Source organism: Gastrolobium bilobum, unplaced genomic scaffold, assembly GCF_033153095.1.
Source record: "Gastrolobium bilobum isolate Gb01-03AN ecotype WA unplaced genomic scaffold, APGP_CSIRO_Gbil_v1 utg1951, whole genome shotgun sequence".
Classification (NCBI taxonomy): domain Eukaryota; kingdom Viridiplantae; phylum Streptophyta; class Magnoliopsida; order Fabales; family Fabaceae; genus Gastrolobium; species Gastrolobium bilobum.
Window position 1 is genome coordinate 441,677 of NW_026898281.1, and position 61,560 is coordinate 503,236.

Here is a 61,560-nt window from a genome sequence, read left to right on the forward strand (position 1 = left end):
TAAGAAAATTAATCTCCTTCTTCATATTTATACGCTTTTTTTTTTCTTCAAAACTCTTATAAATTATATTACGTAATTCGAGTAATACATAATTAACTATTTATACTCCAAATATATATAGTATAATTTATAGAAATTTATAAACAAAAAGTATATAAATATAATTTTATTCTAATTTCATATTATTGAGAATAACATGAGGTGATGTATAGAAAAGTCTATAATTTTATTAAGTTAATTTAATAAAAAAAATTATACTTACGATCTATTTTTGTTTATAACATCTTATAATCATATCTTAATTATTGATTTTGTTTATACTCTTACAAATTGTTTGCGTAAAGACCTAAATTAATAATGTTCTTAGATTAAGGTCCTTACAAATTGTTTTCGCGTCTTCCATTCATGTTTGCAAAATGTCACCCGCTAGGTGCTAGCCTTTGATGATCTTAGTTCTTGACCTCGTGACTGGGCCTGGCGGGTTTAAGGTTGTGGGCTTGTGGGTGGAGGTCGTTCAAGATCCGATTCTCGAAGCCTATGACGCCATAAGGACGTTGCAACTTGCAACATTCGGCCTTAGGGTTGTCCAGCTACGATTGTGGACTTGGCCTCGACCATTTCATGTTGTTATTTACAAAAGCTCGATCATAAAGCTTGATTTTCGTTTTATGTATTAGTTCTCTTTTTCTTTTTTCTTTTCTCCTCCAACCTATTTATTATTGTAATAAGATATTATGTCTACTTTTTTCATGCATATTATGTTGGAAAAACTCGATTTGCTCAGATCGGCTCAGAGGCTTTTTGTGCGGAAGTCAATCAACAAGATCCTGATCTCGGATCTAGGGAATACCTCGGCCTGAACTTTACCAGGTCGAGCAGCGCAGTGGAAAAATCAAAACGATAAAACAGGAGAGAGAGAGAGATGGAACACAACCAGTTTTAACGGGGGAAAATCTTATTCAACGAAGAAGTAAAAACCCACGGGACCTAGTGCAGATCAGAAATTCACTATGAAAATAATGGTTACAAATAATCAGAATCACCAATGTGGTGGTTAACTCAACCTCTCCAACAATGGTGATAATCAAACCTCTTTAGAGATGTTTCACTCAAACTCTCTCTAGAGATCTCTCAAATGCAAAGCATAAAGCTTTGCTCAAACAATTTTCTCTCAAATATCTGTCAAATAAAATTCTCTCATATGACCTAGCCTCCACTCACAACTAATGAGTATATATAGAGGAGGTGAAAATTAGGGTTAGGGATTTTAGGAAACCCCTCAATGGACTTGGGCTTAGCATTGAAGGAAGAAGCCCAACATATTCTACCTACCCATTCTCTCTAATATTGCTATATTAGAATTTCAAAAAATCTACACACTTTTTTCATCCTCTTAAAATTCTTATTTAACGGGGTTAGAAAGAAATAAATATAAAAAAAGATAGCTATAATATTGTATCCCTTCATTATTTATACGACTACTCGGGATTGAGTATTGTTAGACTTATTAAGACACTTTTTTCAAAATCATTTTTGTTATTCTCGAACTCGAATTCAAAATTTATGATTACAGAGAACAAATTTTTTATCACTTCAATCAATAATTATTGGTTATTCAATTCAATTGAATAAAAAGTAAGATAAAAATAAAAATGAATCTTAGTCATGGTGTTTTATTTCACACATTTGGATAAAATTTTGAAATATAAGATGTGTGTAACACAATTAAGAAAATAACCCTTGTCAAAATAAAATTTATTTTATTTTACTTTAATATGCAGGGTTTTTACCGGAGCTTGGATCAAACTTTGTAACATAATGTCTAACCTATGTGGTTGCTATGCTTTCATGAGTCTTCACAACTTCAATTTGAGGAAATATTCCCTAAATTTATTGACAACATCAAAATCCTTTAGCACATAGAAAGTCCTTCACAGTTGATTAGGCATGTTAATTTCATTAAATAAATAAAAAAGAGTTATTTCAGAATAAACTTGTTTGTAAAAATAAGGAGAATATCTATCATTGATTTAATCTGAAGCACATCACAATCTTAACCCACTATTTGATTTCAGAGATAATTGTTCATTTTACACTGAAGTTTATCTAAAGAATATTTTTTCTAGCAATTTCACCTCGACTTACAAATTTTTAACTGGATGGATTTAAAATCCGTCCCACTATAATGGGTATGTTTAGGTTTAACATCATCCCTTCTTTTGGTATTAATGAAGTCAATTACACTAATATATTAATCTTTATTAGTTTAACTCTTATCTTAAACATTTTTTTAGATTATGTGAGATAATGAATTATTTTTAATATTTATATATATATGTAATTCACAATATTTATTAGTACAAAGTAGATGTGGTTTTACTATTTTGCCGTGTAGAGTAGGTTTGGATTTTAATTCTTAAACGTGCATGTTGTAACACCACCTAGTAGAATTATGAAACGTTTGTTTCCAAAAATAAAAAAAATTATGAAATGTTTTTTTGTACCATATCTTAAATTATATAGTAAATTAGTAAGAGCCAGGGTATACTTACACTACAAGAAAAATGCTCTTTAGCTACGGAAAAAATTGTGGCAAAATATGATAAAAACTGTGGCTAACTTAATTGTCCACTGTTTCAAAAACCGTGGCTAAAACGGGCGTTGCATTATTTTAACCACGGTATTTTTTGCATTTAACCACAGTCGGTATGAGTGTGGTAACATTGATTTAGCCACGGTTAATGTTATATTAGCCACGTTATATTCGTGGCTAAACGATTTGGATCCCAACGATGAAAAGTTATATTTTGCCACAAACAGAACCGTGGCTAATTATAAGAATTTTTTTTTTAAAAAATGAAAAATATTACAAATTTTCCCAATCATATAAAAAACAAATAATAAAAATTACATTTGCTACAAGAATCAAAAACCAAATTAAGGGAGATAATCAAATGTAGTGGAGTACACAATTTAACACAATATATATTTTTTTCTATTCATATACGTATATCATGATTTTTACACAATTTCTAAAAATTCATATTTTTTTCCATTTCGTATAAGCTGAAAGAGTTTCCTTTATCAACAAAAGGAGCTAATCAAGTTTTCCACTTACATAATTTAAGAGAAATAATTGTCAAATAAAGCTAAAACTATAAGTTTGTGATTGTCACTAGACATCTATACAAAATATTAACTTCATTGTTGAACTAAACAAAACATGACAATACATTTTTTAAATATTCTTCCAAGAATTGTTGTTGTATGCATCCTATCCTTTTAAAAGGGCTTATCATCAAATCATACCTGCATAAAAAAATAAAATAAATAAGATATACTAAAATGTCACATAACTTTTCAATGAGCGAGTTTGGAATATGTATATGAGATAACCATCGACATCTCAAATAAACTCAATTCAGTTGAGATACTCATCTTATCGTGTGAAGGCATGTGATGCACTTTCAAACCACTAAGAGTCTTATATGCTGGCGATCAAATTCAAAGACTTGTGTTGGTTAATTCCTGATCGATAGTGCATAGCAGACAGTGGCCGAAACCTACCTCAGAAATTAATGTCACAGTTGGAAATGCCATTCTCCTACTGATCAGGAAATCCACAGATCATTTCCCATATAGCATTATATTAACCAAATCTCATGAAATAAGTATTTAGCTCAATCTTGGTCCACACAACTGACGCAAGTAAATTCAACCAAACATAAGTGTACACAGGAACAGGGTAGGGATCTAGACAAGTCATAAATAGCACCCTACCACACAAAATAGAAAACTAAAACACATACACCCCTCTTGATAATAAACATAACCATATTGCAATGACATTGTACATAAACCTGCTCAAATGCCATACTCATTCAGTATGAAAAAATGAGCCAATCTAGATATGGTTAAACACCACAAACTTGCAGGCAACATTATTTTGTGAGACACATTTGTAATAAAGCCCGTATATATGCTCATCCCTGATAAAGGTATATGTCATAATTATCTATATCATTGGATTTACTTTCTAAGTGGTGCATTACTATTTGACTTGAACAATGGGAAGCTACTTGCAAGATAGAAGAAAGAAAGAAACCCATATCTGTCATGAGAGCTATAAACACCAATAGCAAACCATAAGAGCAGTTTATGTTTTACCTAATATCTAAGCACAATACAAGACAAAAGATTAACACTATAATAATACATTAAAAATGCATTTACTCATCAAAGTGGTGGTAGTTAAATTATTCAATAGAATACAAATGGTGAATTAAATAAGTGTTGCAAAAGAACAATTACAAAATCCTTTTATGACGTAGTCAATTGATTAGCAAGTACGTTGGTAAAACACTCACTATACCAATCCAAGATAAAACAGAGCAAGAGCAGCACTTGGTACAGATCAATTAACACAACTTAAATATAATGAAGTCCTTAGTTGTTTCACAAGCACCAAGGCAATGAGGCAAATAAGTTTGAGATAGTATCTATAAATGAACAATTTAGAATAGAATCTTAGATATTAATTTATTGTTTAACTAAAGATATCAAATACCTTGTAGTTGTAGTTCCTTTGTATCGGTGTCCTCCCCTTCCCCAACGGCTAATGCTGCTCAATTGGTTCTCCGTAAACTACTGAAAAATTCAGAAATAGACAAATCTATTCTCAGATCAAAAGATAAGTAAAATTGGGAAAATACAAATAAAAATCAGAGACTGAACGAGGAGTTGAAAATAAATACCAACGAAATTCATTGAATAAGGACAAAAAAATTGTTTCGAAAACACAATAAATACAGAAATTTACCAAGTGATTGAGGAAGAGAGAGTGTTGTGGAAAATTTAAACCTAGCTCATATTTGATTATGAAATGCATTACTGTGAGCAATAGGGAAAAAGAGAACAAACTTTTAACGAACCTCAACACAGATTAGAAGAATCTCAATGACAAAAATGTGAGCAATAGGGAAAGAGATAACAAAATTTTAACGAACCTCGACTCAGATTAGAAGAATGGAGTGTGATAGTGACGAAATGGATTTAGAAAGATTTTCAAATAGATGGAGCAATCAGTGACGAAATTGGGGAAATCGGTGGTAGTGAGTGGGAAACTTCTAGGGTTTTAGACATTTCTAGAGATTTCAACTACATCGTGAGCAGTGGCGGACCCAGAAAATTAAATAATGGGGGGCAAAAATTTATATTACTATTATGAAAAAGTAATGCCAATTTTGGTTGGATGATCACGCTAAGAATACAAAAATACTTATTAAGAAGAATCTAATAAAATTACAGAATTTTTTGCCAATTTTTTTATTGGAGTGTCAATTTTTTGCTTCTGGTGACAGTAATCCAATGCACCCTCTATTTCAATGAGGAATTAGCCTTAAGATCCTATATTTTGTTTGTACGATCAAATTTTTATTGTTTACCTTCATGCCTTCTGGTGTTGTAATTGCACTTTTTTTGATTTCTTTATAATCTTATTTTCTCCCTTAGCTGTTATTTAATAGAAGAGACGGTAAATTAATTAATGTGCTATTTATTTTTAGCATTTGGTCCCAACTAATAATTGATACCTATTATTGACCTTTTTTCTTTGCCAACAAAGTCAAAACTTAAATACTCTTCTCCTGAGTTCTGACATGACAATCTGTACAAATTTTTAATGATTATAAAAAGAAAATTAGATAATCAATTAATATAAAATCAAATTCTAGAAAATTTGACAGGTAGAGTGAATATGCATTACTAACTGAACTCTTCTTTGTATATAACGGAAAGAGCAACTTTCCACATTGATTGAAGAGGGTAGCAGACCAATAACAAAACCTGCCATATATGCTGACAGATTGAATCTGGTAAATAATAGTTATCTCTAATTGGGTGCAATGAACGGGTGGAACACTTTTCTTATGAATAAGATTGCTTGTCTTTCACTTTTTAAAAACACTTTTAAAATTTTGCTTTTTTTGACCATGTTGCATATCATATAGTATAACATATTTTTATATTTTAGAGGGGGCGGGAGCCCACCCTAACCCCCCATGTAGGTCCGCCCTTGATCGTGAGGTTTTTTCTACTTGGAATCTAAATTTATCATCTTGTTTTATCTTTATAATTATAAAATTATAAAAATATTGTCAAATGTTTATAATTAATTTTAAAAATTAAAAGGATATAAACTTAAAAAAAAACTAAATTTTAAATAAAACAGGTAATAACATAAATAATAATTACAAGAATCAAATATTTCTAATTGATAAAATTAAAAGTTAGCCAAAGGTGTCAGAGGCCAATAAACGGGATGCAATGTACTATAACTTACACTACAAATTGCAACATACTTTATCCATTACTAAATTGCCGTGGTAAAATGCAGCTTTTCTTGTAGTGTTATCACCAAAGAAGTTTACCATCTTTATAATCAATCTAATCACCGATGATTTTCGTCAATCTAACGGTTATAATTTATTAGATTCATTGGAAATTAATAATTAATTAATAAATACGACCCAATAATTTTCAATAAATTATAACCGTTAGATTGACGAAAATCAACAGTGATTAAGTTGGTTGTAAAGGTGGTAAATTTTTTTTGTGATAAATATATCCTTCTCCAACTAGTAATTTCTCTATTTTTTATAATTTGAATCAAATGCTTGTGCCTATATTGAATGAATCTATTATCCATGTAAATTAATAATATATACAGAAATATAATGTTGTTATAAAATAAAAGAAAGAAACAGATAAACGAAAGTGAAAAGAGAAAACATATGAAGATAAAGGAGGAGCTCTTGAAAAATATAGAAGTATCACCAACTTATGAATTTATTCATCATCACATTTTTTATAGAAGTCATGTCCTTATATAAGATTTTATATGAATAAAGGAAGTAAGTAGACTTCCATATACTTTTAATATAATGGTTACGTTTCATACAAAAAGTCTTTTGTAAACAAAAGGTTACATACTTCTTGTATTTCAATACTCATCCACATATAAAATTCGTATTTTATAATAAATATTTGTTTATAAATGAATAAATGACAAATGCTCAATAAGGATCATTGTAGCTTAAAGTTATGGGCGAATGGAAAAAATAGTCCTAGGAGAGCCGCCCTCGCTTAGAGTTCGACAGTATTAAAATCGGATTAATTCGGAGAATGAACCAATTGAGAAGACTCAAAAAAAAAATAAAAAAATCACCTCTATCATATAGAAAAAAAACATTATACAAAACAAAACTCTTCCAACATATGGATATAATTCATGCGTATTAAGTATATATATACTTTCACGTATATATATATATATATATAACAAGTATTTGACTTTACAACTTCTGCAGAAATGTAAACCTCATATATATATATATATATATATATATATATATATATATATATATATATATATATAGGTTCATTTAATCTTATGTTGAAGGAGAGATCTTCTCTCATGTTGTGACATATATGTGGTGGGACCCGCCATTTAAAGAAAAAAGAAAAATAAATATCACGATTTTCGATGAGTGTGTATGAGATAAAACTACTCTTATGCAACATAAGAGTAGTTTTTCCATATATATATATATATATGGGAAGGATACTGTGACAACCAAATTGTGTTACTACCAAGTGACTACCAAGCAATCTCATCGTTAGATCGATTATGTTGATCCAACGGTTATATTTATTTCCATATTTGTATGGTCATTATTTTTCAAATTTAATACTTTATATTTATTTTCACCTTTGTATGGTAATGATTTCCTATATTTAATGCTTTCACTTTAAATATGGGGAATCATGACCATACAAAGATGAAAATAAATATAACCGTTTGATCAACATAATCGATCTAACGGTGAGATTAATTGGTAGTAACACAACTTGATTGTCACAATATCCTTCCCCATATATATATATATATATAAATCGGTGACAAAGAAAAAGTTTGGCACCTCATATGAGAGTAGTTGATTTTGCCTTAATCTAACGACTCTAATTTGTAAGCATGTGACATCGTCGATCTACCTTGATCTAACGACATTCAAATGAGGTGTCAAATTTTTTGTTTGACATCGATGTCAAAGGATCATACCATGTATATATATAAATATAAATATATATATATATATATATATATAAATATATATATATATATATAATGGTTTATATATATATATATATGGTTTTAACATTTGTCATTTTAAAGGAAACAAGTTGTGTTCTTTTAGTTTTTAACACTATGTATTACAGGTAGTACATAGTTATCATATGAAGAGAATTTTTTTTTTCATATTATAACTATGTACTACCCGTAGTAAATAGTGTTAAAAATAAAAATGATACGACTTATATCTTTTAAAAGGACAAACCTATATATATATATATATATATATATATATATATATATATAGGTGTTATTTTTCTTCGGTGGCAAGAAAGGAGATTTGTATGCAGTTAAGACAAATTTAACTGGAGCTGACCCTTAAACCAACAAAAAAAAAAAAAAAAAGCCATAACTGTCGAAGTGAGAGCAAGAGAAGATTTCGTTGTGCAGCAAAATGATATATATATATATATATATATATATAAAGAGACAGGATCCTTTGACACCGGTGTCAAAAAAAAAAGTTTGAGAGCCGTTAAATTAAAAAAAATCAACGATTATGATTTGTAAGCATGTGACACCATTGATTTTTTTTAATCTAACGACTCTCAGATGAGGTGTCAAACTTTTCCTTTGACACCGGTGTCAAAGGATCCTGCCTCATATATAAATGTTTCTGCAGTTAATACAGATAAGTTATCTGCAATTATTCCCAAAACGACGTCATTTTGGTATTAAAATCTTTAAAAATTATAAATATAAAGACTATTATAACTCTGAAATAAAAAAATTTATAAAAACACCATGATTTTCGCCCAAAACGACGTCGTATTGGGCTTACTGCAGATAACTTATCTGCAGTAAGTGCAGAAAAAGCGAAGCCATATATATATATATATATATATATATATGAAAAATTATTCTCATGTTACATGAAATAACTTTTTTTTCCTATACACCCTTCGATAACTGTGTCACTTTTTTTCTTTTCTTTTCCTTTAACATGAGAGTAATAAAATCATATATATATATATATATATATAGGGTTTATCATCTATCATTTAACATGACCACAAAATTTTTTCTACACACACAACATTTTGTGGGGCCCGCAGCAAAAAAAAAAAAAAAAATCTGGCACGCAAAACGAATCTCTATAACATAACACAATCACTTTTCCTACAACATAACTCTTATAAAACCCATATATATATTATGAAATCATGTATACTCCACATATTAACTGGATGGGGCTTATCGGGCAGCCACTTGATTTGGATCGTGGGAGTAGGCGTTCTTTAGATTGCTAACACAGCTAACGAAAGAAAGAAAATAACCAATTAGAAGCACCTTGAGATTCGAAAGCAGAAAAGCTGAAACAAAATAAATAAAAATCCGGTCATGAAACGAACTGTTGCCTGCTATTTTAGAACATGAATGTGAAAAGCACCTATCTAAGATGAAAGGCGAAGAATACTCACCTGAAAAACGCGATGCAATTGCAATGTGTTGGGCAGCTGTGGGGTAGCCCAGATTAGGGAAATAACCGACAAATTCACAATGAGTCTGCATCGCATCTCAACTCATATCAATTTTTTTTACTTAAATAGTTAAATTTCCACAAGCTCAAGGAAGAATATCATTTACGCGTTAAATGGGACGAAGCAATAAACCAACAATAAGAGGATTCGATATCAAATCTGTCCCTTATATCTACTATGCTTAATTAGTCCATTCCTTATCAATCGTATTTGAAATCCCAACGCAATGTAATATTTACACTATTAGATTATATTTGATCCGTTACGGTACTGACAGCAGGCAAATTCACTAAATTGGAACATATCCCAGTACTATGAATTATATAATAAAACCAAAATATGTGCTAATAAATTAGTTATTTGATTTGATAAGCCTTAATCATGCCTGAATATTGGGATGTGGTATTTATCAATTAATTATCCGCTAGGACAAATTGAATATAAACATTGTATAAAGTTCTTATGGATGATAGTATCGTATTTGAGGAGTGAAAGTTAAGACGAAGTCAGTAAATAATTAAAAAAATAAAATAAAATAGAAGTAGCCCCCAACTTATATTATCCCGTATTTGACTATATATATTTTCTGAAACTTGTTAATACGTGACTTAAAAGCAATGTTATTAAAACCAGTCCGATCATTGACCCAGTTGAGGTACTGGGTCACTGGTTCAACCAGTAGGTCACAGGTTCAACCGCATGACTCGGTAATTATATGTGATTTTATAATTTATATTAAAAAATTATAAACATACTCAAATATCTATAAAAAAATGATAAAAATTTCAAATATTTTAATATAAAAAATAATAAATGACATATTATTATCCAATAAAAAATCAAACAAAAATATAATGATCGTGATACAGGACTTTAGATTAAGAAAAAGACATCTCTAATTATAAATCAAATCAAAATTTTCTGCATAGTATATAATTGAGTCAATATTAGTGTTGTTGGTATATAACTTATGTAAGTCAATAAGTAAAAAAATATTCAAACATGTCCATTATGATTTTTTTTTTTGAAAAAAAAAATTTAGATTTTTTTTTAGACCAGGCAGGTCACCGGTTAACCGACCGGATCACCGATTTTCATGAAAATCGGCCGGGTCGGATCGGTTCTGATGCATAACCGGTCCGTTGCTTCAACCGGACCGGTTATATGATCAGTTTACCGGTTCTCGGATCAACTCGGTCGGATCGGTCCGAGTTTCATAATAGTGCTTAAAAGTACTGATAAAAGAAAAAAAAATATGTGTTTGATCTCAGTACCATTTTTAAAAGTAATTTAAAATTTTAATCCTAAATTTATTTTAAATAAAATTATTTTTTGTAATACGTGTGATTTATTAAAAAGAAATAAATAGTATTGATCACGATTGACGTTATTATAAAAAAAAAAATACCGTCATTACTCTTGAGATCATGTATACGTCAATAGCAGAGACAAAGTGAGAGATAAAAAAGACCCATTCTTCAGCAGTTTCAGCTTCTTCCAATTGCAGCCGAGATAGAAATTTGAAGTTTTGAACGTAGACAAGATTGTCAGTCATAAAGGGGTTAATATAAAATCATTAGTCCTTTTTATTTGTGTTGACTTATTAATTAATTCAAATTAAAGTAATATTGGATACGGTCAGATGTCACTTGGTATCCTCCGTTTGGGTTAGTCGAATATACGAGCGTGCAGAAATGTTAGTCTTGTCAGAACATCGTCATGATGATCAAATTTGTCCCGTGTGTGATGTTCGGGTTGGATCGACTTATTAAGGGTTGATTGGATGAATTTTTTTTCTTTTCAAAAATTGATTTTTTTTTAAAAAAATATTTTTTATTTTTAAATTCGTTTGAATGTCTATTTTTTAAAAAGTAAAAGTCTAAAAAAGCTACAATTTTTTTTTTTTTTAAGAAATTAAAAATTTTAACTTTTAAAAAAAGTTGAAATCAAAAACTAATTTTTTTTATAAAAATATAAATAACTTTAATGCTTATAAAAAATACAACTACTTTTTCTATAAGTCCAAAAGAAGTAAAGAACAGGCTCTAAATACTCATAAAACATAGCAACATAGCATCATCTCGCGCGAAAACACACACTGGCTTTGCTATGGTATGAGAATTTAGAACCTTTGAACAAATAGTATGATCTCTAGTTTTCACTACATCATCATTATCACATAGAATAAACGCAGCATCACATATTTGACTGCATAACCTTTATTTTGTTGAATTTGTTAATTGTGTTATTTGGATAAGTAAAAAAAAAAAAATTGAATAAAACTAAAGAATTTAATATAATGATAATCGGAAAAGTATTTGTCTCTTTTTTAATAAAAATATTTAATAAAAGATATTAGAAAAAACTGCACTTTCATCCTTATGATTATATTGAATATAACTTTAACTGATTTCAAACTTATCACTTCAATTTATTGTAATTATATTGAAAAGTGAACGATACACATACTTACTATTTACTTTTGTTAAGAAATTTTATAATATTTAATTATTTATTAGTAAAATTAGACAATGATATCGAAATTGCAACCAGTTTAATACTGTGCTAAGCAACTAATTTGATCACATTAAACATTTAACTATAAAATTATTAATAATTTGAGGGAAGATCATATCTTTTAACTCCGATAAAAGAATAAGAAGTGTTATTCTCAATCCCAGTTAGGGCCGTAAAACGGGCTCGGTTCAGTGGGTCGATTGGCGGGCGGGTTGAGTTTTACAACCCACTCTTAAAAGCGGGACAGACTTATTTTTTGACGAGTTGATGACGGGGAGGGGTGAGCCGAGGCGGGTCAGTGTAAAATAGATTCGGGCTGGCGGGCCAAATTTTTTAGCCTACTTTCAAAAATGGGGCAAGATGGACCGACTCATTTTTTGGAGGGTGAATGACGGGACAGAATAGGCCGCCTACTTTGCCACCTCTAATCTTAGTCTTGGGTTTCTATCCATCTTATAACAATAATTTATTTTAAATTAATAATTAATTAATATATAAAATTTAATAAATTATAACCGTGAGATAGATAAAAATTAATGGTTAGAACGAGAAAGTAAAACTTTTTAATCTTATGTTAGAGTGAAATCATCCTTCCTTAATAATTGTATATTATAACTGCTTTCAGAATTACTGAATTTTCATGATGCTGTCAGTTGTGAAGGTTAAGTCGGGGCCATTTTTGTTACCTGCTATATGCGTAGTGCTAACATTAATAAAGATGTGTTTATATTCATCCGTTGTTTGCCTAATTCTATATGTTAGCATCAAGAGCTAACCGAAACCGACAGATTGTTATAAATTTGGCATAAGAACATGGAAATATTTGTTATAAATTTATTTCAATTGTAGTTATATTTATAGATTTAATGTTTATATTTCTGCTGTAAAAAAGGAGACATTTTTTCCTATATTTATGTGCACAAATAAACTTAGAATTTTGCTTTAATTAGAGTAGTTCTGACATTTAACTTATAATTTAGTTTAATTTATTACAAAAGTGTTACATCCTCGAAATGGATCCTCTCATGTGAAAAAAATAACATGATATAGTCATGTGGGAAAATCACAACCATATGAAGGTAAACCAACGGTTATGATTTCGTAACTACTTATTTTAATATTTTTTCTCTCTCCTCCTTTATTACCATTGATCCACCTTTATATGGTTATGATTCTCCCACATAACATGATCATGTGAATTTTCGCATTAGAGCATCCAGATCCGTTACATCCTATAACCTTCAAGGGTAAAAGTGTTGCTAATAATGAATCCTCTCATTTATTTATTTAAACATACACGACCGCTTGAAAAATCTGTCTATGATGTGTAGAGTGCAAGCCGTGTGCTGAGGCACAATGAAGTCCGTCTACACTAATTGACCGTGGGCCAATTGATTATTATATTCACAAGTCCTTGTTATCACAAGCAACATGAAACTTTTTAAATACCGGCAACTGTAAAAGTTGCCTTGGCTATTTAAAGGAAAATGAAAGCCCCCTGATCTTTAAACCTTTGCAAAACCCGCTGGCACAATAGTGTGTCTGGTTTTTCTTACATTACATCGATGTTATGCTTAAAATACCAAGCTACAAGGTAGAATATCTATATTTCCTTTATTGTCCTTGTCAGGGGGAAGGGAAGACATTCAGACAACATCGACTGTTTTCATGAATCACATGGCATCTTGCTCCAACATAGAATCATTGCCGGAAGATTGTGTATGTGCAATCTTATCGTACACATCTCCACCAGAGGCATGTAGATTTTCATTGGTCTCAACCACCCTTCGTTCAGCCGCGGATTCTGACATGGTTTGGAGGAGCTTCTTGCCTTCTGATTACGAGGACATTGTCTCAAGGATTGTGAATCCCCTCACCCTCAATTTCTCTTCATACAAGAAACTCTTCTATTCACTATGCCACCCCTTTCTCCTTGACGGTGGCAGCAAGGTACGCTTCCTTCTCTCAATTCATGCCATCCTTTGCTTCCAATTTTTTCTTAGTTTCTGAATTTTACTCTGTTCTGTCCCCTGTTACATACAGAGTTTTAAATTGGACAAGTCTTCAGGTAAAAAATCTTATATCCTTTCTGCAAGGGAACTTTCAATAGCATGGAGCAGCGAGCCAATCTTATGGAGCTGGAAACCCACCCCTGAATCAAGGTAATGTGTAGGATACAAAATTATTAAGAGATACCAAATGATGATAGTTCAGTTGGCGTTAATAGGTGGGGTGAGAGCATGTGTTCGAATCTGTCCAGTATCACTTTTGAGAAGGGTTTAAAGTCTTAATTCTGGATCCGCTCAGAATAAGATGAACCAATTGTAATATTTTAAAAAATAAAAAAATTATTGAGAGATGAAAATGTTAAACGAGAATTTTAATAATTTTGCAGATTCCGAGAAGCGGCTGAGCTGAGAACAGTGGACTGGTTAGAAATTGAAGGCAAAATAAGAACACGAATTCTAACGCCGAACACGTCATATGGGGCTTATCTCATAATGAATGTTTCGCATCGAGCGTATGGGCTTGACTCTTCACCGTCCGAGGTATCAGTTGTGGTGGGAAACAAAGTGCAAAGAGGGAAGGCATACTTGGGCCCCAAAGATGAGAGTAAGGTTCAGATGGAGACCTTGTTTTATGGTAGCCGAAGAGAGATATTGAGAAACACAGCGATACGGGACCAAGAAGATATTGGGATCCTACTTCCATCCAAAAGAGATGATGGGTGGATGGAGATTGAACTCGGGGAATTCTTCAGTGGTGACGGTGATGAAGAGATCAAGATGAGCCTCATGGAAGTGGGGTATCAATTGAAAGGAGGCCTTATCCTTGAAGGCATCGAAGTGAGACCTAAACAAATTCAATCATCATAAAACACGTGACGAAAAACATGAACGGCTCACGGTCTCTCTGTAAAAACTTGTCAAGAATGAGATGATGTAAAAATTTAATATCAGAATATTTACTGTCTTTTGTAGAAATTTTACCTTAATGTATATATATATTTCGTGATGATGTGAAGGTGAGGTGGAGATTGGAAGATAGATTTATTTAATTTTTCAGAATTTATTTTCTAATAAAATGGATGCGTGTAATTGTGTCCACTGTTTTGTTTGTACCGTGACCGTCTGAGTTATTCACGTTCAAAATGGAGGATTGTAATCTGATTTGTTGGATGTGCTCATCTCATGACTCCATGTTGACATATTTATTCAGATTCAAAACAAAATGTCGTCATACTAGCGATAGTATTGAACAACCGTGTCCCACAAATATTGTATTATATATAGAAGTAGAACTTGCCCATTGTGATGCAACGGTGCCCCTTGAAATTTTTGATTTAGTCTCTTTTATACTTTCTTTCTTTTTAAATAATTAACACACGCAGTGCGGTGAAGGGGGAAGGGTTAGTATGGAACTTTTGTCCGAGGATTGTTTTGCACCCATTTTGTCATTTACATCCCCTCAGGACGTGTGTCGGTCCTCTCTAATCTCCTCGATAGTGCAGTCCATGGCAGATTCAGATGCTGTGTGGGAGAAATTTTTGCCAATTAATTATCAAGGAATTGTTTCTAGGCTGGTGGGTCCCCTTTGCAGTGTTCGTCGATGAAAGAGTTGTTTGTCAGGTTATGTAAACCACAACTAATTGACGACGGTAACAAGGTAATTTCTGATAATAATGTCTTTTATTTCTAATATTTGCTGTTTAACACAACATGGTGGACATGCTCAAGTAGGTACGATTCTGTTCTCGTTTTTTTGTTTTTGTTTTTTGGTAGCATGATAGCAAATTCAGAAGGCTCGTAGCATAATCACAAATTGGTCGACTGTAAATTCTCTATTGAAGAGTTTACAAACTCTACCAACGCCTTTTACATTTGCTATCGGTCTTTAAAATTTGCAAGCATGCAACATGTTTTTAGTAAGTTTAAGTGCGCACAGAAGTAGTGTTAAATTAAGCTCTCACATTCAATCAATAACAAAAAAGAAAAAGGGAGAAACGACAGAGCTTTTGAAAATGTGGCAAATTGAGGTACCACTTAATGTGTGTAACACGTGATTTAAAATTAATGATGTAGTGATTTATGTAACTTTTTAAGATTTAAAATTAATGATTTAAAAAATTGCAAATCTTATTATGGCTATGACCTTTTGTATAAAAATGTATAGAAACATATGTTAATTATTAAAAATTTAATAAAATACTTACTATTACGTATAAGATCATCTTTTGCAAAATAATTCGTTTATAGTTTGTTTCTGTGTATAATGCATAACTATATTTTTATTTTTTTTCAATTCTCGGCGTATGGATGAGTAAATCATGATAAATTGATAACCGATAGGCGTGGGGGTAATGAGTAAAGCGACTTATCAACGTCGAAGGCTTGATTTGCTTTTAAACTTGATTTGATATGTCTTGTTTAATAAATAAAAGGGTTATGTTTATCTCATTTTACATGAGATAAACAACTCTCCTACACATACAAAAATAAGTTGGGTCTCACTACTTTTTTTTTTCTCTCCTCTTCTCTATGGGTCTCACTTATACTTTTATTTCTACAACATGAGATAATTTTTTCCTACAACATAAGAAAAATATATCCCTAAATAAAATGGCTTAAAATTTAAAAAAAAAACTTGACTAATTTGATGAGGCTTGATCTGAAAGCTCACGAGCTGCTCTAATATAATATTATAATAAATAATATATTTTTATGTCATTAAATCATTAAATTTATTTTTTTAACCCTATTTTTTAGGATTGTTTACTAGCATTCTCTTACTATCATAGTTTCACAAACAAACTTTTTGATTATTGGTTTCTCCTTCTCTCCTCCCGTCACTTACATTTTCATGACTTTACCCTAATTTTTTACGTTAATTTGAAAAAAATATATTTTATAATTATAAACGAGTTCTTTAATTTTTCATAAATAAACAAAGTCAAATCTAGAATTTAGCTTGTACCATACTAATGAGCCAAACTAAGCTTAAATTATTTTTTATAGACTTGACTCGTTTAAGCTAAAGTTTGCATCGGCCCAGCTCATTTATACTCGTAAATAAACGATATCAACGAAGGATATCTTTTGTAAACAAATTCAGTTTTTCATCAATATTTTGCTCACGTTTTTTCCAGTTCAAAACCAAGAGTAATAGGAATTTTGTTAACTCTAGCATAATTTAATTAATGCTCTTTTTTTTTTTTTTTTTTGGTAAATAATTAATGCTCTCTATTATCCTGAGAACATTCTTTCACAAATTCTTAATTATATTGTAGATATTTAATGGGATATGCAAGAATATCTATAATAAATGTAATATATATTGTGTTTTAATATAATTTTACAATATATATATGAGTTTAGTGAGTTATGTTCTCCCGCGAGAACACATTTATAGTAAAATTTATAATATGTTTTCCTGGGAGAACACTGAAGAACACCATTGTAATATTTATTGCACTAAGTTCTCGCGAACGGTCCAATGACTAAATTTTTAATTTTTCATATATATATATATATATATATATATATATATATATATAGATATAATGCATGCATCAAAGTACAAAAATTGCAACATAATGCAATTATTGTTAGCTTAAGGTTGATTATGCATGCTCAGGCGGTGGAGCAAATATGAATCATATTTTCAAAGAATAAAAATATGAATCCTATTTTTTAAATAATGACCTATTTTTTAAATAGTGAATTCATATTTAAAATATGATTCATATTTGCTCCGCTGGCTGTGGATGCTCAATCACCTTCCATGATTTTGAGTTTACCGGGTTTTAAAAAATAAACAAAAATTGTTAAAGGATGAATGAAAGTTTACATTACTTTTTTTTTTTTAAAAAGTATTCTGACGGAATAGACATTAAATTTAAATATACATTACCAGATTTTTCAAATGTCTATTTCTTTGAAGTCTAGAATAATTTTTGAAAAAATAATTTATACTTCCTTTCTAATTTGTACGATAATCATAAATATTAATAATTAGGAAGTTTTTTATATAGGTATTTTAAATTTAAGTAAAATTTAAAGAGAATAATAAAAACAAAATTTTAAAAAATACAAAACAATATGCATAATTAATTTAAAAGAATTTGACTTTAAACCTTAAAAAAAAATTAGAATGAAAAGTGTGATTCTGTTAGAGAGATTAGTATAAAAAATAAAGTTACTCTCAATTTATTTTACACTAATTTAATATATAAAGGTGGAGTGATTGAGATTTGGAAATAAATAAAATAGAAATTAAAAAAAAATTGAAAATTTTAATCTAGTATCATAAACAACTGAAATTTAAGGAGATTTTTTAAATAAATAATAATTTTTAAAATACAACGAGTTAACTCTAAGAAAAAATTTAATATAAAAAGATAAAAATAATCAATAAATTAATTTAAGTTAGAAAAATATAAAAATACTAAATAACAATGAAGTCACCGATCTTAGAAAATAAGAACAATAAAAAATTGTTATTCGTTACTCAGGGAGGGATAATAATAATAGAAAAAAATGTGTGTCATTTTAAAGGATGTAAACTTGTGTCATTTTAAAAGAGAGAAAGAGATAGATAAAGAATGAGAGAGTTGACAAAAATAAAAAATAAAAGTGTAGGCACCACCTTTTTGTGAAAGTAAAATAATATAAATTGTACCATTTAAATGGATAAACTCTTTTCCTATAATAATAATCTCAAGGATTTATGACCGTACTAAAATTACCTCGTCATTGAAACAGATGTTCTCGATTGACAAAACAACAGGCAAAGTATGTTACCTGTTGAGCGCACGGCAGCTTTCAATTGCGTGGGGAGACAGCCCTCTGTATTGGTCCTGGAAACCAGTTCAAGGCTCAAGGTTCATGAATTATCCCAATTATCTAACAAGTGTTTTTCTTTTTCTTTATAATTTCTAATTTTATTTCTTTTCGCCCCGGACTATAACTTCAGTTCATACTCAACTAAAACAAAATCTGTTCTTGTACTTGTACATATGCCATCCTAATACTTTAACTTAGATGCTCATTTTTTTTTAAAAGGATACTTTGTTGAAGGGTTAGTTATGAGTTAAATAAAAGTGAACAATTTTTTTTTTTTTTTTATGTAATTTGAAAATTGAACATATAAATTATTAAAATTCCTATGACTGGATCAATTTTAATGGCTTAAAAGTGAACAAATTATTGCATAGTCACACCCCCACCCCACTTTGGTATCTTTGTGTGTAGATTTGCTGAAGCTGCAGAACTGAGAACCATTTGCTGGCTAGAAATCAAGGGCAGCATAAACAGTGGAATGCTATCTCCTGAAACAACATACGGAGCGTATCTGAAAGTGAAAATCGCGGATCGTGCTTACGGGTTAGATTCGTTACCATCCGAGGTGTCAGTGGAGTTTGGCAATTACAAATCACAAGGGTCTGTTTATATACGTTCACATTCCAAAAGAAACGGGAAAGTCTCTTGTGATTTCCATCGTGAGGCAGAAGATGGATGGTTGGAGATTGAATTGGGGAGTTTCTCCACAGAATCAGATCAAGAGGTGAGAATGTGCCTCAAGGAGGTCAAAGGGGTGCACTTGAAAGGTGGGCTAATAGTTGAGGGAATTGAAATAAGGCCCAAACGGTCATAACTACTCTCCACATATGGGCCGTAACATCCTTACCTTTGTATTTTTGTGTTACTTTTGTTTGTACTTTGTTGGGGCAAAATCGGAAACGGGTTTTTTTTGCCCCATCATGTAACCCTAGCTGTATAGTCGCCGCTCTCTTTAAAAACCTCATTTGCCATTGCCAATTGCTATCCCAAATAGAAGACACAGTAGCAATACTTGCATTGCGTTCCGTAAGATTTTTGTCCCTAGTTCGTTAGTTCGATCTTCTTTACCTTTGAATCTCTGATCAATTTTGTTATATGATTTGTTATAAAATCTTCGTTTTGGATGTCTCTTGTTTATTATACATTGTTGGTAGTGTTGGTTTTCATTCACCTTCAATTTTCCAATAGCAATGAGGATTAATGTGAATCCCAGCTCATTATGAGGCCTTTTTAAAGGTCTGGGAATGGAATTATCCACATCTATCTGAGCTTCTCTCTACTCTCAACTCTCAACTCTCAACCTTAGTGTTTGTCTATCATTTTACAATTTATCGGATGTTTTTATTCTGTTATGTTGCTTTGCGATTCGAAATTCAAATTTGTAGGCTACAGAAAATAAAGAAAGGGGGTTAAATTCACCCACCTTTCTAGGGCTTAGGGTTAACAAGAAGCGGAGATGTTCTGTTGCGGTTGAAAGGAATGTTGCCTTTGTGTTTGTTTCAGGATTCTGTTTTAGGTTTCAATCTGATTGATACCTGTGTTTGATGTGTGTTCTATGTGTTTTCTCCTAGATACGTAGATAGACATAAGGGGCTGGAGTTTGGCTCTTTGGCTTTATAAACCTGTGCCTTAGAGATGAATGCAGCACCCTATACAAAATTCAGTCAACATTTTTACCAATTTTCGGTACGAAGTTTATTCAATGAATCTAGCCGATCTCTTTGGTAAGGTTGATACATTTTTTTTTTAATTTTTTTATTTGAGTCATTCTTTTTTAAAGAGTGTGAAAATTGGAGAAATTGAAGAAATAATTATCGAGTGGTAATTCAGGCAGCCTACTTGCCACGATTAAATGGCACGAGAGGTGTTAAACTGCTCGTAAATAGAATGCTTTTGCTCTTCAGACTTGCTGAGATTTTCTCTGAAGCTGGTCTAGTAAGCTCAAGCACATTTATTTTTTAAATTTTTATAAATAAGGCTCTTGGATCTTGTGATTATTTATAACCAAAATAAATATTTTACTATTTATTTATTTAATTTTGCATTTGAAAATAATTTATTAACGATTTTTTTTGGTAATCCGATCAAGTATTGTTTATACCAGTTGAAGTTGAATTGTAGTAGTTTATTGCGAAATCTATTTAATTAATGGCAAATGCTAGTTGTTGTTCACTTCTGTAGATAGGACTCCATATTAGTAGCTGTTCGCTTCAAATAAAATACTGTTCACCTCAACTATGAGTATTGTAGCCCCTTTTTTTCCTTTGTTAATAGTGTATAGAGAAACTTTGGTAAAGTGATTTGAGAATTTTATTCATGTATATTGATTTGCTCTTTTAATTTAGTGTTTGTTCTGGTTGCACGCAAGCTGTATGCTGAAATGCCTTATGGCTGAGTCTGTGTTTTGAATGTCTAAATTCTAATGGGTGAATGAAGAAAATTTTGTTTCATGTAGTACTTTTAGAAATTTGCTTGATTCAGTTTAGGAGTTTATTTATCTCATGTTACATGAGATAATTATTTCAGGTAACAGAGACAATTTCAATTTAGTGAGATCTACTATTTAAAAAGTAAAAAATAGTAGATCCTACTATTTTATCTTTGTTACATGAAATAATTATCTCATACAACATAAGATAATTATCTTTGTTAGAAAGTTATTTATGACTTTTTGCGAGAGTTACCGGAAGGAGGAGATATTGGGGCTGTTGGAAATCATAGACATATAAAAGGATTAGAAAGGCTTATCTCATACAACATAAGATAATTATCTTTGTCAGAAAGTTATTTATGACTTTTTGCGAGAGTTACCGGAAGGAGGAGATATTGGGGCTGTTGAAAATCATAGACATATAAAGGGATTAGAAAGGCTACTATGATACACGTTGCTGAGAATTTCCTTAGGGTGTGTTTGGTTGAGGTTTTATTTTGAGATAGATGTCTAGGAAAGAAGTTTGCATAGGAAATCATATTTCAGTTGATTTTGTGCTCAAATTCACTGTTTAAGAATACCTCTTGAGATGTGGTATTTATGGAAAACTAGAGAAGTAAAAAACTGAGAGTGGCTAGGTAAAATTATTATCTCGTTAATTAGATTGGCTAGGTAATTAGATGGCTCGGTAATTATCTATTGTAGGATTACTGATGTACTTGTACTTGTTTGTTCAACACTGAATTTATTGCCTGAAAAGAATATGGCACTCTTAGTGCAATGATCTTATCACGGTGAATCAAATTTTTCCTTAAGGAATATCGATGAAATTCAAGAAAAAAAAACTTTTTTTATTTTGGAAAGAAACAAAGGGTTCTATTCTAAACAAGGATCCAGATAAATATCTGGAAATACAGGTTCATATCTCTCTTAGAAACATCCTGAAAAGGGGTTTGAAAATCTTTAGACTTGGAAAAGGACAGAGCAATGTTTGCTATATGCTGAGTCAAATCATTAACTTCAAATACTCCTTTCGTTCACATCAGAATTTCTTCAATATCATCCGCGTACAAATTATCAAAAAGTCCATCACTACCTAACACTAGAATTCCCCTGCCTTTACTGAAATCTCATACTCATATGCAGAGTCAGGGCTGTCATTAATCTCCCTATTCCCCAACTGAAATGGTGTGTTGAAAGAGTGCTGCTGGATGAGTGATTGAAACAAAAGCCTATTATTTCTAAACAGCATTAAACCACTATCACCCACATTAATTCCATGCAACACCTCTTCTTTCAGAGTAACAATAGATTCGGTAGATGATCCTTTTGCTTTGGTATTCAAGAAAGCATCATTTAACACTTTTCTTGGATCAACAAAGCCTTTGATCGAAGTTGAACAGCATTCATAGCTTCTGTCATGAGCTCTCTGGCATATTCACCAGCATCGATTCGTTTCTTGGCCCAACCACCGACCCCATCAGCCACACCCATGGTTTGCTGTTCCTCACAGATGAAGAATGCATCTTCTCCCATTGGTTTCTTTGGGTTATCCTTTGGATAGTAGAATTTCCCAACAACCATCTTCAACACCTTCAACCGTTTCTTTGGCTTCTCTCTGGCAACAACGTATTTATCACGAAGACGCTTCTTGATAATCATCGTCGACTCGAAGGTTTCAAATTTCAAAGAAAAGAAAAGATGGTGCAGAGAAAGAAAGAAACAAGTGTGGGTTTGATAAAAGAGATATGTAGTGAAAAAATTGTAAAATACAGGTATTGTAAAACTAAACTGAAATGTCCTCCGATGTTAGAATATGACCGCAGGGTGTGCTTTCTTTATACAGATTATAAGGAATCATGTTTTAATTTCAAAGAAAGTTTCAGTGATTTGTGAAACTATACAGAATCATGCTGAGAAATTAAAACATGATTCCTTATAATCTTCTAAAAAAGCACACCCTGCGGTCATATTCTGACATCGGAGGACATTTCAGTTTAGTTTTACAATACCTGTATTTTACAATTTTTTCACTACATATCTCTTTTATCAAACTCACACTTGTTTCTTTCTTTCTCTGCACCATCTTTTCTTTTCTTTGAAATATGAAACCTTCGAGTCGACGATGATTATCAAGAAGCGTCTTCGTGATAAATACGTTGTTGCCAGAGAGAAGCCAAAGAAACGGTTGAAGGTGTTGAAGATGGTTGCTGGGAAATTCTACTATCCAAAGGATAACCCAAAGAAACCAATGGGAGAAGATGCATTCTTCATCTGTGAGGAACAGCAAACCATGGGTGTGGCTGATGGGGTCGGTGGTTGGGCCAAGAAACGAATCGATGCTGGTGAATATGCCAGAGAGCTCATGACAGAAGCTATGAATGCCTTTCAACTTCGATCAAAGGCTTTGTTGATCCAAGAAAAGTGTTAAATGATGCTTTCTTGAATACCAAAGCAAAAGGATCATCTACCGCATCTATTGTTACTCTGAAAGAAGGGGTGTTGCATGGAATTAATGTGGGTGATAATGGTTTAATGCTGTTTAGAAATAATACGCTTTTGTTTCAATCACCCATCCAGCATCACTCTTTCAACACCATTTTAGTTGGGGAATAGTGAGATTAGTGACAGCTCTGACTCTGCATATGAGTATGAGATTTCAGTAAAGGCAGGGAATATTCTAGTGTTAGATAGTGATGAACTTTTTGATAATTTGTACGCTGATGATATTGAAGAAATTCTGAAGTGGACAAAAGGAGTATTTGAAGTTAATGATTTGACTCAGCATATAGCAGACATTGCTCTGTCCTTTTCCAAGTCTAAAGATTTCCAAATCCCTTTTCAGGATGCTTCTGAGATAGATACGAACCTGTATGCCCAGATATTTGTCACAGATCCCTGTTTAGAATAGAACCCTTTGTTTCTTTCCAAAATAAAAAAAGTTTTTTTTTCCTTGCATTTCATCGATATTCCTTAAGGAAAAATTTGATTCACCGTGATAAGATCATTGCACTGCCATATTCTTTTCAGGGAATAAATTCAGTGTTAAACAAACAAGTACAATACATCAGTAATCCTACAATTGATCAATCATTTTAAGATGTTTCCTTTAGTTCATCACTATAGATAATTACCGAGCCATCTAATTACCTAGCCAATCTAATTAACGGGATAGTAATTTTACCTAGCCACTCTCAGTTTTCTACTTCCCTAGTTTTCCATAAATACCACATCTCAAGAGGTATTCTTAAACAGTGAATTTGAGCACAAAATCAACTGAAATATGGTTTCCTATGCAAACTTCTTTCCTAGACTTTTTTTTTCATAAACTTGTACCAAACATAGCATTTTGGGATACCTATCCACACTTTCCCATCTATCTCAAAATAAAACCTCAACCAAACACACCCTTAATGACTTCAAAACAAGTGGTGTGATTATGATATTTATCTTCTTATGACTTTTGTGGACGGTGCTAAAAACGATACAACGTTCTGTCTGTAAAAGAAGAAAAACAATTAGGATATGCTAGGAGCCATTGTATCTCTTGAACTTTGTTGCTTTTATATGTATTAATTGACATAAATTAAGACTACAAGTATTGGTTTTTGGGGTAATTCTAAATATATCTAATTATGGATTTTTCTAATGTTCTACTACTGGCGTTTCTAAAGTAGTATTATGATTGTTTTAGCATTACATTTATAATAGTATATAGCTTAGTGTTGACAATACTTTATGTGCCCACCACTGGGATATCATTTTTTTTATCATTGTCCTTTTTTTGTATATCTGTAATGCCCTTCAAAAGAAGAGGATTAAGTATTATTTCTTCAACATGTCTAAAGATGAAATGTATTTAAATATCACAGAAAAATTCATTATTGCTTCACATTTGATTAAATTTCCTCCCGGTTCTCCCGTGAAGTGGGCAAAGGAAGTCTTTCAATAATGCCTTTGCTTCTCCTGCTTGCTTGGGTCTCGCTCACGGATCTCAACCACGAGACTAAGAATCATGCTTACGAGGCTATCTCGATCTCTGTAAGCTATTGGATTTTTATTGGATGGATCCCCGGTCCCTGCTAACTGTAGTTACTGAAGGTCGAGTACTGTTAAGGAGATTACTGGCTTTACCCATTATAAGCCTGGAATTTCCTTTTTGGCCGCAGGGAGAAGCGGAAGAAGCTACGGCTAGCGCTAGCGCGCTCAATCGTAGCTTCTTCGGTAAAGTGCTGAGCTCCTTTACGTGCGGCTAAATGAGCTCTTGTTGCTTCCTCTGCCTACTCCTTGCGCTCAATGTCCGCCTTCTTGTCGCCGAGTTGGTATCGAGAGGAAATTCTTTCTCAAGTATCCATGAGCTTGAGGTGCATATTGATTTGAAAAAGAAAATATGTATGTAACTATTTCTACTCTAAACTTAGACCCATTTTTAGTTCTAAAAACTAAGCTTGACATAAAACTAATAAATTATGCACGGATTAACTTATTATATATTTCAAATAATTTATAATTTAAATTTATGAAAAGATATTTTAAAATTAAACAGAAACAATTGTGGTAGGCTTTTTTGACTATGAATATCATAGTTTGAGTTTTTTTTTTCTTTTTGCATGAAGATGACATGATACATGAAGTTCATATAAATAGAGATGTAAATGGGTCTAATAGTTTATCAGGACCTATGACCTGGATTATTATATCTAGTAAAATAAAACAGATTTAAGTATTAAAAGAGTTTATTTAGAGGATAGGTCATAAATTTTCTTTTATAAGACTTAAACTTATTAGCTTACTGGCATATATTATATTATTTGTTTGAAATAAAATATTATTTAACTAACTTTAAATAATAAAATAATATTATTTTAATTTTTGAATGCCTAGTAGGCATAAACAGGCCTAGTGTAGGCTAGGTTTTTTATTTTTTAAATATTGTCTAGATGAGGTTAAGTTCTAAATATTTACACAGGTTTGACCTATTTTCTAACCGTTGATTGACGCCCAAAAGTCTGGTCCAGCCTAATTTATTTATGGAAAAATGGTTTGTCATTTTAAAGAATGTAAGTTGTGTCATTTTAGCTGCTTACAACACTGTATTTCAGGGGAGCACATAGTTATAATATTAAAGTTGTATTTTTCTCTCTCCTCACAAGCTGTTGGCTGACGTAAAAATTGAAAAAAAGTACAACTTTAATACTATAATTATGTACTCTTATCTCTAAATTATTTTAGCTATCATTTATAAGCAGCTAAAATGACGAAATTTATATCCTTTAAAATATTAAAAAGTTTTCCCTTTATTTATACCCCTATCTATAAATTATTGTTGCTTAATTATGTTGTAATAGTATTAAAATATGTAATAGTTAATGATGTTTCAACAAATACATTAAGTTTGTATAATTTTTTTGTTTGTTGAATAATTTAATATGACACAAATAAGTGGAGGTTACAGGCAAAAAAATTAAAATATTACTATTTTAATAATTAATTACGAATAGGTTACAGTTTGAAAACTATTTTCGGATTTATAGCAGTCATTCACGCCCAAAATGGGCGGGACAATTCACGCCCAAAATGGGCGTGATGAGTGAATCAATGGAAATTACAGCCTCATCTAGGCGTGACTCAAGGACCTTTCCTACGCACTTTGGGCGTGAATGCCACTTATTTCCTTATATAAACACCTCTCATCTCCACATTCGTCACCACTCTTCTACATCTTAACTTCTTAGTCTTCGATACAGTCTCACTTGCTTATGCATACTCTGTTTTGTGTTTTCCTTTATTAATATAGTTAAGAATGAGTTCACATTCTGATTTTGTTCGTGTTGTTTTATATTATAATGGTAGAAAAATAGAAGGTTGACGTGGTGTCATTTTTGAAGGCAAGAAAAGGCCAACACGTATCATGCGAAACTCAACAATTAGCGACCTACATCAAAAAATTCATCAAAAGTTAGTGCTTGAAGGTAAACAATCTATCAATATGGTCACTGCAAGAATATGGCGTGAATCACAATACATTAGTATGCAAGTTGTTGACGATGAAGACGTAGTAATGGTAATCAGAGAGTTTTTCAACCAGTCAAGGAAAGATTTTTTAGAGTTATACGTGGATATTGCAAGCACAGAATGTTGTTATACCCGTGAGGTCAGTTGATTTAAATTTTGCACATAATGCATCATCATCTGCTCCTCCAGTTGTTAATTTGTCTGAGAAAGGAGAAAATGACCCTACCTGGGTTATGGAAGATGATGGTGAGGATGACGATGATGAAAATATTGCAATGAAAGATCAACTTCTTGCTGAGGATGCTAGCGCTTCAGACAACGATGATGAATGTGGTATTCCTGAAACTCAAATCCTAGAATATAATGTTGTGGGGGAGTCTCATGTCCAGGAACATCATAATGTTGCGTGTTGCGTCCACTCAGTTACCGCCAATTTCGAAAGGTTTGTAGTAACTGACTGAAAATACATGTTTATATTCGCGGCTTTTTGGGTTTAATGTTTAATTTCGTACTTGCAGGTGACGATGTTGTTCCTTTTTGGAAAGAAATTTCACATTACACATACATTAATTGGGATCATTCGAGGGAACAAGATTCTTATAACGACGGTTCAAGTTATGGCTCAGGCTCAGGTTCAATTAATGGTCCATAGATAATAGGTAACAAGTTGTATGTTAAGCAAGAATTTGAATCAAAAAAGAGGCGCAGATGACAATCAAAATAAACCTAATGAAATAGCATCAAGAAGCGGTCATCCTTGAGAGCACGCCTACCAAATTAAGTATGAAATGTTGTGCGTATGAACAGGGTTGCCCGTGGAGGGTTAGGGTAATAAAGCCAACATACGGTGAAAAATGGAAGGTTACTAAATGGGGTGGAGACCACAATTGCTTGAATGATCATATCGGTGCCCGAAATGCCACTCCGGGTGAGTAGGCTGAGGAAGAGGAGGGGCAATAGGTGGAAACCTGGTCCACGCCCATATCTGCAGTAGTATATGACACCCACCCATGTCTGATCTGCGCGGGTCAGTAAGCTCGCACCTTTGTCTAAACAAATGTGCGAGAACAGCAGATCCCAAACTGTATTGTCCAATGTCTCCAAAATCTCCTGCAAGCAACGCAATGTAGCGACATCTGACGACGCTACCTCCATATTTGTCACATAGAAGCCATGAACTCAACATACGCGCAATGTGTGCCTTAGTGAAAATATAACCTGTTGTGCATCCGCAGCCACTGCGCCCCAATGCGCATAATGTCTATCTAAGTATGCGAGCTTAACGTCCTCGTACGACTGCTCTGAAACAAGCGGGGCGTGACCAAGCACCTCCTCGCACAGGACCCGCCAGTTCGTGGATGTAGCACCCGTAACCACTCTCCCATCAGTCAGCAATCCCAATATAGCCGCAACATCCTGCAACGTAATGGTCATCTCGCCCTGGGTCATGTGGAAGGTATGTGTCCCTGGTCTCCACCTCTCCACCAGAGCACTAATCAGCATGGGATCAATCTGAAATAAATGATAGTCACTGATTATCAAAATAAACTTGCTTAAGCATACACTAAGTTTTTCACATTTATTATTAAATTAAAAATCTCGTGACCGGTACTTTCTTATATGCGTACCTGAATATGTCCCATGCGGGCGACATGTAGGAAGCCAGCCTGCTGCAGGTAGTCTGCCGCGACATCGGGGATAATATCAGGAGATGCCCCCATGTATCTTACCTCGTCTAGTCTTGCACTGGTGACACTTCTCCTCGTTCCACACAATCTGTGAAACATGTGTGCGTTGCGTGCGCCTCCTAAGTACGTCCCACCTGTACGGTCCTGGAAGCACGTGTGTCTTGGGATCCGAAGGCTCGGCTCGAGCCTCAGTATCGGATGTAGACCGAGGTGACTCCGACGATGACGAGTCAGTCATAATAATGTACTATACACAATAATAAATTAATTGGTTTCATTAATATATTCCAAAAGTCATTTCATTAATTACATGTGTTACAAAAATATTAAATTACATGTGTTACAAAAAATATTAAATTACATGTGTTAATAAAAAAAATTAATTTGCATTTGTTAACAAAAATATTAAATTACATTACCTACAAAAAAATTTTAATTAAATGTGTACAATATTCCTAGGTCACTATTATATTCCACAGTCTCTATTATATTCCACAGTCACTATTATATTCCTAGGGTTTAAGATACTACTTTAACATATTTCTAGATCACTATAATAACAGTTATATGCGCAACACCTTATATTACTATTATAACATGTATAATATTATATTTGAAAAATTTATAAAACATATATTAAGACTTACTTGTTCGACAGGGCTTCGCCGCGCAAAATGCTCCTCAAATAATCTAGAGACAAGGCAGACCAACTTCAGAGAGAAATCAGAGAGAATGTGTGAGATGGAAAAGTGAAAATTTAGGGGTTTATATAGGCCAAGCAATTCACGCCTACTTTGGGCGTGAATTACTTGGATTTCATGCCTAACTTGGGCGTGAATTGTCCCGTCTTTTTCGAGCGTGAATGAATGCAATAAATTCGAAAATAATTTTTAAACTGTAACTTATTCGTAATTAATTTTTAAAATAATATTATTTTAATTTTTTTGCCTGAGGTTGAGATAGATATATAAAAAATAGTAATACTAATATCAAAATATAAATTCTAAATTAAAATAAAATTTAATTATATACTGTATATGATTCTTTTGTTTTTGTAATATATAATTATTAAATTCAAGGTGATACCTAACTTATACTGATAAAATAATTTTAAAGGATAGGTTCCTAATAACTGAGAACAGTAAGGCGGGGCATTCAATAAAGGCCGGCAAGATGGAGGAACTAAAATAAATGCAACAGATTTTTAGTAATGAAAAATAATAATATAATACATTCAATTAATTTTGGTGCGTAACACGAGTGGGTGAGTTGGGCCCCGCATGACGAAGTTGAGACGGTGGCGATGCCACCAGAACCACGTAGTAGGCCCCACGTTCTGCTGGTCTAATCTATGGCTCGCTGAGTCAATGTGTACCGTTGGATTTGGCTCGCATTCTTTCCAAGTTCATTTATTTCCAAACATGGAAATGGGAAGGTTAATCAGTCATCAGTCATCCCCATATAGGTACGGTCGCTTACACGACCTTACTCTGTGGGCAATTCAAACCGTACCTTACACTACGCGTACGCGCTATTGTTGGAATTGGATCCACTCGTTATTTTTAAAAAAAATATGACAGTAATATTAGCCAATTATAATCAAAATTAACGGTTATAATTTAATAATTATTTATTATAATTTTTTCTCTCTCTCTTTTTGTCATTATTAATTTATTTTTATATAATTTTAATTGTCAATATAATCATATCATGTCTTTTTTATCATTAAAATATTCTTTCCCACTATTATTAATATTGTGTCCTATTTATGTTTACCCACATGACAATTCCATTTTCAACTCTAACCACTGCTCTTTTCTTTTACACAATATTGGAATCTATGGGCATGTTTCAAAACAAAAATTTCAAAATAAAAAAAATTCGTTTCATAATATTTTTATAAAAAGATTACAATTATTTTTTTAATCAAATAGATAATATCTGAGTATCTTTTATTTTTTATTTCCACTTTTAACTTAAAAAATATATAAAATAATACTTATTTCTTTAACTATTTTACAGAACAATTTTAAAAATAAAAAAATCAGGACACATTCAAATGCACCTTAAACTTTACCTTGGATTAGAATTATAGTCGTTAATTTACTACAGCCATGTAAGATAATATTACACAAAACTCGTTAATATTACTTGAATTTAATGCTTTATAAAATTAATAAATTGGAGTTATTAAGTATAAATAAAATTAATGATTAATATTATTTTTTTTTATTTTTTAATGATTGATTTCAAATTAATCCAACACTAATTTTTCAGATAATAAGATTAAAATTTATTAATTATTAAAATTAATAAAATTTAGTAATAAGTATAACTGCCGCCTAAAAATAATTAATTATTAAAATTTATTTTCTTATTGTTTTTAAGTAATAATTATAGGAGTTTATACTTCTTATGCAAGATAAGAAGAGTATTCTCATGCTATACTCACATCGTTTTACGTTCCAGTATTTTTTTATTTTTATTTTTTTTTCAGTGGAGCCCATGTGTGAAAAATCTCATCTCATGTTACATGAGAGATATAAATCCCTTTTGGTTATAACTTCTCTTTTAAAACACACGTTTCACTTTAAACCAGTGAAATTTACCTTTTTTTTTTTCTTCAATTTTCCTTCCTCCTGCTTCTTGATAGTTGACGCTACTCACGGACTTATCTTCTTCGTCTCATCACACAGTTACGCTCTGCTATTTAGTGTACACGTCCATATAGGCTTATTTTCATTTTTCTCACCATTCTTAATATCAATATTTCTGCATTGAAAAGATGACCATTCCCCCCCTCCCACTTTATGGGTGGGTGAAGTTGAAGAATAAAAAGATAACTGCAACTTGCATTTCGATGATGAAATAATATTAAGTAAAATATAAGAGAATACTCGAGAGTAGAGAGAAAGAAAAGAGAAACAGTTTTGTTTTATTTTATTTTGCAAAACATGTCATTTGCGACCTTTGGGGGCTCTACTAGTTCGGTCAAACACCTTTTAAATTTATTTTCTACCATTTTTGTTTCCGTGTCTTAATTTTTATCCAAAGTATGACAACGACACGACAACATATTTTGTGTTTAATAATTTTGTGTTTGTGTTGATTTAAGTAGTTTTCTTTTCTCCCATTCAAAAAAGAGAAAGGGGCATTTATGGTAAACAGGGACGGGGTTGTTGTTGTTACTTGTTACCGAGTATGACAGACAGAGGAGGAGTACAACAGGGGACATGGCCGTACCCCTACCCGTACCCGCACATGATATGAAATTCAAAATGTGGAACACGCACACTCTGAAATCTGAGTTCTATTTCTTCCTTGAAATTCTCCTCACAATACTATTGTTATCAATTTACCATTGAACTTATAGAGAAGAAGAAAAGTGGCAGAAACGATGAAACCAGAGAAAGCTCATTGCAGATTAATGGGCACACTCTCCAAACGTACCCATCATCCTCTTCTCCACCTTCGCCTCCTATTCCTTTTTGTTCCCACCTAAACCCAAACTTACACTAAACCCTTTTTTTCATTGAATCCAACGTCAAAATAATCAACGTAGGATCTAGAAATTCGAAGATTTTAATGTTGTCTGAATCTGTTCTCTGCCTCTTGACCGAGGACCTGCTTATCAAAGTCCTTGACAAGCTAGGCTCCGACCGGAAATCATGGCGGCTTGTATGCAAGGAGTTTCTTCGGGTCGAATCGGTGACCCGGAAGAGTGTTCGGATCCTCCGGATTGAGTTCTTGCTCGGGTTGCTTCAAAAGTATTGCAACATCGAGACGCTTGACCTATCGCTGTGTCCGCGGATCGCCGATGGAGCCGTGTCGATTTTGCTGAGTCAGGGATCGGTGAGTTGGACTCGGGGACTCAAGAGACTCGTGCTGAGTCGCGCGACCGGGTTGGGTTACGCGGGGTTGGAGGTGTTGATTCGAGCGTGTCCTCTGTTGGAGGCGGTTGATGTGTCCCATTGTTGGGGATATGGGGACAGAGAGGCTGCTGCGTTGTCATGCGCGACGAGGTTGAGGGAACTAAACATGGACAAGTGTTTGGGGGTTACTGATATTGGGTTGGCAAAGATTGCTGTTGGGTGTAGCCAATTGGAGAGCCTCAGTTTGAAATGGTGCTTGGAGATTTCTGATTTGGGTATTGATCTTCTTTGCAAGAAGTGCTTGGAATTGAAATTTCTCGATATCTCCTATCTCAAGGTTAGTTTCTTTACCTTCTCCCACAAGAAAATTTATTTGGCTATGAAGTTATTACAGATTCAAAGAAATGATATGATATGATCCGTTCCCCCTCCCCGTTTATTTTTTTTCGTTATGGTTTGGACACTTAACTTGAAAAGGTAAAGTTAGTTAAACGTAATCAGCAACTTACACAATTCACATTTATATTGACGAAGAAATGAGAGAGAGAGAATAGAGTTGTGTGAGAAACTTTTTCATGTGTGTAAATAACTTTATTGTTATTGAAATTAGGTAGAGGTCACAAAGTTGACAGAATATAGTCACTTGAGCAAACCACTTCATCCCCCAGCTTTGCCATTAATGTTTGAAAAAGGATAACTCTTCAAATCCATACCCTAAATGCTTAAGAGAGAAGCACCAACCAAATTCTTAATGTGATATTCCCACAATTTCAATTAGGATATTTGGGGTGTGGGTTTTGGGTCATTAATTATCAATGAACGACTTATGCTTCCATCTGATTTGAGTTAGTCTTGTTCTTTCATGCTTACAGTAATCGAAGAAAAAATAGATATTCTGAATTTCTGGTTTCCGAAATTTGAGAGCAGTGCAGAATCAATCGAGAAGCAAAAACAAGTTCTTCTGTACCTTGACTATGGACAATACACTGTTGTACTTGTATGTAGTAATGGTGGTGTTGTGATATATTGCCTTAATGCCATTCCCAAGAGCAGCATATTTCACTGACAATGTGATTTTCTGTTTTACATCATTAGCTTACTCAGCTAATAAAGAGACTATATTTGGTTTGAGTGTTTATTTTATTTTATTTCTTCAAATTATACCTTTTAAATAATTTTGAGATCTTACTTTATTAGGTAACAAGCGAATCTTTGCAACCAATAGCTGCTCTGTTAAAGCTTGAGGTTTTCGTTATGGTTGGCTGCTCTTCAGTGGATGATGCTGGATTGCGGTTTCTTGAAAAAGGATGTCCACTACTTAAGGTTTTTTATTTATCCTAATTTATAAACTATGACGATAATGGTTCAAAAATTTATGTAGTTTTACCAAGGAGGTTCTCTGGAGCATAACCACAGATGTCTTTAATTTAAATAAGTTTCCTTTCCATGAGTTGCAGGCAATTGATGTATCAAGGTGTGATTGTGTTAGCTCATCCGGTTTAATATCTGTAATTAGTGGACATGGTGGTCTTGAGCGGATGGATGCAGGATACTGCCTCTCTGTGAGTTTATTGTATATGATATGGTTGTGTACCATATTTTATTGTGATAAGTTTTATATAAACTAACACCCCATGCATTTCCTATAGGAGCTTTCAGCGCCTCTTGTTAAATGCTTGAAGAATTTAAAGCAGCTGAGCATAATTAGAATCGATGGTGTTCGAGTTTCTGACTTTATACTTCAGACCATTGGCACCAATTGCAAGTCTTTAGTGGAACTTGGTTTAAGCAAATGTATTGGGGTGACCAACATGGGAATTATGCAGCTGGTATCTGGCTGTGGCAATTTGAAGATACTTGATTTGACTTGTTGTCGTTTCATCACTGATGCAGCCATCTCTACTATAGCAGACTCTTGTCCGGACCTTGTTTGTCTGAAGTTAGAGTCTTGTGATATGGTGACTGAGAGTTTCCTTTATCAGCTTGGATCAAGTTGCTTGCTGCTTGAAGAGCTTGATCTTACTGATTGCTCTGGCATCAATGACATAGGTAACTTATGGAAGTTCTATCAGTAAATAGTATAACAGTCTTGTTCAAAATTGCCAATGGTTCTGATTAATTTATTTCCAACATTGTCTTCATGCAGCACTCAAATATCTATCAAGGTGTTCAGAAATAGTGAGATTGAAATTAGGATTATGCACAAACATATCAGACATAGGATTGGCACACATTGCTTGTAACTGCCCAAGAATGACTGAACTTGATCTCTATCGGTAATTGAACTTTAGAGTCAACATGGTTAATTGTTTTTTATTTTACAAAATTGTAAAAGTGGTGAGTCTGTTTAGTTCATTCTGTTCTTTTATTGCAGCTGTGTATATATAGGAGATGGTGGACTTGCAGCGCTATCTAGTGGATGCAAGAAGTTGACAAAGCTCAATGTGTCATATTGCAATAGAATTACAGACAGAGGAATGGAGTATATCAGCCATCTAGGTGAACTATCTGATCTGGAGTTGCGCGGGCTTTCGAACATCACAAGCATCGGTATAAAATCAGTAGCAGTTAGTTGCAAGAGATTGGCTGATTTAGATTTGAAACATTGTGAAAATATTGATGATTCAGGTTTCTGGTCCCTTGCCGTTTATTCTCAAAACCTTCGGCAGGTTAGTGGTACTAGTTTTACTCATTACATTAATACTGTTCTGAGTCTTCTGACTAACACCAAAGTCTGGTCTCTAAAACAAAAGTAAGTCCAACTATGAAAATTTGAAATTTACCTCATGGAACGTAAGTGACACTCCTCTGGCTTTGTTACTTCTTAAGTTGCAGACTGTTTTATAGTTTGATCTGATTGATAAATTTATGACTATAAATCTACAAATACCAAAGAACCCTGGTTTGGATGCTTGTTTGGGAGCAATGCTCTCCTTTCCTCGACTGTGTTTGTTGTCCCTCTTCTCTTTCTGTGCTTTTTACGCATTTAATTTTGATTTTGGTATTTGTTCTTGTGCTTTCCAGTCACATTTAATCCATTTTCTGCCCTGGACATGAAGAAGAATATGCACATAATAGTTTTTAATTTTTCTTTTTGGCTATGAAACTTTATATTCAATTAGATTGAAGTTTCTGGCACATCTTACTACAAGTCTTACTCTTATGCGGCTCCACTTTGGAATAACATGTAAAGCTGGATGTTGAAGTTAATATCCTTTGTATAGATGATTTGATCCTAAACAAAGAAATAAAGAAAGGAAAAGCACTTGTCTAATAGAATAAATTAAATTTATGCACCTATTGACTGGATACCGGCATTGTATCATTTTGTACTTTATAAGTGGAGGCACATGATTAATTTGGTTTTGTAACTGGCTCTGTTTATCATATTATCATATTCAACTGTTATTCTTACGTTGTAAAAGAAGGTAGTGCTTCTTACCGGCTTCAAAGAATAATCTTTTGTTTCTTTTCAAATTGATAATGTGATATATGCTCTAAATAAATCAAACAAAGAAAATTGTTATGCTGTTAACAAACAGTTTTTACTGCCCAGGCGAATATTTTCTTATGCTTTCAATAATTGAAGTTTCTATTTATATTTTGAGGAGTGCATGTGTTAATTATTTTTTAAATAGGTCAAGCATTGAAGTTTATTTACATGAAGACAGCCCATAATGATGGAATATATGTTATGTTATAATTAGGGATTCTAATTCTAACTCAACATAGCAATGATGATGGCAGATAAATATAAGCAACTGTATCGTGTCAGATGCGGTGTTGTGCATGCTTATGGGTAACCTGAAACGCCTTCAGGATGCCAAACTGGTTCGTCTTGCTAAAGTCACTGTTAAAGGATTGGAACTTGCCCTTAGAGCTTGCTGCGGTCGTATTAAAAAGGTTAAACTGCAGAGGTCTCTTAGGTTCTTGCTTCCCTCAGAAATACTCGAGACAATCCATGCACGGGGGTGCAAAATCAGATGGGATTAGCTACGCTATTTAAGTCACCAAGATAATGTATTAGATTTTAAATTTCTCTTGTATTTTCTTCCCTTAACTTCTGTTGCCCTTGTAAGGTGCATGCAAGTTCAATTAGGCGACATTGACAATATGTTAGATTATTTTTTTCATTGTTGATGCAAAAGATGCCTAAAATAATGTTGCATACATGGATACCTCATAACCTCAAGGCGTTATCAAAATATTAGTGGCGGCTTTTCCTCTAGTCAGATGATTTTTGATTTTCTGTATTCCTGTTTATCCAGCATGTTCTGAAATGATAACTAAGTATGAATATGAATATCTCAAATGATAATAGATGTGGTTTCATAACTCATGGTTGTTTGTGGTCATGATTTTGGATTACAGAAATTAGAAATGATATCTGCATACTACAAAATATTATATGGGATAGGTTATTTTACATGTTTTTTTTTTTTTTCTGCCTACTATTTTCCAACATCGTTATATCAGAATTTCAAGAGGAGAGAGAAAGATAAAAGTTATTTGAGATTCTGATCTAATGGTGTTTTGGGATAGGTTAGTCTATTTACCATTTTTTTCTGTCTATCTTTGCCTATCACTCTCCAACACCGTTAGATCAGAATCTAAACATGAGAGAGAAAATTAAATATTAATTAAAATTCTAATCTAATGATCTTTTAGAGTGGTAGGCAAAGGTAGACAGAAAAAATGGTAGGTATAATAACATATCCCTAGTATTTTAAAGCGGTAGGCAGAAAAAAAAGTAGGTAGAATAATCTAACTCATATTATATTTACATTTTTCTAGTTTGAGAAAAAAATTAAATGAAAGCTTTGCATTGCAATGTGTATTTTCTTGTTTTATTATCTAAGAAGAAAGTAATATAAGTCTTGTGATGAAAATGGTGCGGAAATGGAAGTATCATTATTCTTTGCATCAAATCTCTAGGCTAGGTGGATTCTCTAATAAGTGAGATTGGTTCAACTTAAACAATGAAAACCGGATGAAAGAAGCAGTGCGAGTGGATACTGAATACTCAACTAAGGTGAAAAATAACTCCATGAATTTGGTACCTACACGTAAACCATTTTGAACTTGACTATCAAGATAGGAACTAGATTACTTGGGCGAAAATCAATATTAGGCGATGCGAAAGCAGCTTCGAACCTGATTCAACTCGAGAATTTCTACAACTATGAAGCAAAGAATACTACTTTTGGACTAGGTTAAGGATTCATAGGCCTTCATTTGTTCATTTTGTGTTATTTAAAGGTACAGGCAGATGTGCAGTCTAAACGAGGCCTTGAAGAGAAGCACTGTGTTTTAAGGTTCATTTAACAGTTTGACTTATGGTTGCGTTTGACAGGAGAAGCCGCAGCCTTAATTATACCTTTGATCAATCATCAAAAGTGAGAAGCTGTATGTGCAGAGTTCAGAGAAAGTGTGTATCATTGTTGAGAAGTGGTGACACCAAGAAGTTCAAAGGAGGGAATATCATGCCATGCCTCCAACAAAAGAAAGCATTTGAATAACTTGGGACTTTGTCAAGAGAAAAAGCATAAAGGGAATGAGAATATTAAAACTCCGAAGAAAAGTCCTCGAGTTTGAAAGCAAAAAAGCTTGCCTGCAATCCCTCGTGTATAAATAAAGGTGTTTCGGAAGACCACAAACATACTTGCTACCTTTCTGCTTCTCTGTCAAAATCAAAAGATGGCCTTGGTTAATTTCCTTTTCATTCTCATGCTTTTACCCTCATTTGAGGCTCTCTCAGATGAAACTCCCTCAGACATCCAAACCCAAGACATGCATGCCTTGATTGCACAAGCTTGCATGGATATTGAAAACCAAGACTCATGCCTCAGAAACATTCAAAACGAGCTCATCAAAATTGGTCCTCCAAGCCCTACTTCAGTCTTAAGTGCCGCACTCAGGACCACAATGAATGACGCCATAGGTGCCATTGACAACATGACAAAGTTCAGTACATTTTCTTATAATTATCGCGAGCAACTAGCCATAGAAGATTGCAAGGAGCTCCTTGATTTCTCTGTATCCGAGCTGGCATGGTCTTTAGGTGAGATGAGGAGAATTCGAGGAGGTGATAACAACGTGCAATATGAGGGCAACCTTGAAGCTTGGCTCAGTGCAGCACTGAGCAACCAAGACACATGCCTTGAAGGCTTTGAGGGCACTGATAGACGTCTTGAGAGTTACATCAGTGGAAGCTTGAATCAAGTCACACAACTTATCAGCAATGTTTTGACTTTGTACACTCAATTGCATAGCTTGCCCTTCAGGTCTCCAAGGAACAATACTCAAACAAGTGAAAGCTTGGAATTTCCTGAATGGATGACTGAGGGTGATCAAGATCTACTTAAATCCAAGTCACATGCTGCACATGCAGACGCTGTTGTGGCATTGGATGGGAGTGGCCATTACCGCACAATCACAGAAGCTGTTAATGCAGCTCCCAGTCATAGCAACAGGAGGTATGTTATCTACGTGAAGAAGGGACTTTACAAGGAGAATGTTGATATGAAGAAGAAGATGACCAACATCATGCTCGTTGGTGATGGTATTGGCCAAACCATTATCACAAGCAACCGGAATTTCATGCAAGGTTGGACCACTTTTCGAACTGCCACACTTGGTAAGTTACACCATATATATGGATTCAGAACTTTATATATAATTTATCATGCGTGGTTTATTTCTATTTGTGTTATAGGTGATCTAGAAAGTGAATAATATATATATATATATTCGATCCTCTCCGGTACTGTCTTTGGTAATTGAGAGATGTTTAAAGTTTTAATTCTGAAACTCACCTGAATCAAACTAGTCACGAAACGATGAACAGATTGAAATATCTCCGAAAAAAAGAGAGTTAAATAATATAGACCAAAACTTTATGATGACATCACGTTGAAAGTGTCTCGGGATAGGTTGAGAATCGAAGAAAAGTATGATGGCATGCTATCTCTTTGTGGAACAAATCTTTGGTGCTACTGTAGCACCAAAGATTCAGTACATCCCACTAATAAAAATATTACATGTCAGCTAAAGTGTTATTTACTCTGACAATTTCTCTCTCTCTCTTATGATGTGTAATGCTCTCATTGGTGAGATGCACTGAATCTTGGTGCAACAGTAGCACCAAAAATTTATTCCTCTTTGTGGCTGAAATCTAGATTAGTGTGTAATAGAACCTCTCTCGTGGGTGAGATGAGAGGAGTATTTATAATAGGGAGAAGATTTCCAAATAAGAGAGACATAATTATTTTTGTCATTACGAACCTCACTAGATATGAGGAAAATAACACATCTTATAATATTACATGAACATGTACTTCTTTATTAAAAATAGAAAAAAAATGAGATTTAGGTGACAATAATCATGAAAGGGTGGGTAAAATGAGAAAAGTTAATTATTATTTTTTCCCCAAATTTAATAAAGAATGTACTCAGTTTTCAATATTTTCTCTTAACAAATAAGATGAGTTAGGGAACATTTGTCACTTTAAGGATGGAGGATTATAACCCTTTTAACGGGCCTTATTCGCCGGCCCAATTCATGTTATACATATTCACATAACTTCTATTAACTTGTGATTATTTATGAATTGGCTTGACAATTTGCAAATAAATAAATATGTAGCTGTATCCGGGAAGGGTTTTATTGCAAGGGACATGTCATTCCGGAACACAGCTGGACCAGTAAATCATCAAGCTGTGGCACTGCGTGTGGATTCAGACCAATCTGCGTTCTATAGGTGCAGCGTGGAAGGGAACCAAGACACCCTTTACGCCCACTCATTGAGACAGTTCTACCGTGAATGTGAAATCTATGGCACCATAGACTTCATTTTTGGCAATGGGGCTGCTGTGTTGCAAAATTGCAAGATATACACTAGAGTTCCACTTCCATTACAGAAGGTTACCATCACGGCCCAAGGCAGGAAAAGCCCACATCAGAACACTGGTTTTACTATTCAGGATAGCTTTGTTTTGGCCACACAACCTACATATTTGGGTAGGCCATGGAAGCAATACTCGAGAACAGTTTACATTAACACATACATGAGTGGGCTTGTCCAGCCTCGAGGGTGGCTTGAGTGGTTTGGAAACTTTGCATTGGACACTTTGTGGTACGGTGAGTACAAGAATTATGGGCCCGGTTCATCACTCGCAGGTAGAGTCAAATGGCCCGGTTTTCATGTAATTAAAGATGCTTCTACCGCCAGTTTCTTCACGGTTCAGCGGTTCATTAATGGGGATTCATGGCTGCCGGGAACAGGCATCAGGTTCACTGGAGGCTTGACCAATTGAGTTATTTGTTTGTTACCTATCCTACCTACTACTATTTGTTTACCAAAACTATATTAAGTTACCATCCTGCATTTTTTAGATTAATAATTGTATCATTTTCTTTGACTGATGGAGGAAGAATATATAATATTTTTGTGGGTGGATGTTTAGGAATTAATTTGTGTTTGAAGGGTCGATGATTTGATTTTTGTACACAATTTCCTCCTTTTTTTTTTTTTTGCTATGAGATAATTTGTTTGCCATATCATCTTCAAGCCAAACCTAACTTGCTAATCCGAAAAATGTAAGTGTTCTGAAACATGTCTGGATGCATGATCAGCAAAAATTAATAAACAGGAATGAAGAGGAAAATTTTATTTACAAAATTTGAAAAAGGAAAAAGTTATAATATAAATAGGATTGCTATTGACTTTGAGACTTTACCCGAAATATTTATTTTATCTGACATAGTATAACATCTCACGAAATTAGAAAAATATATATATATGGCTATGAGGAATATGGATGCTGTGTTAAATTTGAATTATGTGTAATATTTTGTCTTATCTTCAAATTGTATAGCTACTTTCCTTAGAGTGGAATTAAATTAATTTAGGGAATTACTTGAAGTACAATTATGGTAGGCATTTGCAACTTGTATTAAAGAGTATATGAGTAATTTAATCATAAAATAAAGAAAGGGCTATGGTACTTAAAAGACATGGGAATTAATAAATTAGTGGGTAGGTGCATAAGTAAGTAGAACCTTTGGACTTAGGTGATTTTGGACCCACATCATGAGTAGGTCGACGGCCCAAGTGCATTGGGAGGGTTTTGTTCAGCCCCAAACCATGGTTTATCCTAGCCTTATCTTAAGAACCCCACAAGTCGGCCCATTATTGGCAAAGGAGCTACACATGGCAACATTTCAGCCAACCTTTATCCCCTTGTACATAGCGCTACCTTGGGCAGAAAATTCTGATGACTTGTGGCTTTAACCAAAACCTATTCAGCCTTTTTTAACATGCATCAAATAAGGCACTTGTGGTCAGATTGCATGTCTTTTGATTGGGGCAGAAACACTTCACCACTCCTCTTCCTTGTGCGCTCCAAAGAGTGAGAGGACCAAGCTATTTTTCTGATTTCTTGATGGCTTATAAATCAACTCTCTTACCTCCCATTCACTTGCTCCAAGCGCTGATTGTAGACTAATAAGTGTAGAAGTTATCTTGTGAAACAAAATAGAACTCAGCCATTCCATTTTCCCCTCCCACCTACAAATCGTAACCTTATAGTAGGGTAGAGACACCAAGAAATATTACAAACTAGCCTCTCCATCTTTGCTTAAAACCGTGAGCCATTAGAGTGAAAGACCTCAAGAAAAACCTTGCATGCCATCTCCTCCTCTCATGGCTACAAACCGTGGAGCTTCTTGAAGGGTAACCAAGTTTCTAAGCAAGTCTTTCCTTCCTCCCTTGTTCGGTTGCGAGCTCTAGAATTCAAGGAGGTGAGTTGTTTGCTTTTCCTCTTATCCTTTCCTACTCACAAACGGTTCTCATTGGATTATTCTTTGTTGCATGCGCAAGATTCTGTCTTGGTGAAGTCACTGCCTTCCTCGTACGTTTCTAGGCTTGAACGTTTGGGTGAACAAAGAACCGTAAGTCATCTTAAACCTCTTTGTGCTTTTACTGTTCGGTTTTAGAAGTGTTTTAGGAGAGCTTGATTATCATTCTGTTTTGTTGGAAGCCTTGACCGTTTAATGCATGCAAACCCCCCTAGCAAGTTATGTCTAGAAAATTAATCCCTTTAACCGTTGGATGATTCCCTTGAACTAGAAAGTATTAATAAAAAGTTGTAAGTGCTTAAATATTATAGGCAGAACGTTAAAACCTTGTGTTGTCCCTTTTGCGTTCTAGTAACATCATATAAATGAACTTGTTTAGGCACTTAATGATAGGCAGTAAACCGACTGTGTATGTTAGTTTGATTGCTGTTATTTGATGGAAAAATAGTAGGACAGCATGCTGTATGTAGCGCACATGGGGAGCTTGGTTGAGACTTTGAATAAAATCCTTAATGTAATTTAATGCTAACCAATTCTGTTTGAGTTAGAAACCTTGGGATATTCACTGTTTAACATTGGTAAAATCATTGCGAAGTCAGAATAGTGTTAGGAAAAGCATCCTAAAAACCGATTGGAAATTAAAGGAAAAAGGGATTAAAAACATATGCTGTGTGGGAACTATGTGACGTACGAATTCTGACTTGTAACCTTGTTGCTTAGGTGCGCTAAACCCTTAAGATTTTGGACTATTTCGCTGCTGCTTGGTAATTTAATTGTGACACGTGAGGTAAATGTCTGGTGGCATTACCTTTTGTGACTGCTAGCTAGTACATGGATTGTGAACGTTGCTCTCATGTGTCTTGCGTTCGGATTTTGTATAAGTTAGTTGGATTCTGCTCATGGACTTGAAATGCTGGATATTTTGTTTTGAGAATTAATTATTTTCCGGCGTCTTGATATTGGAATCCATGAGATATATGTTATCTGGATTATTATCTAGTCATGCATACACATTCATGATTTTAACTGTTTGTTCGTGTGTGAACCATGACATAGCATTCATGCATAACTTTCATGTTGATATCTGAAAAAAAATATGAAAAGTGAGCATACGCTTGAGCACGCATCATATAGGCATCCCTTCGGTACCAGGGTATGGGACACTTGGCTTCCGTCCGCTTAGGCCGCAGTTGGAACCCTCTTGAGGAGCCACTATGGGATCTCCACTGTGCTTGTTAGTACGTGCACATTAGTGCTATGAACGTACTCTTGGCGTTATATACGCAATATGATAATACTTAGTATCTGTCAGATTTAACTTGATGATGCGACTGCTTTGTAATTCTGTATCTAGTTAGTATTGTTGCATTATTGGTTTTGCTATCACACTACTGGATTTTTCTCACCCCTTTGGGGCTCAATTTTTATAAATTGCAGGAGGACGAAAAAGTATATGATGTCGTTGAAATTTTTTTGGATATTTGCTGTTTACTGCTGCTGTTTGGACTTTTCTGCTGTTGCCTGTTTGTCTGTTGGATGACTGTATTATTTTGGGAAGTTTGGATTACTGTTGGAAGCATGATTTAACTTCTGTTTTAAGATTTTTATAGTCGGTTTGCACTTTGGAAAAATTCTGGAAATGTTTTGCGAAAACTATTTCTTAAGGTTTTGAATGCAGATTTATAAACTATTTTGCGAGCACTTTGCGAGTTATATTTAGTGGGGCTACAGACCTCCGAATTGCTTATAATTTATATGCGCGCGAAGCCTCACGTGTCTAGTTTCTGATTATATAAAGTTTACAATGAAATTCTAAAAGCACGATTTATTATGAGTTTTGCACGAAGACAGGTTTTTCAGGAAAATGATTATTTCAGCAAGCCATATATTTCACTAAATTTTCACACTGTTTTAATTTCTTTTGACCAGATTTGAAAACAAAATTTTAATGAGACGAAAAACAAATTTTTTGAACTTATCCCCTAATATTAGGGTTCTAATCCGCTTAGCAGACAACTCCTTGGATGCATATATGAGAGAGTGTCACCCATAGTTGGTAAGTACGGATTCAAAATTAACTATCTATAACACATTAGGATTGGTCCAATAACGAGAGATTTGGTTAGTCTGCACAGGTCTTCAAACCTCACCGTTGTATAAAAAACAAAACAAAAAAAATAACCATCAATGCTTGCTAAGAGTCGTAAAGAGCGAAAATATTTGGAGCCATCACTGTGGGATATCAATTTTTTTAGTTAATTTAATTACATTGGATTTGCAGTCGTTTTGGTAAGGTAGGGGAGGAGGATAAATTATTGAGTGGAGAATATAATCTCTTACATTTAAGATTATATTAAAGTCTTATCCGATAAAAAAATATAGATATATAGGAGTTGCATTTTCTCATACAGTAGGAAATTTTCTGTAACTGATACAATCAAATGAGATCCATTGGTTAAAAAAAAAATGTTACTGGCATGTATTTCGATCTCTGTACAGGAAATCTTTTTGTTTTATATATATATATATATATATATATATATATATATAGAATAGGATCATTTGATATCGGTATTAAACTTTAAAATTTGACACCAAATTGTAACGGTTGATTTTCGCCAATTAACGGTTATTATTTATTTGGAATCAAACTTATTAATTAATTATTAATTTCCAATAAATAATAACCGTAGATTGACGAAAATTAACGGTTAAAATTTGGTGTCAAATTTTAGAGTTTGACACCGATATCAAAAGATCTTATCCTATACAAGATGTGTCTATGAGAAATTTTCTTTTAATGCATGAGAAAATTAAAAATATATATATATATATATATATATATATATATATATATATATATATATATACTTTTAAAATTACAAACACTAAACATATATATCACACTTGTACAAGCATAAAATAAAATATGAGCTCGTCGATGGCTATCAGATTTTCGCGTCAACAAGGTATGGAGAAATTACAAGTTAAATGTAAAATTAAAGGAAAATATTACTCTCATTTTCTCATAAGATAATTTTTTTCATATTCTCTCACTTTGATTTTCACATGCTAGTATTTTTTTTTCTTCTTATAATGATGAAACTTATTTATTTTTTCTTACAACATAAGATAACTGTACATGGAGACTAATGAAGCCGAAAATTAAAATCATCAACTACACACCACTCAGCAGTCAACACCATCCTCAATTTTCGCTAGTTGTCCTTTCAAGTAAGCATCTCTTGTCGGTGCCTTTCGGCTTAAAAACTTTTTATACAAGAAATTGAAAACGTAAAAGAGAAACACAGCCCAGTTGATAGATTGTAATAACAATTCCTTACGTGGACCTTGCACGCAGTATGTAGATGCTCGGCGCAGTGAAAGTTTTGGTAAATTTTGGTTAGCGCATAAAAACTAAAGGTTTCATGTTTTTCAAATATTATATGATATAAAATTATTTTTTATATGTGAGACTCAGTTGGGTCATATGTAAAAATAAATAAAAATATGAACCCCACATATTTTATATATATGTAAGATATAAAATTATCTCATACAACATTAGAAACATTAAACCCATAAATTAAGAGATTAATGTTTTTCCTGCCATAGAAAATAAAGTTATCTCTTACAATCCCAAAATATATCATTTTAGGGTTTAGAATAAAAAGAGAAAGGTACTTTAGTAAAATACATGTTATAATAGGAAAGTAAAATTTTCAAAATACTATTTATTTTTTATTCTAAACCCTAAAATGATATTATTTTGGGGTTGCAGGAAATATTTTTCTCATAAACTAATTGTTGAGATATATAAAATTATTAAAAAAGCCCTCATCCACTAGCTTAAGCTTTTGGGTTGAATTGGTTCTCTACATGGTATCAGAGTCTGGTGTCTCAGGTTCGATCCTCGCCGCCCCTCACTTTCTTTCAAGTGGAATTTCTTTGTTCGCACAGGTAGGTGGGTCTGTGCAAGCCCAGTGGGCTCTTGTGTGAGGGGGCGTGTTGAGATATATAAAACCATTAAAAAAGCTCTCATCTACTAGTTAAGCTTTTGAGTTGAATTGGTTCTTTATACAAATTAAATATATGATTAGTTAATATTGAGGTGCTTAATTTAACAACTCAATTATAAAAGGGAAAGGTTATACTTACAACCTCTTACAATCATATATCTTAACCGTTGATTTCCATCAATCAACGGTTAAGATTTTCGTAAATTAAATTTATTAATTAATTATTAAATCACAATAAATGATAACCGTTGATTGACGTAAATCAACGGTTAAAATATATGGTTGTAAGAGGTTGTAAAAAAAATAGGTTGTAAATATAACTTTTACCGTTATAGAATAATGTTAAATATAAATTAACTCGCATTTAGAAAGGTATTATCTTACAGACTTACACAAATTAATCCCGAGGACGAAGATTCGAGTTCTGTGAACACAATTAAGAATAATGGCCAAATCAGTATTACATGTTATTTAAAGTCATTAGTATCAATTACAAAAAAAAAAAGTCATTTGTATCGTAAATGGTATGTAAACACATTGAGATTTTTTTTTTTTTTTTAAAAAACAAAATAAAATAGTCCCAATTATATATTTAAGGGACCGCGGACTGGAATGGAATACGTACTGATCATTCCCCTATTTTGCGTTTTCATTTCCAGTCCATGATTATTTTAGCTTTATGGCTTGTTAACTCTAGTTAAGTTTTTAATCTAAATTAAAAATATTTTAAATTAATTATGCATATATTTTTAAAATATTTTTATTATAATTTATGTTTTCTTAAGTGTATTTAATTAAAAAAAATCCGTATAATAATTAATACATGGAATACTTGGTAATTAAACTAAACCAATATTCACTTATTTATTTAACTGTACTCATTAAGCTCAATCCTGTTTTATATATTAAACTATGGGAACTAATTATCTCATGTTGCATGAGATAATTATCTGATGTAACAAACACAAAATAGTGGGATCCACTATTTTTTTTTTATTTCTTTTTTGAAAAAGTAGTATACCCCACAATCTTATCTCTATTGCATGAGATAATTATCTCATGCAACATGAGATTAATAGATCCCTTAAACTATATATAGTATAGTATCTTAAGAATAACTTAATATAATATCTTAGTTTATTCTCTCCGGAGTACTTATAATTTTATATGAATAATGCATGTCTATTTGTTATATAGTTTAAATTTAAATATTTTTATTTTAATATATAAGATTCCGTTCTATATATATATATATATATATATATCCTATAATTTCAAATATTTTCTAATTTATATTTTAAAAATTTTCACATGAATTTTAAGTTACCGGAGTGTAAATATTTCCCGTTGTTGCATACGGCCATATATTATTCACAACCTTTTTAAATGGATTTTAAAAGTAATTAAATGAAAACTATTAAGAGTAGACTAGTGGTAAGAGATTTAATAGTTTGTATGAGGTTATAACTTAAAAGTTTAAATCTTAATGTCATCATTATATAAAAAAATAATTAAAAGAAGAAAATGAAAAAAAAAAAATTAAGCTCTTAATTAATCTTTTTTTTTTGGAAGTAATTAAGCTCTTAATCTTACGTAACAAATTCTCATAAGGGCCCGGATCATTTAATAACATGATTGTCCGATAATCACATTCACACCTACAACTCCTTACTAGCAAGTTATATATATGGTCTTGTGCAATCTATCCGTCCTCGTCAAAATTTCCATGGCTATTTCCGAGCTATCCATAACCTTATTCATGGTCTATTTTCTCATCAACTTTGCGTCTCTTGCATCCTCCTCTTCCTCTGCTGATACCATTTGCAACCTCACACCTTATCCAACATTTTGCGAATCCAATTCACCTTCAAAAGACCAAGCCGAGATACATGAATATGGCCGGTTTTTCGCAAGCAAATCCTTGTCATCATCAAAGAAGTTTCTTTCATTAGTCTCTAAATACCTAAAATCTCCCTCCAAGTTCTCTATGTCAACGATGCTTGCCCTTCAAGATTGCCACCTTATAGGTGACCTGAATATAGATTTTTGGTCTAAGACTCTACACAGTATCAATTCCACCAACACCCTCAGTAGCTCAGAAGCTGAAAATTTGCATTCCTTGATTAGTGCTACTTTGACAAACCACGACACCTGCTTAGACAGCCTTCAACAAACCGCGTCAAGCCCTGACGATGACCTACTAAGCCATCTTTCGAATGGAACCAAGTTTTATAGTATATCTCTTGCCATCTTTAAGCGGGGATGGACAAACAAAGTAAACAAAGAAAGAAAACTAGCAGAAAGCAATAATAATCTCATGTACGAGCGTATCATCAGAAGAGGAAGAAAGCTGCTTCAGTTGGATCCTGACAATGTTGTTGTGAACCAACTTGTTGTAGTGAACCCAGATGGCTCTGGAAACTACACAACTATCAATGATGCGGTGTCTGCAGCCCCAAACAACACCGGCGGTATCAATGGGTTTTTCATGATTTACGTGGTGGCTGGAATATACGAAGAGTATGTTTCTGTTCCCAAATACAAGCAGTACTTGATGATGGTAGGAGATGGAATTAACCAGACCATAATCACGGGTAATCGGAGCGTGGCAGCTGGCTGGACTACCTTCAATTCTGCTACATTTGGTAAGCTTCAACTCAAGCTTTTTTCATTCCGATCAGTTTATGAATTAAGGGTTTAGATCTTTTTCCTTTTATGGGATCGAGTATCTCAATGTAACGGTAATTTAGCGAGCCAACATTATGGATTAGACTTAGAGCTCAATCATGGATCCAATGAATGTAGTTTCAGTTGGCTAACACAAGCTGAATAGGTAAAAATAGAATCTGAGTTCGATTATCATCAAATGCATCTTTGGGAAGAAACAAGGAGCTTTAATTATGATTAAGTCCTGATTTAGGATTAGTCTCATAGTCAGCTCAAAGAGTTAAAACTTATGAAAATATTCAAAAGGCCCACTCGTCTCAAGAAAATAATTAAGCCCGGTATGCCAAAAAAAAAAAGCTCAGTCATGGAATCATCATTTAAGCTCTCTGGCAAAATTGAGTATGAGGGCAGGTGAAGGGCACGACGGTAGTGAGACTGAATCTCAACATTTTTTTTTTTTGATATAGGTATGAGGTGTATATAGCAAGGAGAAGATTTACTGGCATGGGACGATTATGTCCCGTTTTGCACTATGAATTCTATTGAGGCTGAGGTAGCTCACCCTATCCTATGTGTGAGGCACGTGTGCATAGGAAAAAAGGAGATTGGGTGTGAAAAGAAAATATTTATCCTAGTATATACACCGTCGAATTGGGGCTAATAAGGCGGTCCAGAACACGTTCTATTTTAACTTAGGATTAAAGTTATTAATTTGCCCTTTTCCAATCACATGCATTGCATGAGGAGGTTGCTTCAATTTCTTATAACAATTAATTAAAACCACGTGTAATGAAGAATCTTACTTTTAGGTATGATATAAGTCGTTACTCAAGATTTTAAGTACGTATTCTCTAATTATTTCATTTACATTGACAACAAGTAATAATAATTTATACTTTTCCTTGCTTCCTTTCCTTGTTAACTTTGTTTCAAAATTATTTTACACTTCAATTAGTTTGATCAACAAAGTATATATTATTAATTAATTAACCATATAGTTTTAATTTTCACACTACAGCCGTGGTTGCACAAGGTTTTGTGGCAGTCAACATAACATTTCGTAACACAGCTGGAGCAATTAATCACCAAGCAGTAGCACTCCGAAGCGGGGCAGACCTGTCTGCATTTTATAACTGTAGCTTTGAAGGATACCAAGACACCTTATACACACATTCTCTTAGGCAATTTTATAGAAACTGTGACATTTATGGCACGGTGGATTTCATATTTGGTAACGCTGCAGTTGTTTTGCAAGACTGTAATATCTACCCAAGACTCCCATTGGACGGTCAATTCAATGCCATTACCGCACAGGGCCGAACTGATATTAACCAAAACACTGGCACTTCTATACACAATTGTAACATAACCGCAGCTAGTGACTTAGCCACTAGTAATGGCACCACAAAAACGTACCTAGGCAGGCCATGGAAGCAATATTCAACAACAGTTTACATGCAGTCTTTCATGGATAGCTTCATCGATCCTTCGGGTTGGACAGAATGGTCAGGGGATTTTGCCTTGGACACCCTTTATTATGCTGAATTTGATAATCAGGGCCCAGGATCTAACACTAGCAATAGGGTTACTTGGCTTGGGTACCATGTCATCAATGCCACAGATGCAGTCAATTTCACAGTTTCTCTTTACATACAAGGTGATGCTTGGCTGCCTGCAACCGGAGTACCTTACTATGCTGATTTGCTTTGAATTGCACATTAAATAATACAATAAATAAAATTAGTTCTCTTTCGTTTCCGTCGTTATTACTTTTCTCTCATGTTGTAATCATCTCTCTTTTCTCTTTTCTTTAATGGTTCGTTAATTCGTTGTAATTTTAGTCTTTTGAGAACATAAAATTTTCTATTAAATTACATGATTTTTTTTCTTCAAACCTAAATTAGAATTAATGAATAAAATGTGCTGTGAAAGCAGAATGTCATTTTATCATACGGTAGAGACAAGCTTGACTATTTTCTCTCTCTATTATATTTTCAATCGTGATTGTTAATCTTATTTATATCTAAATGTTTTAATTTATTAGATATTTGAATAGTTAAATATAAACAAATCAATGATTAAGGTTTGGTGTAAGAATTTTTATTCTAACAACAGTGTAAGAATATCTTGTCCATATATATATATGGGTGAAATATTCTTATACTGGTGTAAGAATTCTTATTTTTACACCAAATTTTAATAATTGATTTGCTTACATCTAATGACTCAAATATCTAATAAATAAAAATTATTAGATATAAATAGGATTAACAAATAAGTTTGAAAATATAAGTTACAACGATATAAAATGATATATATATATATATAGGGAAAAATGTGTATCATTTTAAAGGATGTAAAGTTGTGTCATTTTAAGTGAGAGAAAAAGATAGATAAAAGATGTGAGAGAGTGAACAAAAAAATATAAAGGTGTGAGTCTCACCTCTTTGAGAAAGTGAAACGACACAAGTTGTGTCATTTAAAAGTACAAACATTTTTTTTCCATATATATATATATATATATATATATATATATATATATAAACATTGGCGAGAACTCAAGCCAATGGCTAAACCAATTACTAAGTAAGTAAACAGGCTAGATTCATTTGTTGCTTATATCTGCGCCATGTTGTCACACTCATGACATTTGTGTAGAGGTTAATTTGTCTAAATTATTCATAAGAAGCTAAGTCAATGAAAGGGCACCAAAGAACGAATTTTGGTAGTTGACTTCAAAAACCGCCAAATAAGGTCCTCCCTTCCCCTCTCTAATTAGCTAATAGAACCCTAAAAATTAATAATAACACGAAAGCTTTGCTATATATAGTGTGGTTTTTCCGTGTCTCTTCTTTCTTTTTCTTTTTTAGAAAAAAGACAAATGCCTCTTTTGGCTCCAAGCCTCACATTTTTACAACTGACATAACCACTTTGAAATAGTTCTTTCGTCTAAATATAAATAAATACACACATATATTTCACCCCGTTCGACGGAGGATTTGATCAGCCTGAACACGCCCTTGTCAATTTCCCTACTGAGCGGCTCCTTCTTTGCCTTGTACGTATCACAATTTTTAATCAATATCACGCTTTAACAAAATTATGTTCATATGATTTAATTTGCACAAAATTATGTTTTGTTTTTGTTTTTTTTACTACTTAATTAATTTATATATGCGTTATTAATTATGACATTAATCTGTATGTGTACGAAGGAAAGGTGTTGATTAGGAGCTGCTTAATTCAAGATGATTGGGGGAGCTGATTCGCAGAGGAGGAGGAGAATCGCCATCATTGGCGTCTCCACCTTCTTGCTGGTGGCTATGGTCGTCGCCGTCACAGTTAGCGTCAACCTAAAGAATGATTCAAACGGAAATGTAAAGGATAGCGGCAAATCGCACGTATCATCCTCCGTGAAAGCTGTGAAAACCCTTTGTGCACCTACAGATTACAAGAAGGAATGCGAGGAGAGTCTCACAGCGCAAGCTGGCAACACCACCGACGCAAGAGAACTCATTAAAATCGCGTTTAACATAACCATAAAGAAAATCGGTGAGGGACTCGAGAAAACACAACTCATGCATGAGGCTGAGAAAGACCCTAGAACGAAGGAGGCACTCGACACATGCAAGCAACTCATGAATCTCTCAATCGAGGAATTCAAGAGATCACTTGAGAAATTCGGCACATTCGATCTCAACCATCTTGACCAGATCCTCACCAGTTTGAAGGTTTGGCTCAGCGGTGCAGTCACATACCAAGAAACATGTTTGGATGCGTTTGAGAACACAACAACCCAAGCTGGTAATAAGATGAAGGAGATCTTGAAAACTGCCATGCACATGAGCAGCAATGGCCTTTCCATCATCACCGAACTCTCCAAAACTCTAACAGATATGAACATCACAAAACCTTCACGCCGCCTCTTGCAGGATGCAGATGACGAAGCAGTTCTTGGTCACGATGACTTTGAGCTTCCTGATTGGGTCGATGATCGTGTTGGTGTTCGTAAACTCCTTAAGATGACTCAGCGAAAACTCGGTGCTCAAGTGGTTGTAGCCAAGGACGGAACTGGAAATTTCACTACCATCAACGACGCATTGAAGTCGGTGCCCATGAAAAACCTAAAGCCATACGTTATCTACGTTAAGCAGGGCGTTTACAATGAGTACGTTGAAGTTTCCAGAAATATGACCCACGTCGTTATGATCGGTGATGGTGCCAAAAAGACAAGGATCACTGGTAACAAAAACTTCATCGATGGAGTTGGTACCTACAGAACCGCCACTGTTGGTACGTATAATTAATCTGCTAGCTAACCATTACTTTCTTTCTTTTTCTTTCCAATGTTTGTTTTCTTCTACAAAAAAAGAAAAAGAAAAAAAGAGAGGGGGTAATCTTAGGTTGCTCCTTCAATTTATTCCTTTCGTTTAAGCTAACCCCACAATAAAACTTTAAATATATGACTTTAAGCTGTAGTACAAGTTAGTTCTACCATGAACGTTCGTTCATGCATTAATTAATTAAATTAATAATGCTACATTTTAAAAAAGAGTTCAATTTTCTTCCACTTTGTTCTATTATCACCAATTCATGTAGCTATTACCAGAGTCGAATTCTTTTAGTGATATATCATATAGAATTAGGTTTCTCCTATAATATGAGATAAATTATCTTTTACAACACAAAATAAGTTTTAAAAAAATAATATAGGATTCTTTAATAAAATTCACAATACAATAGTAAAATACCTTGCATTTCTTTTTCTAAATCCAAAATAACATCTTTTTGAAATTTTTCTCCGGACAAGAGAAACACTTTTCCCGTATATATCATATACTATAAAACTAGACCATTTAATAAATTGAAGGAGATTTTTACAAAATGCTAGTGTACTATTAATAATTTTGGAGTGATGATGATGATGGATTAATGCAATGTTTATGCATGCATGCAGCTGTTCTTGGAGACTACTTCGTTGCCTTGGGTATCGGGTTTGAGAACTCTGCTGGTCCACAAAAACATCAAGCAGTAGCCCTAAGGGTTCAAGCTGACAAGTCCATCTTCTACAAATGCCGAATGGATGGTTACCAAGACACACTCTATGTCCACACCTTGCGTCAATTCTATAGGGATTGCATCATTTCAGGTACCATCGACTTCGTCTTTGGTGATGCAGTAGCAGTTCTCCAAAACTGCACATTCGTGGTAAGAAAGCCATTGGAAAACCAACAATGCATCGTGACCGCACAGGGAAGGAAGGAGAGGAGCCAACCATCAGGATTAATCATCCAAGGAGGTAGCATTGTGTCAGACCCAAAGTACTACCCAGTTAGGTTCGATAACAAAGCCTACCTTGCACGTCCATGGAAAAATTTCTCAAGGGCAATCTTCATGGACACATACATTGGTGATTTGATCACACCCGATGGTTACATGCCATGGCAATCATTGGAGGGTCTTTCAGGAATGAACACTTGCTTCTATGCTGAGTACAACAACCGTGGCCCTGGTTCAGACAAATCAAAGCGAGTGAAATGGCAAGGGGTTAAGACACTTAACTCAGTAGCTGCAACAAATTTCTTACCAACCAGGTTCTTCCATGGAGATGATTGGATTAGGGTTACTAGAATTCCTTACGACTCTGGAAAAGACGCTTCCCCCGTTCACTGAAATTAATTCATTTTCGGGAAAGTGCGTGCGTGCGTGCGTGTGATTGTGTTGCGAAGACTACTAATTACTAATGCTTGTGCTGTTCCATCTTTGTAATTTGTCTTCCAATTCTTTCATTGCTTTGAACTGCGTATGTACTGTTGTTTTGCCTCAGTTCCCCAAAATGTAGATCATCATAACTTTATGCTAATGTTATTGCAGGATGCATAGATTCGCAATTACATAACTGGAATCCCAATTTTGGGGATTTTCTTCCTTAAATGACTCGCTATTCTGCCTCGTTTGTATGTTACATATATAATATATATTTCGTTTGAATTATTGGTTTTGTTTCGGTTATGAATTTAAGTTTTCAGAAGATAATGTAACAATTGATTATATATATAAATAAACATTTTAAATATGATATACGTACTTTTTAATAAATTTGAATTAAATATAAGTATGAAAAATAAATCGAATTCATTGTTGATATACTTTTTGGTAATTACAATTCAACAACATATAAGTATTATAATTACATTTTGTTTTTGTTTTTTCATTTTAGCGTTACTCTTTATTTTTCTCGGCGTCATTTCCCACAAGTTTTTTGTTCTATGGTTTTAGTTCAGTTTTATGGTTGAATCACATTCTTATCAAGAACGTAATATGTCTTTATTTTTTATATCGCAAAAAAAATTATCATGTCACAGGAATTCCAGTAACAAAAAAATAACTTAGTACATAGTTATAAATTTCTGCAAAAAGAAAAAACTATGTATTACAAATAGTACATAGTTATAATATTAAACTTTTTTTTATATATCCCTTATAACTATGTATTATCTGTAATATATCGTTATTTTTTTTTTTGTACAAGAATTCTTGCAACATGAAAAAAATGGACTCTTTATATATATATATATATAATAATTAATAAGGGTTTTATAATTTTCATTCAACATGAGAATTGAAATATTCCTACACACCCTTCGATTTCCGTGCTGACGTGGGTCTTACACATAATTTTTTCTAACACATGAGTCTTACATACTTTTTGTCTCTACAATATAAGATTTCAATTTTCATGTAACTTGAGAATTATAAAACCCATATAATAACGACACTGTCGAAACTATAACTATAATATATAGGTAAACTTTTATGGGTTTCTCTTTTCTCATGTCACATGAGGTTGCATCTCTCATGCCAAAGATACAACAAGTGGTGGGACCCACCACTTGTTAAAAAAACAAAAAGGATTACACAGATTTCAATGTCTCACAACATAAGAAAGTTATCTCCTATTGCATGAGAAAATGATTTCCTATCTTTTATATTACATATATAAAAAAGGGACCCTTTTTCAATACGTCATCTTTTAAATAAATAAAATATTTAAATAACATTATAATATATATACATATACGGAGAGAGATCATTAGACTCCAGAGTAAGAAGTCATCTTTTAAATAAATAAAATATTTAAATAACATTATAAGTCTTACTCCCTATCGTAGTCATTGATTTTTATCCATCAAACAGTTATCATTTAAGAAGTCATGTTAATAATTAATTATTAATTAAACTATAAATAACAATAGTTGATTTCCATCTATCAACACCTAAGATGGGAAGTAATACTTAAAGTCTCAATCTGGAATCAAAAGAACCCCCTTACATATATATAAGGCATGATCTATGACAAAATACCAAGCAACTATAATAGTTTAGATCTTTTATTTACCTGAACCGTTGCTCTGATACCAAAAAATGTAACATCCTTCATTTTAATAAAAGTAAAACAAAAACGTAACAGATTGTGCCAACGCATGTGAAGAAAACTAATTAACTAGAACTAACATCCTTCATTTTATAAACATGGATGTGGATTCTTACATAAACTTGTACACACTTCCTATATATATATATATATATATATATATATATATATATATATATATATTTAGTTTACTTCCTAACTTACATCATTATTTTACATAAGTCCTACATCCTACATCAGATTACATTAATTTACTATATATATATATATATATATATATATATATATATAAAACATTCTTCAGTCACACACTATTACATGATCCTTGTTTAGTCCAAAGCATACGCATAAGTCTCCACTCTGTCAGGATAAAATACAGCTACAGCTCCTTGATTCCCCATCACAATATAGTATTCCCAACGGTCACTATAAAAATTAACAGTAATATTCCATCCTTTTCCACAAAAAGACAAGTTAGGAATCTGGAAAGATTAGCAAAGCAGTAAGAATTTTAGAATGAAATAAATAAACTAAAGGTAGGAATAACAACAAGTAGAAGAGAATTTTAAAAAAGGAAATTGGCAAAGTAACGGTACTAAAAAAAATCTTTAAAAGAAATAGTAAAAAGAAGAGCAATGAGAGAAAGTTTTTATCTCTCAATATTACCTTTCTTTTATTTTCTATACTCCTTCTCTCCTATTTCGATGTGAATCCTTCCCTCTCTTTTTTTTTTTTCTTCTCCGATGACGTTTCTTCTCTTACTGTCTTTGTTCTTTCTCTTCGTTAGTTTCCATTATGTGTTCCATTTATATAGAGGCAAGTTCATTGACTTGCTTTTGACTCCTTTAATTATTACATTTAGTTAGATTTTAACAATATAACTAACTCATTTAGTTTCTAACTAAATTGTAACGATATAATCATTACTTTAAAAAAAAATCTGAACAACCTTATCACTTAGAGCACACACAGCATTTCGAGATTTCCTTGATGTACTAAATCATGATATAGTTATTACATAGCTGTTACTTTGTTGCATTACGTGTATACATATATATTGTTTATTATTTTTACTTTTTTTTTTTTTTTTTAGAGTTACCCAATCCTAATTATCTCTTTGAGACGAGTTGGCTCCCTCCGGTATCCCCACGAGCTTCGACTCTTTGAGCTGGCTATGGAACTAATCCGGAGTGCGGGGGAGCAGTGATGGTTAAAGGTTCAGCCCCTTCCCCAAGAATGCATTCAGCGCTACTTTACGTATATATATATATATATATATATATATATATATATATATATATATATATATATTATTGTTTTTATTTTATTTATTATAACTATTATATTATTTAATACTTTAATATATATATGTATGTATATATATGTTATTTTATCATTATTATTATTCTTTTATTTTGTACATATATATATTTATATTTATTTAATTATTACTTTACCATTTTTATACAATTATTATTTTAGAATATTACATTTCCCCTCTCCTAAATAAAATTTTGTCCCAAAATTTTGATATACCTGCTAAAAAAATTCTGTATAATTTTGTCGTAATTCTTCCTCTCTTTCCCATGTCGCTTCGTGTGGTGAAAGTCCTTCCCAAAGTAATTTAATTAATGGAACCATCTTATTCCTCAGTTGCTTTAGACTTTTATCAAGGATTTGAGCTGGTCTGGTCTTAATAGTCAGATTCTCGTTAACTTGTACTGAGTCTATATCAAGAATGTGAGAAGGATCTGAGATATATTTTCTAAGCTGAGAAACATGAAAAACACTGTGGAGATTGGAAAGATGAGGTGGAAGAGCGAGTTGGTAAGCAACTGACCCTATTTTTCAGAGTATTTGAAACGGACCAATATATCTAGGACTCAATTTCCTAACTTTGAGGGTTCTGCCTACACCTGTGGTAGGAGAAAGTTTAAGAAAGACATGTTCTCCTTCTTCAAAAGTCAAAGGTTTTCGCTTATTATCAGCATAATTTTTCTGTCTGCTTTGTGCCTTTTCAAGGTTTTTCTTTATCATCTGAATTTGTCTCGAGGTTTCTTGGACTAATTCCGGTCCCAATAGCTGTTTTTCCCCTTTTTCATACCAACACACTGGAGATCTGCATTTTCTTCCATAGAGTGCCTCATATGGTGCCATTCCAATACTAGAGTGGTAACTATTATTATAAGCAAACTCTATTAATGGCAGGTATCTACCCCAACTACCTCCTTGTTCAAGGATGCAAGCTCTCAGCATATCCTCTAAAGTTTGAATGATTCTCTCAGTTTGACCATCAGTTTGAGGATGATATGCTGTACTAAGTGAATCTAGAAGTGAATCTAGGGTCTCTATCTGACACAATACTCAGAGGTACCTCATGAAGTTTGACAATTTCTTTTACATATAGCTGGGCTAACCTCTCAATAGAATATTAAGCCCTAATTGGTAGAAAATGAGCAGATTTGGTTAATCGATCAATGATTACCCAAATTGCATCATACCCATCTTGGGTTCTTGGTAAACCCATCACAAAATCAGTAGCTACACTTTCTCACTTCCACTCTGGTATGTCTAGTGATTGAAGTAATCCTGAAGGCTTTTGATGTTCAATTTTTACTTTTTGACAAACTAGACATTTTGAAACATATTCAGCAATATCCTTTTTCATTCCTGGCCACCAAAATATCTTTTTCAAATCTTGATACATTTTGGTGGAACCAGGGTGAACTGTGAACTTACTGCTAGGTGCCTCATTCAAAATTTCTTTCATCAATTCTTCTTGCTTAGGTACAACAATCCTTCCTTGAAATTTCACCAAACCATCTTCCCATTTAGTAAATCCTTCCTGTTTCAAAGATTTTTCTAAACCAGAATCTTCCTACTGAGCTTTTCTAATTTTATCTAGCTTTTCTAATTTTATCTAGCAGCTCATTATTTATTTTTATTTCACTAATACCTAAACTTCGAGGCAATACAGTCACAGATAATCTCATATCTATAAATTTTCCAACAATTCCATTTCTTTGACCATTAAATGTGACAAGTGAAGAGATTTTCTGCTCAAAGCATCAGCTACCACAGTAGCTTTTCCTGGATGGTATTTAAGTTCAAAATCATAGTCTTTCAAAAATTCCATCCACCTCCTTTGCCTCATATTCAATTATTTTTGGTCAAATAAATATTTAAGACTCTTATGATAACTAAAAACCTCGAACTTGACTCCATACAAATAATGTCTCCAAATCTTAAGAGCAAAGACTACTGCAGCCAATTCTAAATCATGAGTTGGATAATTTTCCTCATAAGGTCTCAGTTGTCTTGATGCATAAGCTACAACTTTTCCTTCTTGCATTAAGACACATCCTAATCCCTTTCTAGATGCATCACTGTAAATCTCAAACTTTTCTAATGGATCGGGGATTATTAAAATTGGTGCAAATGTCAATTTATTCTTTAAATTTTGAAAACAATTTTCACATTCTTGTGTCCAAACAAAAGGAACTCATTTTCTAGTTAACCTGGTTAAAGGTAACACTAGTTGTGAAAATCTCTTAATAAATCTTCTATAATATCCTGCCAATCCTAGAAAACTCCTGATCTCAGTGATAGTCTTAGGTCTCTCCCAGTGTATTACATCCTCAATTTTACTAGGATCAACTGTCACTCCTTTTGAAATAACATGCCCCAAGAACTTAACTTCTTCCATCCAAAATTCACATTTTGAAATTTTGGCATACAATTGCTTATCTTTTAAAATTTGTAATACTATTCTTAAATGCTCCTTATGCTCCTCTTTATTCCTAGAGTATATTAAAATATCATCTATAAACACCACTACAAATTGATCTAGGTAAGGTCTAAAAATTCTATTCATATAATCCATAAATACTGTTGGAGCATTTGTCAACCCAAAAGGCATCACTAGATACTCATAATGTCCATATCTAGTCCTAAAGGCTGTTTTTGGAATATCTTCAGTCTTAATTCTAATCTGATGATATCCTGATCTCAAATCTATTTTAGAAAACACTGTGGCTCCTCTCAGTTGATCTAAAAGGTCATCTATCCGAGGCAAAGGATATTTATTTTTAATGGTGACTTTGTTTAGTTGCCTATAATCCACACACAACCTCATACTTCCATCCTTTTTCTTGACAAAAAGTACTGGTGCTCCCTAAGGAGACACACTTGGTCTAATGAATTGCTTTGATATCAGTTCCTCTAATTGTTTCTTTAGTTCAACAAGCTCTACAGGTGACATCCTATAGGGTGCAATAGAAACTGGCCCTACTCCAGGTATTAGGTCAATGGAAAATTCAATTTCTTTGTTTGGGGGTAAACTTGGAATTTCATCCGAAAAAACCTCTGAGTATTCAGAGACAATAGGGATACTGGTTGTATCAGGTTTAGCCTTTGCTTCTGAAAGATTAAAGAGAACATATCCTTGTGCTCCATCTGACAAACTCTTCTTAAGTTGGGAAGTTGACAAGAATAAAGATTCATTGGGAAGTTCTGACTCTTTTGTGAAAACTATACTTTTATTATG

General features: G+C 33.2%; 6 protein-coding genes, 2 non-coding genes and 1 pseudogene across 8 annotated transcripts; 8 read left to right on the plus strand and 1 right to left on the minus strand.

The window, feature by feature from the left end:
- Window positions 1–13,866: 13,866 nt before the first annotated feature.
- Window positions 13,867–15,065, plus strand: LOC133314471 (F-box protein PP2-B15-like). The gene is made up of 3 exons (XM_061515953.1): window positions 13,867–14,139; window positions 14,233–14,351; window positions 14,585–15,065. Exons 1-3 carry the CDS (start codon window positions 13,867–13,869, stop codon window positions 15,063–15,065), a joined length of 873 nt encoding a protein of 290 aa, XP_061371937.1.
- Window positions 15,066–15,604: 539 nt separating this feature from the next.
- Window positions 15,605–21,450, plus strand: LOC133314485 (F-box protein PP2-B15-like; annotated as a pseudogene).
- On the plus strand, window positions 20,209–20,303 carry LOC133314504 (small nucleolar RNA snoR69Y). Its single transcript, XR_009751960.1, has one exon. It is a non-coding gene; the product is annotated as a small nucleolar RNA snoR69Y (small nucleolar RNA).
- On the plus strand, window positions 20,857–20,980 carry LOC133314505 (small nucleolar RNA snoR77). The gene has a single exon (XR_009751961.1). It is a non-coding gene; the product is annotated as a small nucleolar RNA snoR77 (small nucleolar RNA).
- A 6,889-nt stretch (window positions 21,451–28,339) lies between the features above and the next one.
- Window positions 28,340–29,400, minus strand: LOC133314472 (serine/threonine-protein phosphatase 7 long form homolog). Its single transcript, XM_061515954.1, has 4 exons — window positions 29,205–29,400; window positions 29,103–29,155; window positions 28,676–28,986; window positions 28,340–28,619 (listed from the first exon to the last, which is right to left on the minus strand). The coding sequence occupies exons 1-4, from the start codon at window positions 29,398–29,400 to the stop codon at window positions 28,340–28,342; spliced, it is 840 nt and encodes a 279-aa protein (XP_061371938.1).
- A 3,347-nt stretch (window positions 29,401–32,747) lies between these two features.
- LOC133314500 (F-box/LRR-repeat protein 3) lies at window positions 32,748–37,132 on the plus strand. The gene is made up of 7 exons (XM_061515988.1): window positions 32,748–33,371; window positions 34,232–34,357; window positions 34,492–34,596; window positions 34,684–35,083; window positions 35,181–35,310; window positions 35,409–35,703; window positions 36,782–37,132. Exons 1-7 carry the CDS (start codon window positions 32,748–32,750, stop codon window positions 37,025–37,027), a joined length of 1,926 nt encoding a protein of 641 aa, XP_061371972.1. The 3' UTR covers window positions 37,028–37,132.
- Window positions 37,133–38,713: 1,581 nt separating this feature from the next.
- LOC133314499 (putative pectinesterase/pectinesterase inhibitor 22) lies at window positions 38,714–41,350 on the plus strand. The gene is made up of 2 exons (XM_061515987.1): window positions 38,714–39,671; window positions 40,680–41,350. Exons 1-2 carry the CDS (start codon window positions 38,732–38,734, stop codon window positions 41,348–41,350), a joined length of 1,611 nt encoding a protein of 536 aa, XP_061371971.1. The 5' UTR covers window positions 38,714–38,731.
- A 7,249-nt stretch (window positions 41,351–48,599) lies between these two features.
- LOC133314473 (pectinesterase-like) lies at window positions 48,600–51,289 on the plus strand. Its single transcript, XM_061515955.1, has 2 exons — window positions 48,600–49,557; window positions 50,598–51,289. The coding sequence occupies exons 1-2, from the start codon at window positions 48,600–48,602 to the stop codon at window positions 51,287–51,289; spliced, it is 1,650 nt and encodes a 549-aa protein (XP_061371939.1).
- Window positions 51,290–52,827: 1,538 nt separating this feature from the next.
- LOC133314474 (probable pectinesterase/pectinesterase inhibitor 21) lies at window positions 52,828–55,252 on the plus strand. Its single transcript, XM_061515956.1, has 2 exons — window positions 52,828–53,872; window positions 54,537–55,252. The coding sequence occupies exons 1-2, from the start codon at window positions 52,828–52,830 to the stop codon at window positions 55,250–55,252; spliced, it is 1,761 nt and encodes a 586-aa protein (XP_061371940.1).
- Window positions 55,253–61,560: the final 6,308 nt, after the last annotated feature.

Excerpts from the sequence above, each read along its gene's own strand:
- LOC133314474 (XM_061515956.1), top strand. The coding sequence starts at position 52,828 with ATGATTGGGGGAGCTGATTCGCAGAGGAGGAGGAGAATCGCCATCATT. Across the intron at positions 53,873-54,536 it reads CTACAGAACCGCCACTGTTG|CTGTTCTTGGAGACTACTTC; the intron begins GTACGTATAATT and ends GCATGCATGCAG.
- LOC133314473 (XM_061515955.1), top strand. The coding sequence starts at position 48,600 with ATGGTCTTGTGCAATCTATCCGTCCTCGTCAAAATTTCCATGGCTATT. Across the intron at positions 49,558-50,597 it reads CTTCAATTCTGCTACATTTG|CCGTGGTTGCACAAGGTTTT; the intron begins GTAAGCTTCAAC and ends TTCACACTACAG.
- LOC133314500 (XM_061515988.1), top strand. The coding sequence starts at position 32,748 with ATGTTGTCTGAATCTGTTCTCTGCCTCTTGACCGAGGACCTGCTTATC. Across the intron at positions 34,358-34,491 it reads AAGGATGTCCACTACTTAAG|GCAATTGATGTATCAAGGTG; the intron begins GTTTTTTATTTA and ends CATGAGTTGCAG. Across the intron at positions 35,311-35,408 it reads ACTGAACTTGATCTCTATCG|CTGTGTATATATAGGAGATG; the intron begins GTAATTGAACTT and ends CTTTTATTGCAG.
- LOC133314471 (XM_061515953.1), top strand. The coding sequence starts at position 13,867 with ATGGCATCTTGCTCCAACATAGAATCATTGCCGGAAGATTGTGTATGT. Across the intron at positions 14,140-14,232 it reads TCCTTGACGGTGGCAGCAAG|AGTTTTAAATTGGACAAGTC; the intron begins GTACGCTTCCTT and ends TGTTACATACAG. Across the intron at positions 14,352-14,584 it reads AAACCCACCCCTGAATCAAG|ATTCCGAGAAGCGGCTGAGC; the intron begins GTAATGTGTAGG and ends ATAATTTTGCAG.
- LOC133314472 (XM_061515954.1), bottom strand. The coding sequence starts at position 29,400 with ATGACTGACTCGTCATCGTCGGAGTCACCTCGGTCTACATCCGATACT. Across the intron at positions 29,156-29,204 it reads CCAGTGCAAGACTAGACGAG|ACTACCTGCAGCAGGCTGGC; the intron begins GTAAGATACATG and ends ATGTCGCGGCAG. Across the intron at positions 28,620-28,675 it reads CAGGTTATATTTTCACTAAG|CGTCGTCAGATGTCGCTACA; the intron begins GCACACATTGCG and ends ATATGGAGGTAG.
- LOC133314499 (XM_061515987.1), top strand. The coding sequence starts at position 38,732 with ATGGCCTTGGTTAATTTCCTTTTCATTCTCATGCTTTTACCCTCATTT. Across the intron at positions 39,672-40,679 it reads TTTTCGAACTGCCACACTTG|CTGTATCCGGGAAGGGTTTT; the intron begins GTAAGTTACACC and ends ATAAATATGTAG.